General features: G+C 40.3%; 1 protein-coding gene across 1 annotated transcript; it reads right to left on the reverse strand.

The window, feature by feature from the left end:
- Window positions 1-18,715: 18,715 nt before the first annotated feature.
- On the reverse strand, window positions 18,716-53,455 carry PPA2 (inorganic pyrophosphatase 2). The gene is made up of 12 exons (XM_054291868.1): window positions 53,315-53,455; window positions 51,556-51,620; window positions 49,841-49,885; window positions 41,479-41,532; window positions 38,921-39,040; window positions 36,485-36,571; window positions 35,073-35,199; window positions 27,371-27,498; window positions 25,523-25,608; window positions 24,413-24,482; window positions 19,951-19,990; window positions 18,716-18,897 (listed from the first exon to the last, which is right to left on the reverse strand). The coding sequence occupies exons 1-12, from the start codon at window positions 53,442-53,444 to the stop codon at window positions 18,869-18,871; spliced, it is 981 nt and encodes a 326-aa protein (XP_054147843.1). The 5' UTR covers window positions 53,445-53,455; the 3' UTR covers window positions 18,716-18,868.
- Window positions 53,456-53,704: the final 249 nt, after the last annotated feature.

Raw genomic sequence — 53,704 nt, forward strand, 5'->3', positions numbered from 1 at the left:
GATGTATCAAAATCAAACAAACCAACCAACCAGACAATCATTAGCTTCAAGAGCATTTAATCACAGCCTGGAAAAGGTTAAATGCAGGAGCAGACTTGTCCATAAATCACAAAAGTCCTTTTCAATTTCCAGTGACAACACAGACAAGCTTTTCACTTTCTCACGGCCCATCAGAAGAGCCTTAATCACAGCCTCACACTCATTCCCTCGCCCATCAAACCAGAGCGGCTGCCACACCCCTCATCACGGCCCATCCTTGGGTTTGCTCACCGCTCCAGGCAAGGAGCCTGGGACGGTGCTACAGACCCTCTCCCAGGCTATTTTATCACACGTGCAGCACAGAAGGAACACGGATAGCTACACCACAGCACAACCCAGAGTGGTTTTATCATTTTCCAGCTGGGTTTTTATTTAATGGGTTTTCTTAAATTTCTTTTTCTAGAAGTCATTTAGTAAAAACAATTAACCAAAAAAAAAAAAAATCTGACTATCCCTTGTCAGTTACCAGGTGCTTTATTACACAAAGTATTTTCACAGTGATTTCTTTTCTGACAGTGCTGAGGGCTAACAGCAAGGAATTCAGCCACAATGGGACTCGAGCAGCTCCACAGGTGGCATTGCAGGATGTAACCAAAGACGAGGCCTTGGGTGGAACTTGGGCCTGTGTCAACAGAATCACTGAGCTCACCCAAAGACAATCAGGTTCCTCAGGAGATGCAGGCAAGGGGCAGAGCCCAGCCTCCCTGGGACCTTCAGGTCTTTATGAAGAAGCAGCATCACTGGTCTATGATGCACATCCTCTGATTAAAAGAAAACACCTCTAGTCTACTTTCAAGGCAGGAGTCATTTCTTTTAGACCACGACTAATTTGACATTTAGCTGAAATATGGTAGATTAGGCCTTAAACCCTCTCCATCTGGGAGGAGATGCAATTTTATAATTCTTAGCTCCAAGCTAACAGTATCCCAGAGCCTGAGCTTTCTCCACTCTTCCAGTGGCTGTTCATACATTTGTCATCATATGGAGAAGAGCATGAAACACTAGAGCCTCCCTCTTTACTTCAGATACAGGCACTCACTACAAATCTCTCAGGCTGCAAGATAAATTCAAAAAGTTGGATGAAGGCTGCTTCCACTGAACAACCAATTGTTTCCACCGCTCTGGAAAACTCCACTCAATTGTTTCCACCGCTCTGGAAAACTCCACTGTAAGGCAGAAGGTGAGACCTCCAAGTCCTGAGCCCAAGGAAGGAGTTATATTGCTGCCTCCTCACAATTACCTACTACCATAATCTTCTTTCCCCTTTTGTTGAGCTTTGCATTTCAGCCACAGCTACTATTTCACTATGGGTATTACACTGCCACAGCACCAGAGCAATGATACCCAAGATGGCTATAAAGAACAGGTCTTGCTAAATCCTGCCAGAGCAGTCACACTGCAAGGAAGAGTAACACATACTCTGAGGTGCAAGCATGGGGGGAAGGGTAAGAGGCAACAGAAAAGACAGTTGGTACTGCTCTCCAACACACTCTTAAAATCCTTCATATTTTAAGCTTCAAGATTTCTTGCCAGTTACACAGCTCGGTGCCTTACACACACACCAGTAGTAAGTAGATATTAAACTAAACTCACCTTCTTAACTTGTCTTCCCCTAAAAGCTGCCATGATCTGCCTTGGACAGAGACCACCCCTCCTTGGCTCTTATTTTGTAACCTCACTTAACAGGCAGCAGGTGTACCCTGGGAAGGGAAAACCCTCACTGCTGGAGAGCAGCCCCCAGCCCAGTGCTGGACTAGTCCCAGTCACACCCACTCTGCCCAGCTGCAAATCCTCTCAATCAGCTAACACAGAACAGGTGAACACATTACTAAAAAGCTGTAGTATTGTGTCAAAACCAGAGTGGTTTCAGCTGGGTGCTCTCCTCCTTAACAGTGCCTGTCATTTTCATCTATAAACTGAAATATGGTGCTGTTGACTGATTCTGTCTCATAGGTGTGCCAGTTTACCTTTAAAAAAGTGAAAATAACAAAACCTGCTCTTTGCGTTCCTCACAGTTAATTGGATTTAACTGGGTGGGGAGGAAGGGAAATCTCTCTGCCCTGGTTTGTTTACTTTCCGTGTAATGGTGTAATTCAGCTTTTCCCTGACACTACAGAACCCAGCTATGCCTTGCTTAACAGCAAACTCCCATTCTGGGAGTCCAGACAGTTTCTGTGGCTCCACAGCAGACTGTCTGAGACTGCTGTCTGGGGCACAGAAGCATAATTATACTAATTAAGAGAGAGAAAAGATAATAGATACAGAAGTTCTTTTCCCTAATCAGCTCTAGGTCAAAGCTTTACCTACAGCTAACAAGGAAATAATCTATTAATGAACCCACATAAGGAACCAGCATAGTCACAGCAGTGCAAACACAGAAAGTCATAATTTGCAACAAATGGGTTAGAGCTACATTTTTTTAAAATTGCAGTCTTGGGCTTATTTAGCTAAAGACATTATTATCTTTAAACTGCAAGTGCCTTGGTGCTTGGTCTTAGCTTAGAAAGAAGGGATCCACCTAAAGCAATGAATACAATATACTGACATTTCAGAGCTAGGGCTACCAGAACAAATGCTGAAAATCCAAATCAGCCTCTGAAAATGCCAATGGTATTTGGAAGACGGTTTTTCTTATTCCTCCTGCTAAGCATGTTGCTTATTCAAGAGAAAGATGCCATCTATTCTTGAATTATGCTAATGCGTATATCACAGGACTCTGAGCGTTAGACCATCCCAGGCAGCTTAGAGCTTTCTAGAGAAAGTGGACTGTTCATTTCTTGTACAACTATTTTATTGTGTACTCTATATACAGTACATTGTGTACTGTATATATATGTATCTATTGTGTACCCCATGTACAGTCTTTCTTAATAGAAGACTAAGAAATTGATTAACAAAAATATCAGTGCAGACTTTGGATATGCTACAGCTGGGTTTTTTTTTTTTTTAACAGCTAGTAGATGTCCCACCAGCAGCTGAAGTGCAACAGGATGCAAGGAACTGATTGTCTGTGCTGTGCTTGTAAGAGCATGGTGATGCACACATTAGAAGCTATCCTGGCTCTGACTCATAGCTGCTGCTGTGACTGATAATCTTTTCAGGGTAGCTGGCTGGAAGCAAGCGTGCTTTTTTTTTTTGTTTTTTCTTTCGGGGAAGAAACAATTGCACAGATGCAAATCACGACTGACAGGTGCTCTGCTGGCAGCCTGCAGTGAAGGTGGGTCACGGGGTCTGGGCTTTATGGGTAGCTCCTCTAATTCTATTTCAACTGTCATAATTGTGTAGTTATTGGGGGAGTTAATGTATATTTTATATGCAGCCTGCTGGGAGGAAGGTTTGGGAAGAAAGCAGTGCCAAATGCTACCTTTCCTCTGTACAAACACATACTTCCAGAGTATTGTGGTCTTAATGTCCCCTAAGGAACAAGCTGCTAATCTTTTTGTGGACCTAGGTTTTTGGCACAGCAGGGCTGCACAAAAGGACATAAAACTATTGCAGTCTCCAGATTTTTCAGCAGAGGCAACAGTTGTGATTTCAGCAAGTAATTCCCGCATGCAATGTGCAGGAAAGAGCATAGTCCATGTAAACTGTTCCCTGCAACACAACCTGGTTCAACCAGCACGGGGGGAGCACCAAGGAGGGAGAAGCTCCTTCAATCCCCCTCTTCAGGGGCTCAGCCTGTTCATGCAGGGCAACAGGAGGCCCTACTTTTCATCTGCAGTTCAGCATGCTGAGCTCTGCCCTGCCTACCCCTTTGCTCTCATGAGGAAGAGCAACATCTCTGCTACACAGCATGAGCAGAGGAAGCAGCAGTTTCCTTGCCCTTCCTCAGCGGTTACAGCACTCATTCAGGATGTGGGAATAAAACATAGTTCCGCGTCTTCATGCTGGAACTCAGATCCATCTGGTGAGTTTTGCAAGGGCTGAATTTCCTCAGAAATTGGAGAACTGAACACTTTGAACCATGGTGTAAAATGACCTGTCTGGAAGCTGTTTGGATGGAGCACTGCAGGGAGAGCAGCCTATGTATGGCTCAGGTGACACAGATGTGCCACAGCACTCAGCCATGAAGAATAACCCAGAAGTGTTTCTGACAATGGCAACAGCAGGACTGTCCAAGTCCAAGGATTTATGTATGAAAACCAAGGATCATATGGTTTCCAAATTTAGATGGCCACAAGCAGGCTGCAATAGGAGCTGTATTAGTTCTTCCTACAGGCCAGGGCTTGTGACTTCCATGCTCCAGATCAGAAGCAGGACAGACAGCATCTCATGTCCATGATAATCAGGTCCACCAAAACAAAGCCCAAGCATCCAGACATAAATAAATCATAGGACTATCTGTTCATTCAGAAAACTAAACAAACCATATCCAAGGCTATGCTTGCTTCCCTGTTAGTTAATAAAATTTCCCAAAAAGAAACAATGCTAAAACTGTGTACCTGCTAATAATTTGCCAGGAATTTCCCATGTTTTATGGCTGACCAGCAATCAAGGAAACACTTGCAGCCTGAGAAACACTTGAACAATGAAGGTTTTTCAAATACTACCATCCTTTTCTATAAAGATTTAGTTTCTAAAGATAATGGGGAACAACTATCCAAAGCCAGGCAAGGCAGTATCTCATTTTAAGAAAAGTTTGACAACCTCATGTCAAAGACAGAGGTCAGAGCTGCTTTTTTTGTGATCACAGGTCCCAGTTCAGAGACAAATAAGGAAAGCGCTCACTGTAATGGAATTGTTAGGTTCAGCTGGGAAAATGGGAGAACTAGCTTACACTCCAAACAGGATAAACCAGCTCCTACCGGTTTACATAAAACACCCTAAATAACAATGCCAACACCATGTGTCAGATCACTGAGCCAACAGAGCATAAGATCAAATTGCTGTTGGATAATCAACAGGGCCTCTGAGCCAGAGTGTGCTTATCTTCAAAGAACTGCTATTCACCAACTGATTCTTTAAGACATCTCATGCTCGTACACCCTGATTTTCTTTATAAAACCTTAGACTGCCAAAAAGATGGTAAAGGGGAAGTACAAGCATATTATGGGGAACATCTGACCCTCAACATACACAGGATGGTCCTAAGCACTGCACTCCTCCCGAGTCCCCTCCTCACAACCCTGCACTTCTAATATTGTCTTCTAGGCTCTCACCCAGCTGAAGTGACCTTGGCTGGTGTGCAGAAAGTACTTTACATTGCTACATACTGAATTTAAACATCTCTGCACTGTGTTTCTAGTCTGTCTGGCTCAAGCAGCTCTGCCTCAGTACATTCCTGTGCTTTTATTTTTCTGTACTGCAGCAGCCATTCAATCGCTGTACCATATTTAAATATGATTCTAGAAATGACACAGCAGAAGTCCATTTTTATTTGTACCAGCAATTACTGATCACTGCCTGCTTCTCAGCTTTTGGGGTGGTTTGCTTGTTCTTGAGTTTTTGGTGCTTTTTAGGGATAGGATTCTGTTTTGATTTGAAAACAGGACAAAGAGAAGGGAAAGTAATTGTTAACCTTAAAAATCTGTGTACATGAAAGCTTTGTGTTCTTTTTCAAGTAATGCAAGTTATTTCCTGCCTTTTTATTTGTGATTGTAATTATTCTTATGCTGATAATGTAGGAGTCAGAAGCCAATCTGCTTGCTTTTAACTATGTTGACCATGCAAAGCAGATTTTAATCTAAACAATAAGCAGATTGAAGCCAGAAATAAATGCTGGTCTCCAAGTAAAGGAAGCCTACAGGATATTCCCAAAGTAATATTTTTCAGGATTGTTTCCACTGATACTTGTTAAGTGAAATAAATTGGCAACAGTTCCCTTATTGACAATAACAACAGAAACCACAGTAATTCTAATAATGATTTCCATTTCTTAACATTTATAGAGACCACTAGTTTTTTGGGCTTTCTGGCTTTTGGGGTTTTTTTTCCTACATGATTACACAGCATAGATGTAGTTAAACAGAGGATCCAAAATGCATCTGCCCACCTTTGTCAGTGCTGCATTTCCCCTGACTTATTTAGTAAAAATCAAATAAAACTCCAGATTTATGGGGTCTGAAAAAAGCCATTAGTGAGAATTTGATTTGCATAATTGAAGTATCACCATGGAAAATAAATGTTATTTATTATCACAAAAAAAGCAACAAAATTGAAGTGGTGTTATTAGGTGTTCACTTGCATTGCAATGGGGAGAAAGGTCAAAAGCATTTAGCATTTTTAAAAAAGCAAAAATATCTTCAAAGTTGCTCATTTCCAAACACCTAATTCATTCCTAACAATTCACTACAGCTCCCATAATTTATGAATCCCAAGGATGCACTTAAACATCTGCAATTTCATTATTTCATATTTTATACCATTAGCTTAAAATTTTGACGAGTCATTGTGCAGGTAACAAGTCGAGAAGTTGAATATTACTGCTGCAGGAGAAGCAATGAGCACGGCTGTTCAGCATGATCAAGAAAGGATTATTTCCTGTGACAGGTCATAGCAGAGGATTTTTTTGCTGTTTTTTAATACCTGCAACAGCTGAAAAAACAGCTGCTTGGTTTGAACATTTCAAAATTCCCCAATGAGAAAATAACCTTTGTTTTTAATGTCTTTTGTGTTTTGAGGAGGCTTGTTTCGTGTGTGTTTTTCAAGAAAAAATGCAGAGCTCACAACCAACTCATTTGAGATCTTTCAAATTCATAAAATCCCACTCCTCTTTTACCAAACCATAGCAGTTTTCACAAAAAGCAGCAGAGTAGACATATCATAACAGCCTCATGAAATAAACAAGGCTGTTTTATATATACATTCAGCAAAAGGTACTGAAAATTTGGAGCATCTGCAGAATGGCTGTGAAATCCTATGCAGCCAGTAGTGAAGAGCCTCTCACTCCTGCCCTTCCACAGAAGTGGCCACAGCCACTGGTAGAGCAGCATCCCTTGAGGATATCCTTTGCCTCACAGGACTTGCCTTTAGCCAGAGTCTAACCCCTTATTCCAGTTTTCTCTCCCCTGGTAATTACAGGAAGTGAAGCTGATGTCTCAACTACTCCAAGGCTTTCAAATTCACACACTTTCTCCAGGAGTTGCTCCATCACAACCCATAGATGCCTCTCACATCCTTTTCTGATGTGTTCTGTGAAACCAAAGAATTACAGGAACAGAACTAAATTAGCCACTACCCTGTCTGCTTCTGCCTCCCCTACCCAATTTCTGCATTTAGTGTTGGACTCAGTTTAGAGAAACTCTGTCTGATTCAGCAGTTCTGCTAATGATCACACAAGGAACACCACTACTGGCTTGCTGCACTGAAATGGTAACAACTCCTTTTAGAAGCAGCATTCCCTTGTGGCACTGGAGTTTCAAACAGGCTGAGAGCAGTAATTCACCAGCTTCCCTTCATCTAGGTCAGGTTTCCCAACCCGTGGTTTCCACACCACGCATGATGTGCAAAGCCAGCTCGAGAGATATGTACTAAAACCAGACCCACCCACAGTTGTTTCTGTGGAGGAAACAGGAGCAGTAAATACTGCCCGTGCAGCTCAACACTTCTTCCTCTTGTGCCTGCCAGCAGTCCCAGACCTGCCACCATGTCTCTTCGTGTGAAAAAAAAGTTAATGCTGAAGGTGGAAGTCAACAATCTTTGAGTGTTTACCTATTTGGACAAGACTTCTTTTGCTGTGCTCTAGGCCTGGGTTTTCACAGAAGCAGGCTTTGTGCACAAGGGTATTTATTTCACTGTTTTCACTGCTCAGCATGAAGTATAGCACCAGAGATTCTCCCGTGCCACATGACAGTGGGTCCCAGCAGTCCCCCTGCTTTCCCCTTCCCTGACTTGTCCTTCTGAAGTAACCAACAAATTACTTAGTGAGGATGTGAATAATGTGACCATGCAGCCATGCAGCTGTGCTCAGTCATCTGACTGCCATGTGGCATTAACTTGGAAGCTAATCTGGATGAAGCGGTCATTTACTTTCCCTCAGTTCACCTTCCTTCTTTCCATACCTCATGAAAGCCTCCTCTAGGTTCAAATGGCATTTTTCCGCTCAGGGTATTGCAGCATTTGCCACAAACTCATTTCAACATCAAGAAAGCAAACTTCCTAACCAAGTCCTGCAGGGGGCTGGGAGAACTAAAAAGCAACGGCAGTAACTCCCATCTCCATGCACACCTACACAGGCAGCAGCATGCTCTCATTCAAACACTCCTCCGAGCCGACACCCTGCACCACTTCCCCTTTCCTGTCGCCGTCGCAGCGCAGGCAGCGCAGGGAGAGGCTCTGTGGTTGCTGCCCTGGTCCCTTCTGCCAGGGAGGCAGGAGCAGGAGCAGGCAGGGAGCGGAGCGGCGGCCCGGGGAGCAGCGGCCGAGCTACCCCTGCTGCCGGTGGCCAGAAGTGCGGGGCGGGGCGGGGCGGGGCGGGGCGGGGCGGCTCTGCCCTCGGCCGGGAGCACCGGGAGGCGGCTGCCGCTCCCCACGGCTCAAGGCCACGCTCCCTGTGTGTAGGTGTTTAACCGAGAGTCACCCAAAGGTCACTAAATGACTCCATCTGCAATAAAACTTGAAAGTTCTGATGCTGTAAATCTGCCACTTGCTGAAACCACTAAATCACGTGTAGGAATCAACATCTATAGTAAGTCTTCAGTTTCACAAAGCGTGACCAACACTTCAAATTTGGGATCTGGGATGCAAGAGACAATTTTCTAAGTACTTCAGGAGGAAAAATTAGACCAGACTTGAGCCCACTATTTTTTTTGATAGTTTTAAATTTGACTTAATATTTACATAGTTCCCTCCCCCAAGCATATTTCTTTTAATTTGCCTGCACCACTGAACTGTGCTCTCCAACCAACTTCCATAAGTGATCACCTTAGTGGAATAAACCATTGTCTGTTCTAACTCAATACAAGGAATTGGACCAGGTCACTGGATATAGAGCAGTAAAAAAAGCCATTAAGAAAAATTTGAAAAAACATGGTGAATGCATGGATCAAAGGTTTCTGCAAACATGGAAGTACTTCTTCTGTTCCACCTGACATTTCCAAGTGCCATTTTTCTTCCTGGGTCAGTGCCTGCATCCGACAGGATCTTTTCTTAAGACACTGTAACAAGGAAAATAACACAAGATAGATTGACAGCTTGACGGCTTTTAAGAAGTGAATGAATCAACTGTTCCCCCTAAGATCATGCTCCTTTCAGAAGTGGTTGGGGCCTAAAATAACTGGGGAAGTTGAGGCTACCACCTCTCTAACCCCTCACCACAGTCTGACCATGTTCTCAGAATGAGAAACAAGCTGCTGTGGTCAGTGTGTGTCACGGGGTTTTGCAAATGATACAGAAAAGATGATGAGCTCTGAGACAAAACCTGGGCAAAAGGGGCCTCTTTCATTCACTCCTGCTCACAAGTATAAAATCAGAACTGTAATGCACAAGGTGGGAAAAAAGATCTCTCACAAAAATCTGCTTCTTTCAACTTCACAGTCTCTTGTTTTCATATGTATCACTTTCTTTCACCTTCAGCACCCAGACAACTCCAGTTTCAACACTTCCTACAAATCTACGTTCTTCAAAAAGGAGCGCACAACCCTCAGCTTCCTGCATGCCCACTATCCCCAGTCTCAGAAGCAACAGCTCAGCAAGGAGAAAACTCTCTAGAGCTCTACTGCTGCCTAATCTACATGCAGATCAATTTTTCCTCCGTGTAAATTCCTCAGCTTTTCATTCTCCACTGTACAGCTCTTCTGCTGCCTTCTTGTCTCAAAAACAGTCAGAATGTCTCTGAAGGCAGACATATTTCACACGGGATGCCAAAAGTCCATCTTCTGCAGAAATCACTAGTGGCTGGATCATACTATGATGCTAAGTCCTTGTCAGCCCTCCCCATGAACATCTGAAATGGGCCTAACTAGAATTAACAATTTTGGAAGGGGAAAAGGGAGGGAGAAAAAAAGAAAGAAAAAAATGGCCTAGTGTTTGCCAACAAACAAACCATAAAAATTCCGTTGAACTTCTCCTTTCTGCCTTCCTCAGATGGTTCTCTTTTTCAGATGGAAAGGGGAACTGTATAAAGAAAGACTTTTCTGATCCTCTTTCCAAACTGGCTTAATGATCATCCAGGGATTCAGGCTGCTGTTAGGAGTTGGGTTTTAGTGATTTTTTAAAGGCTGAATGCTTATTCAAATTCTGCACTTCACAGTCACGTCATCCTACCACTAGCTGTGACCCCACCAAGTAATGCCCTATTCCTTACTGTTTAAAACAGAGTACAGAGATTTTATTCCTGCATGGCTGTTCCACTTCTGACAATCTATGAACAGACCATTTCCTCTGGCTGCAACAGAGATGTCCATCACTAACTGTTCATGCCATGCTTAGCTCAGTTACCACTTCCTCAAATCTGCTGACTTGTTTAGTCTGGTTATTCCTCTGATAGACATTTCTATCAAAATGCCCTTGCTCCAGTTAAATAACCAAAGCTATAAAACTTTGAAAGCCTGATCTGAGAAGTGGAAAGCTCATGAGGCATTTGCTACAGTTAGATATTGTGCATCAACAGCCGTTTGGGGACAGTCTACTCAACTGCATCAGTCTTATCATAAAATCTCTCTTCCAGAGCTACTGCTTAATTTAACATAGCTAAATTGTGTATTGTTAAAAGAAAGATATGTAACATTTTCTAGCCCCCTAACAAGAGAGAGCGAGGATGGAATAAAATTCTGGATATACTCACCCACCTATCCCTCACTCTTATGAGTCTCAGGCTCAAGCAGAATACCTCTTGGCATTCCCCCTCTACACTGCTGCACAAGGGATTAAAGTAGTGATTAGAGCACAACTTCTAACAAGGACAGATCTGCCTCAGCCCATTTGAAAAATTAGAGAGGAAAAAAACCCAAGATATACTCAATTGATTATCACAGTTGTTTTTTGCTAGTAATACTGCAATTCAGTTAATGAAGTTGCAACTGAGTTTAACTTGGCTTCATGTCCTCTAATGTAAATAATCTGCTGCTGGCATTAAACATGTTAACATTTGAGCATATGGTCGAAACACCACACTTCTACTGAAACAAACATCATCAGTTTGAATAAAAAGCCAAATACACAGACTCCTACACCAGAACATCTTATTAATGGAAATCTGCTAACAAATATAGTTACTTATTGGGACTCCATGAATAGTTCAGCTTGGATGACTACAGTCCCATCATACAAATGTTTTCTGCCACCCTGCCAAAGGAATTGCCTCTAGTTTATACTTTCATTAACATACAAGACTGGAAGTAAGAAGAAAGGAAGGACTACATTAGGTCTGCATTATGTGCAGAAATTTCTTCATGTATTAAAAGATTTTAGCTTCCCACCCCTGCTACCATGTGTGAGGTGAGAGTTCTCTGTCTCTCAGAGAGTGCTGCAGAAGTATTTTACAGTAACATAGGCTAGGTAGGTGAGTAATCTCTAAGCCAGCTCAAAGGCTTTGCAAAAACAATTTAAATTATGCTAGCTTAACCCCTGGAAGGCAGTGACTCTTCACTCACAAACTCTTCAGTCTGGCCACATGTTAGAGAAAGGCATGAAGGTTGGTGTCATTCCTGAAAGCTTCAGGATTCAGCTGACAAAAGGACACAACAGACAGCGTTTAGATCCAGGGAAAAGAACTTCCTCAAGGTAAATCACACTTTTACCTCCTCTGTGAACACAAGGATTCCTTTTCTGGACCTCTGCAACATGTGGTACGTAGGGCAGCAAGACATAAGGATACAACACCATACACTTAAGGTCCCAATATCCTACATTTTTACTATGTAGGGTATGCTAAATTTATCCTGCTTGCATGGCTGTTTTGCATTACAAGCAGCCAGTCTCTTCCACATAACACAGAACTGTCAAACAATAGTACCACGACATTGCAGTATGGAAGGTGAGAGGTCAGGGTCTATACAGAGCTCATCTCTTTCACAGCCACTGCCCCTGAGTAACCAGCTGGTGTTCACCTGCTCCTCAAGTTCTCTCCATGGCACAACAGGAAAGGCATTTAATTCTTCTACCATATCTCACCTTTTTCTTACACTTATGAGTGTTAGCTCTTTGAGGTGCTATGTATATTTTGATGTACCTACTACAATCTCTCTGATCATGATTACTAGTTCTAATAGATGCAGAAAATGGTTATGGCTGCAAAATTTGGTTTCTCCATTATTCATATTCTGGAGAGTAGCATCTTTAAAATCAGAAAAAAGTTTTCTAGATGTTACACAGAATAAGCATTTTATTTTTAAGGATACTCTGTATCATTTGATGGGTCAGAACACTTCAGTGCAATATGGTTTTGAAATGAGTAATTTAAAAATAGGCGTTTTTAAATAGGAAAATGTATAATTTAAAAATTCAGAAAGCAAAACCCAAAGAGAACTGGGAATGAGTCAGCTACATCTATTCACTATGCAACTAATCATCATAAAGAAACCATTTCTGCTAAACTTATTTTAATAAACTTATATTTAGAAACGGATTAGGCTTTTAAGTTAAAAGGAAAAAATCCTAAAGTTTTAGGAGCTACTGTGCATATGTTCACTAACTGCTACAGCTTGCTTGGTCCCTTCTTGGGACAGGACCTATCTCCCATTCCACCCCTCATCCCTATTTCTCCCCTGTCTTGGAAGAGATTTCTTTTACACAAGATCACCAGATCACAAACTCAGTTGAAAAATATCACGTGCTGTGCAACTTGCATACATTACACTTTCGGGCAGACCAGAAGGATATTGGTATGATTCAGATTAGCTCTACTGTGTATGCAACAGAGCTCCTACGTCACAGAAATATCATTATGAAATTTTCAAGAACTGTCACTTCTTCCAAGAAGTGTGAATTGAAGAGAGACATCTAAGACTAATTTGCATTTCAGTTGGAGGTATCTTGAACCATTCCAGCTCAAGATAAAGTGCTAAGTGAATCCAAGAGCAGACTTTACAAAGCAGATTAGTAATCAGGGAAGAATACCTTTACAGGGCTTGCAAATAAGGGACAAAGAGGTTGCAGTGACACTTAGGTCCACAAAAAAACACATCTCCAATCTCTTCTTGTACTGGGACAGGAGATGGCATTTCCTTTCCCACATCTGAGTCTCCTTGGTCTCCCCTCTTGTTCTCTCAGTTGCATGACTAGCTACAACTTTCTTTTCATAACACTTTACAATAGTGCTTATCCTGACTATTTTCTCTTGCAGGATTTCCCTTCTACGTACACATAGCAAAAGAAACTTTCTTTGACAGGATCCCAAAACTCCTGAATACTGAGAAGCTTTGTGCTGCCAACCTACAGGGTCAGAGAGACATCTGCTAGTGATCAAACTTCTTTGATCTTTAAGGTTTTTAAGCCACTAATGTCCACAACATTACTGTAACATAAACAGACAGTATCCCTATTTATAGACACAAAAAGTGAGGGAGAGGTTTGTGTGGTTTGTCAGTCAGAAAGCTCTTGATTCCCAAATCATAACATACAAGGAAATCTAACAGGGCAGTATGAGGCAAAAAGTGAATTTCAGTGAACAGCTGTCAGGGGAATTTTGTCCTCAGCTGACTGTACCTTCCCTCTCATCCCAGGTCTCCAAGGAAAGCGGGTTTCCACTCAGATGTGATTTTTTACTACACTGTAAATTTTTAAGTAGCAGGATATTTTTACTTTAACTCTTAAGCCAGCTGTGTTTGCAGGTCTCCTATGATTTAAAGTTAAAATGCTCAAAACTCCAGGTGGTCAGGAGCTATGCTTTGAATTTGGCATTTCTGCACTCCAAAAAAACCCCCATGAATAGGCCCATTAAGGGACTTAAAGGCTTGCTTAAAAATTGAGTCTAGTCTTCTTAAGAAGTCACAAGGACAAGGCGCTAATTTACACCTTGAACTTTCATCACCACTGATACTCTTTTCACACTTAAAATCCTTATGCCATCAGATAACCCTTGGGCAGATCAGTCTGACTAGCAAAGCCTGTATCTTCAGCCAAATCGTGTAAAAAGCCTGTCAGTATAGCCCACTCCTCACTGTAAACAAAGCTGAATGAATCCTACGTTTTCTGAGACACTGGAAGGAGTTCGCCCCTTACAGGGGCAAGTCTCTGTTAAAAATCAGATCACTCATAAAAGAAACTTTTCTACCCATTTTACAGGTAGAATTAAGATGACTTGGCCTGCCCAAGCCCACGAGGTATGCCCCAGCACACTATGGAAAAGCAGAATTTAAAGTTAATTCTTTGTAGTTCAATGTAAAGCTTTTGACTACAGGTAGATGTTTACTCTTCAGCAAATTAAAAATGTGAAATACAAAATGCTTGAGAGAATCCCTAAACTTGCAGTTGGTACAACAGCAGCAGGCAGATTACATGGTAGGCCAATCAGCTGCATAACATTCCAATATCCCTATCCGCACACACACACCAATAAATGAGCACAGGACTAATAACAGCTATGAAGTGCAGCCATTTCAGTGACTACACTTACTCTCTTCATCCCAAAAGAGAAGCCTACAAGACCATCCAGTGATTTTTTAGAACTGGACACTGCACAGCAAACCAGATTTTCAGGTCTGAAAAAAAACCCCTTAGTTTCCAGGCAAGTATTAGTACATACACAGAAGCAGTCAACTAGGTGTACAACTGAGCACACAAATTTGCATATGTGCTCTAACACCTCAGTAATGCAAGTATTTTTCTTCCAAAGATAATGAACAAAAAAGTTAGTCATAAACTCGGTGACATCTATAAAGAATCTACAAACTTTATGAGGATGTTGTTAGGGAAAAAGCTAAAGGGCAGCAGTGCTCTGGCACATAAGAAATACTCTTCATGCATAGAATAGTGAAATTATTTCTGGCTTCTGCATTTTCCCTTATGAAGAGAAACCCTTTTTTGACCCTTGCAAGTAGAGCAAATCATCAACAAAAATCCTACATACTGACTTAACATTCTGAATCACTGACAAGACTGACTCAGTAGTAACTGAGCAGATCTAGAATGAAAATTTTTAAAAAACATGCAGCACTACTTGAATTCTGCCCAGAGCAATTTAAGACCTCTGCTACAACAAGTAGTGAAGAATTGATTAGCCAAAGCTGACAAATAATTGCAAAGTGATAATCTGCTGCAGTGAGCTTGGCTTTTTTTGGTCTACACTCTAGACCCCATCTGTAGCTTCAGGAAGAGAAGGCAGCAGTTAGAGTGAGCTGTGAGAAAACAAAGACTCTGTGTAGGTGTATCAGTCAGTCAACACTGCTGAGCACCCAGGTCATATCTGCATAACCCAAGAGACTCCCAGGAAATCAACAGTATATACAGTTGCTGCTTTCCATTATCTTCCCCCACTCAGGTGGCTGAAGATTAAAGCACTGTTCCTGTGCACTTAGGGGATGCAATTACAACTTCTGTGTGGTAGGTAAACCTTCTTCCTTAGCAAGTGTATCCTATTGACCTCTCCAGTTGCATGAAATCAGCATTGTTATGTATTGCCCTAATTTTTTAGGCATGTTTTAAAGCATTTCAGTCACACCTATTTAGAATTCTATTCATTATTTTTATTTGCCTGAACCTCTTAGATTCTTTCTGTTCTCTTCAAAAAAGTGAGTTTTTTCCTATTTATTCTCTAAATCCCAGAACTCTGGTCCATAGGGAGTAGAACCCAGGTTGTCAAACCTGATAGGAAATCACCTTACACTTTACAGCAAGGGCAGAAAAACCAAACTCTTTGCACCCTACTGATGTAACAATAGGTCTGCCTTTTCACCAGAAAAACTGAACTACAAGCCATTAAAAAGATTCAATCCCATTAAAAGCAAAGGGATGCATGAAACACTTCAATCAGTTTAATACTGCTTTTATGCTGTAGCTCACAAGTGTTAAACACAGAAAAGTTATAGCAAGAAGCAACATCTTCTTGCATAACATCTATGAACAGTTCTCCCAAACACACCTCAGAATGACTTCCTCTTCTTCCAGAGGTTTTCAGAGTATATCCATTATTACTAACAGCATGAAAATAACATCCTGACAGGGACAATACCATCCTATTTTCACAGTGCTTTTATTTTCACACTTGAAAGAATGAACATTATTGCCACATAAGTAAAACTCAAACCCCACTTTCGACTGGGGGGATAGATGTGTGAACTCCATGCCAGTGAAATGTACTATTTTGAGCAGCAGCTAATGATTTAGGTAAGTAAAAAGAACCCTCACTGTTACAACAGCAAGGGGAGAAAAAAAGTAACCTCTCCTTCCCCTACAAAGAGGAAATCAGGACGAAAATGTATCTTGAAAGATATATATATATATGTGAGTATTATATATTCAACACAGAAAAAAATACAGTTAGGATGGATTTATTTCTGGGAGAAAAAAGTGATGTTTCTCTTAATGTCCTCATTTGCAGGAGTATCAGATATAAAAAAGTTCCTTTCATAAAACTATTGAAAAGTGGGCACTGCTACACTTACCTTCCTGCTAAAATGAAACCAATTTTAAATAGTACAATATACGTAAATAAACACAAAGAGAAGGCCTAGCCTGTGAAAAAAGTGAAAATAAAACAAAAGAAATGCTTATTTCAGACTTTTTTTCCTAGGATCTGAAAAATATATTCTAGTTTCTCTGTCCCATCTCTCTATAGCTCCTTTATTATGCTTAATTTCTGAAAATATTCAGTAATATCCAGTGCATTCTCTCAGCAAAGCTACGTGTAACAGCACATCTTTATATCCCACGTGGGAAAAATCTTCAAAGAATGAACATGAACACTTGCTTTTCCTTCAAACTACTTTCACCATGACAGTCAACTGCTTATATCCATATTCAATAAGAAAGACATACTTAAACATTTTCAAATTTACGGTAGTATTAGGCATCTCTGATCACTTCAGTTTTCAGTTTTCCCAAGTACTATTTGTTATTTCCCTGAACAAGGCCTTATCTGATTTAAAAATTTATTTTTGCTTCTGAGACTCATAACCACATTCCATAAATATACTTAGAAATTAAAGAATACTGCTAAAATTTATGTGAAGTAAAAATGAAGTAACTTACGGCCTATCTTGATAATTCAGCATGGGTGCATTTGTAATCAATATTTGGTTTTTACATGGGTATGACTTTTCATGCTGTCTAAAAAAAAGGTAAGAAAAAAGACAGCAGTGACCATGTAGAGGGAAAATAATTTGATTTACACAGTGCCCTTCATTGTTCAGCTGTCCTTAAGCACTTCATGAAACAGCAAGCCTCCTAGGTGTACTACCATATGGGAAAATACAGCAGCTGTTCTGCAAGCTACAAGAGCTCACCTCTAACCAGAGGAATCTCATCCTGAGAGGCTGCATGCCAACACAAGCCACTCAAGAAACATCTACTCTGTTTAAGAAAACCTGGGGGTATAATTTTGCAGTACTTAGAATTCTTAAGTATAAAATAAAGCATGGAAAATCAGCGCTGTAAGTGTATGCTGGATGCAACAGGTCTCTTGACTACAAAAAATAAAAGTAGCCCCTAATATCTGAGGTTCACGTTGCATTTGTCCTATCACACTTAAACCCTGCATATAAAACAATGCAAAACTCTATGCAGATGGGAGAACTTCATCTCCTCTAAACTGCTGAGGCCCAGACTGAAATCTCCAAAGTGACTGGTACTTGTACACTAAACAATACACTATAGGAGTCTAAAGAAGGGAAATTTTATCCTAAAATCAGAGACATTCCCAAAGGTGAAACCTTTCTTACTAAAAACTTACTCTTTATAAGGAAAAGTTAATCCTCTCTGGCAAGCCACAGCCTAACTTTTGCTGTTCTTTGTCTTCCATTCCCACCCTGTGTCAGCAGCGCTAACCTTCTGTTTCCGTCATGGGACAAAGCAGACAATGCTCACCTTCGGTCTCAGTAACAAGCTGGATAAAGCTGTCTGTCTATATTATCATTTCCTCTCTTTCTGCTTAATAGCTGCCTTTTTTGTCTTTAATGAACACTGTGGCCAAACATAATCCTGCAGTAGGAAAAAATGGCAGATATTTGTACCATGAAAGCACAAAGCTCAGTTCTGTACATTTTATTAATCTCGTCTCATTGAACAAATAATTATCACAAGTATACACAGTTCTAAAAATGGAAGTTTTCCATAAGGAAAATCCTTCCTGTGTGATGAAACACACAAGTTATCAAAACAGGATGTAGAACAGAGAGCACACGTGCATCCTTACTTCAATTGTTATGGCATTAGTCCTTCCTAGTCGAATTAATCTTTGGAGGAATGTTGTATTTTTTTTAAAGCAAGCATGCTCTGTTCCTAACTCTATGAAGCCTGCAGAGACAACTGGGCACAAAAGTAAATGCAACTCAGGAAACAGTCACCTATCAAAAAACATGGTAAACTCCTAAGCCTCTTACATAAAGATTACTGTCAACTTCAAACGGATTATAGTCAGGGTGGCCAGTAAAGTCCTGAGACAGAAATTAACACCCAATGGTTCAATTATTCCAAAATCTGGAGAACAGGGTTGAAGACAACTTATCTCTCATCTCATTTGGCACACCTCATGTGTGGATAAGAGCAGCTCTGCAGTTCTGAGATTCAGAAACAAACAAGCAAGCAAGCCCCTCCTCTTCCCTCTGCTCCACCCTACACAGACATAGAAAGGAAACATTCATTTAATAATGGCAGAGTTTATTTACATTAGAGAAGGTTTACACAAGTTGAAAAGTTGTTTCAGCAGGAATCCAACAATCAGTGCTTTTGCCCATCTTCAAACAAAGGGATGATTTTTAAGATTTGATGATGCACGTTCAGAAGACCTTGATGATCACTTGGGGAAAAAGTACCAGGAATCAACTAAAACAAACAAACAAAAAATACAAGAGTGACATTAGTTCTATAAAGCTAGTCATATACAAACACTTGAAAAAACAACATTCTGCCCTTTCAGCTACCTTCCCTCCCATAACAATACTGCTATGTTAGCAGTACTAGCTGTGTTAACTCTATTCCCCACCCTGTGAAAAGCATGGCCTCAAAATAGTATCTGTTCATTTTAACAGTTTGGCTGTACCAGTCCTGCAACAAGTTATAACACTGTTGTGACCATCCCTGGAAAACATCACAGATCAGGCAGATGATGTTCAGTTGTCTGTCAGAGGTCTAAGATCTGATCCTTTAGTAAATAAATGCTATTTATTGGCATGCCATATAAAGGCAAATGGAATGCAACTTGCTTTCCCATGACATGGGCTACACAGATGTTGCTCCTCAAACACTTTGGCACTTGGCTCATGACTAAGTTTAACTTAGTATTTCTGTAACTCTCTCCATCTCAAAAAGCACATATGCCTTCTCTGTAGTTCCTGCCAGTAGAAAAATCTTTTTTTAAAGTAGTTAAAATTGAAAATGTAGGATGCATTCTTATTTCTTAAAGAAAAACACATGTTCTGTTAACAAGAAAAACAATCGTAACAGTGAAAGGATAAAATTTTGTCTTTAGAACTTACACTTGAAAATTAGGTAAGGTTATGTCAATTTGAGGAAAAGGAGCTATTTGATTAGTTACCTACTGTGAGGAATGACAAAAAACTAAGGCAAAGCAACCAATCTCCTTTAAAAAGGATAAATGTCATGCATTTGCCTTGCATGATCAGTAAGAGAAAATTTTTGTCTGATCATCTTTTTATGTGGACTACACTTTCACTCAAAAGTAATCTTCTCCCAGAAAGCATTCATAATTTCTGTTCATGTTCTATTTAGCAGAAGACAGGCAAAACCACATGACAGGATATAGCTATTCTCATTTTCATATACACAAAATTGCTTTTTTGCACCAAAACAGTTTTCATGTCAATTTTTAAAGCCAGCAATTAAGAGAAGTCATATGACATCTGAGAAAAAGGGTACCTTCTGGTGAAACAGGATCTCCATTCATAAATGCTGGTGCCTAAAAAAAGAGAAAAAAAAAGGGAAAAAAATTAAACCAACATCTCAGTACTTAAGGTTTCATAGAGAGCACCCATATTCACTAAACCAGAATTTTCTGATGCCCCCACAGGACAACAGTCTACCTTATAGATTTCTCATCCCCACTGTACAAATTTCTTTGTTGCTCATAAATGACAAAACAAGCACATGAACAATGAGTGATAGATTAACACCTTACCTAATGCAAAGGGGATTTTTGATGACTGTATTACCTTTGAGAATAACAGGATTTGTTGCTAACATCTAAAGAGTATAACAACTAGAAAGGTATTTTTACATGTTTCACTGTCAGGTATGCATGTGAATACATACACACACATACAATTTACATTAAATACAAGCAAACCATTTAAAATAAATGTGTGATGATACTCTTTAACAATTCCATGTTGACAGAATAATTCAGTTCTGTAGAAAGTGACTATTTGTTTTAAAATTCAGGTCTGGCATTCCAAAGCTAGATATGCCACTGTTCAATCACAGGAGCGCACAGCCTGTCTTGTCCTGTAATTTAAAGGACAAAATTAAAGACACTTTTAACACATCTGGAATCACCCTGCCTCATGATCAGGATGTAACAATTTTCCACTGTCTTTCCTTAGCACAGGAGCACTTGGGCTGAGCTGCACTGGTGTGACACAGCCCTCCTGCATCTGAGCAGGCACAGGGCTCTAAACACTGAAGAGCAGAACAAAGCCCCTGAGGAGGGAAGGAAGAAGCAGGATTCTACTTCCCACCTATCCACGACAATTACCTGCATGGGGGGGTTATGTGACTGGTCTGAAAGGAGGTACCAGTATGACAAACATAACCCAGATCCTATCAGCAGAATAGCCCCTCTGTTCCCAGCAAAACCCAAGCTTTATCTCATAAGACAGGGAGATCCAGAGGCCACCATTTATAAGCAGGTGCCTGCCACTTCTGCTGAAAAAGCTTAAGATAAGGAGTACTTTCCCACCATGACTAGATCAAATTCTCATCTCACTGAACCAAGAATCTCTTCACTACACGACACTTTCATCTAGAACACCATTAAAAAAACCAAATAAAATAATTAATTAATAAAAACAAACTTCACCAATCTCATTTCACAACTGGCCACTACAAAAAATTCTACCTTTACTAAATCCCAAATGGAAATGTTCTCACAGAAAGTGTGTGGGGAGAAATGCAGCAAACAAACTTTCTTGCTCAGATCTGAATTATTTAAAACACATCAATAAATATACAGATTCAAATTTGGTTGGAGATTTCTTTAAATTATCAGGAAAAGTCAAATATTTTCCCATGTAAAACACTGTTCTGCATTTTATCAAGAGACAAGCAAATCTTTCCTAGCTCACTTTCCAGTCTTATAAGAAAGAATTATGTGATAAGTCTGAGAAACATGGCTCTACTAACTATATATAGATTGTCTTGGAGATTTTCCAACTTGCAAAGTCCTCAGCAGCTTCTTCACAGAGCAAGTAATTCTTAGGATTAATATTAAACAAAGGCTTGGTGGTTCTGGTCAGTTTTACAGACAGCAACACTTAAAAGCCTGAAATAAACAGTGTATCTTGGCACTAACACATTCATTACAAAGCCCTGTGACTCCTGGGTTTAGTGTGCAACATATACCAACACTGGAGCTGAGACACAGATGAAACAACTCTCAGAGGCTAGAGAACACCAGAAACGTTCACTATGTAGTGATAAATTCATCTAGATTTGTAGTTGCAGGGGTCTGGTGTAATTTTGGCCGGTTCAAATGTTCAGTATTTGCTCTTAAATGCACAGGTTATCTTTTATCTCTTTGGAATTGATGGTCATGGCAGTTCACCTGCTAGGGAATCATTCTTAGTTTGCCCCCAATATGCCAAACACCTAGAAACTGCCTCAGTGGAGTGGAAATTCCCCAACCCAGACAAGCCATTCTAGTTCCTCATCTGTAAAGTAACAAAAGGTCAAATAATTCTGAGAACAAATGGACTACCTTGGGAACCACACAGTCAAAATCTATAGGAAATTCTGATTAGTGCAACCTTGGTAAGGATTTGAATGTTTTCTATTTGGTTCTGTTATAGTTCTCTTGCCCACCATGAAAACTTTTCCACAGCAATAGTGAGCGTTGCCTCTTGGCTTTTGGGGTCTTTGGGTTTTTTTGTTTTGTTCTAGGGTTTTTTTGAGAACTCAATATATCTGATTTAAAGCAATAATCACTTGCTCAAAAATGCTGCAACTGAAATCTGACGCTGAAAAAAGAATTGTAGGGAACCAACTTTCACTGCAGAAATAGCTCAGAAATTTTGCAGTAGATGAAATACATTTCTCACTGTGTTTCTCACAAAATCTGCTTCAGCTTTCATTATTTTGTTTTTATCCAGGACCTAATAGATGGATATAAATTAGAGGAAAATGTGTCTGCTTTTAGTTTGAATTAAAAACAAAACATCAAAAACCCAAACAAAACTCTCTGCAAACACAGGCAGCTTTCATTTGAAATCACCACAGCCATTAAAATTCTGCAGCCAACACTCACGTACTTTCACTTCAGTGTGAAAGAGATGAATGTCTGACAACCAAAGCATGCACTGTAGTGTATTAGACAAAAAGATACCTGCTTAAAATGTGCAAGTCAACCTCCCTGCTTATATTTAGAGTTCAACTGTCCATGATTCCTATCTCAAGGCCATTTTACTTTTTTAGTTATTGCAGATCAGCAGCTGCATGCAGTATGAACAGCATTTATAATAGAGTATTGCACATTTTCCCTGTCTGGAAAGCACCAAGAGGCAGCACCCTACAAAGATGTAATTAAAATATTTAGGCTGAACTGAAACAGAATGATGGAAAGGAGTATGTGGAAACAATTTCACAAAAACACCATCACTTAAATGAATGTGAGGCACAAAAAAGGCAGGAAGTCATACTATTTGATAAGAAGGGAAGCTTTCCAATAAGAAAGGCATTACAGTTTGATACAAGGTATCTATTTTATTAACTGATTTTACTAACTTCCTCCCCTCCCCAAAAACCACGGGGGAAAAAAAAAAAAAATTTGTTATTGAGAAACAAAGTAAGACATACTGCTGATTTAATGATTATTTACCCTGCATGCCTCAAAGTACAAAGAGCAGAGAATGCAAAATATTTCCTCTGCACATTTCTAACAATTTTAATATATTTGGACTTGCAGCTTTAGTTACATATAAAGACTCATATTTATTGTAAATTTGGAATTACAGAGAAGGTAAATACTTGCTTATAGCTGTGACTGACATGTCTAAAATTATATTTGAATTCCAAAAACAGTTCTTCTTTCATTTAAAATTTACAGTCCCATTAGTCAACATTCACAAATGCAACACAGAAATGCTTTAAAAGAAGTGCTGAAAGCAAGGTACCTGAATAGGAAAAAGTTTGGTTTTACACATATTTATGACTTAAACCAACATTTCTTTCCAAATGACAGTCTCATTTGCTTGTGACACAACAGCATCCAGGACAACATATTGTTACTAGAAATGCAGTTGGAATGTTAACTGCACAGACACTGGACAGCGTGTCCTTTGACACCTGAACTTGCACAATTGCTGTGACTGGTGAGGCGAAACACTGGGTGCCCTGGCAGCCAGACACACATGCAGAGTACCTCATGTGGTCATGAGCACAGGCTCAGTCACAGCCTATGTCAGAAAAGAAAAAGTAATACTTGGGGGCACATTTCTCCATGTAATTTCTGGTAACCTTGCCTAATTTCTGGCATCAAAACTAGTGTATTTTGAAATGGAAAAAATTCTCCTCCACTAACATTTGCACATGAAAGCATAAATCCTGCAGGATATTTTTCTTGCCTGAACAGGAAACCTGCATGTTTTAATTTTATGTTAATTTTCAGAATATGACAAGTATTCTTTAAGAAGCATTCAAATAAGCATCCCTTCTCTTACAGCATTGCATTTAATTATGCAAGTAGACAAACAAAGGGTCTGTTTAGTGATTAGGGACTACAGTCAGCTTGTCAATGAGTTCTAACACTGGGTGGTAACTCATGGCAACAGGGGAGACAGAGAAGACAGCAGGCTAGATACAAATAGCAGTCCATCTTGCTATTCAGGATCAGAAGAAACAGCACCACAGAAGGAGAAAAAATGAAAGAACTCCACCAGAACAGTAATGAACCTTCCAGGAAGCACAACTGAACCACTGCAATGAAAGGTTTATATCACAATGCTTACATTTTCCCCACAACCTTTCTGCTCCTCCTTTTACGTAAATTTTTGCTTAAGGAAGGACCATTTCAATTTAGCTGCTTTATTTCAGTTTTGGAGCTCTGAACAGTCTTTTCCAATTAATCATTAAAAGAAAAAAAGGGGTGAAAAAAAGTAAACGTCCTTACTGACTGCACAATCGATCGGGCATCCTCCTCACTGCAACAAAACGGGCTGCCAGTCACCAGAATATTTGTGCTGAAAAATAAAATTAAAAACCTGCTTTATCCATCAGCAGAAAAGAGCCACACACAATTCAGTACTTATGGAAAAAACCCACCATCACATATAGAGCTCAGAAATGTGTATCTGCAAGAGATGAGGAAGCGAAAGCCACAAAGTAAGGCTGGAAGGAACAGGTGTGTGGAAGGGTGTTCTTTGTTTCTCTGTGTTTGAGGAGGTATCTAGGCTGTGTATTCTGTATTAATGCAAGCACTGCTCACACTCAGTGCTTCTGGCTGCTAGCTTGCGTTCAGTGCAGAGGAGCACAGTGGAGAAGCTAAATTCAAGCAGCCAGCAGAAATAAACTGGCACTTCCTGAAGGAGCTGAGGAACACCTCGATGGCTAGCAGAGATGATGTGAGTACACCCCATCTCTTGTGCCTTGCAAAACGGCCAGCAAGGCATGGCCACCATGGAACTAACAGCAGGTTACCTGGAATGTACCACAAAATCATGGAAGTAACAGCAGGTTACTTCAGCAACCCACCTGTAGTATCTAACAAGAAGGAAAAACAGGCCAAAATTCTGCACCTACATAAAGCAGCACATAGCTATAGTATTTCCAGACAAACTCTGGGACCACATCCTTGGCAGAAATGTTTCCCTATGAATCTGCATCCTTGCACACCAAAAATTAGTTTGATCGTGAGTTTTTAAGGTCCTACAGAATAAACTGCACAAAATTCAATTCCTCAAAGCAACAGAATGAAGAGGCCCAAGATTCTCCCAAAACAATTCTGAACAAACACTTTGGGACCATTTCTCAACAGCTGAAGTAATGAATGTCACATCTATGTAATCAATTCATTTCTGGAGCCACTTACCAGTAAATCATCATCATACAAGGAGAAATTAGTCAATCATGCTTTATTATCAATTAATTATCAAACCCATTAATATTCCTGTCATCTCAAATTAAAAAAAAAAAATCTAAGCAGCTCATGGACAGCTGCAACTTGTTGAATAGCACCAGTATAGTACAATATGAAGAGCAAGAGATGTGACTGGATACATACCACTTTATAGCACCTCCATCAACTTTTTTATGAAGCAAAGCTTTCCAGTGTTCATGGGTAGATTTAATAATTTCAACAGCAAAATCCTAGTTTAAAACAAGGAAAGTTTTGTAAATTAAAATGTTATTAAACAGAAAAAAGCCACAGAGCTGGTTTATTAAAACATACTATTTCCTAGGTTATTTTAAGGCACCTCCTTTGAGGCCTCGTTAAATTTCTGGAGAATATAACACCCTTTTTATGTAAAGAAACAAACTTCACTGTTTATCAAATATATTGGCAACACATTCAGGACTTTCCCTCAGTCTGCAGTCACAAAACACGAATGCTACATGAAAGAAATGAAATCAGCACTAGATGCTACAGAGATCCTTACTGCTGTAGAAAACTGAACCAGGCTCTAAATGGGATCAAGTGTGTGAGCTATGACTCCACCCTTAGAGATGCAGGTCACTGTTTGAGTTTCCCCTCTAGAGGCATAATTTGCATTTACTTTATCAGTGCCCAATCATACACTTAAGCATTTGCAGGAACATAACATGTCAGCTGCTTAAGAGTTTCTGCTTGTTTGAAAGAAAAATAATATTGGGAGTGGGGCTGGGATGAAAAAGCTTCCAAAAATTAATGTAAAATAAGCCCTCGGTGTCCAGATGATGACAGCTAGACTTGCAAAAAGCTGCCAACTGAACATTCACATTTGTTAACAAGGAGTGACTTGGAAAAGTGCCACTGGAACATTGTGAACTTCACCAGAGCTGCTGGAGCACAGCCACAGCTGCCTCATCACATCCTGGGTCTCTAGAAATGCTTGAGAATTATTCAAGTGCTCCAAACCAGCTATCTCAGGGCATTTAGTGCCTTCAGGCTCAACTCCAATGGCCTGACAGGGATACACTGGTCTACTGTCACTCTACAGTGCAGGAGCACCTCTAAGAGCAGTTCCTGGGAGAACAGGGGAGAGATCGGGCTATCAAGCCTTACAACTCCACAACTATTGATTTAAAAGGCAGTTTCAGTGCAGAGGGGAGTCAGGGCATTTCTTTAACCAGACAAAGCATGTAAAGCTGCCTGTGCTGGTTAGAAGGCATTACGTAACTCTGACAGCACCCTGCAAGGCTGAACTGGCCGACACATGGACATCATTCATAAGAAACTTGTGATTCTTTGCCAAGAATAATCTACACAGAGCATGCAATGCACAAGTTGCAAAGCAATTTTACTCAAATCACATCCAATTTCTCTGGAAAAATCCAGGTATTTCCTTCAACAAAGTCTATTCCCTAGTCCGATCTCCTTTCAAACACTGGTCATTCTTACTGTAAGTAGTCTAAAAAGCTGGTTTTCTAAAAAAAATAAGGCAAGTAATTTTTCAGCCTTCAAGCCCAATGTTCCAAATGTTTTTACAGAGATTTAACAGAAAAAAGTATGCCTTGAGCAAATACAAAATATGAAAAAATCTGCAACCCATTGTCTTAAACTGCATACCCTAAAAACAAAAGTTAGAAAATTTTACCAACAGGACTACAGAAAAAACTGAAAAGACAATCTGTTCATTACTCTGACACAGAGAATGAAAATGTTTTAAAAAACATCTACAAACACACAGATGCATGTGTAAATCTCATCAGGACTAGGACTAATTTTTTTTTCAGACTTTCTTTACTGACCTATGCATTTTTCTGGAACAAAATGGTAGGCAGGAAACAATATTTAATCCTAGCCTAATAAATTGTACACAGAAGTCCCTCCCACCAAAATTCTTTTCATTAAGCTTCCTCCTTTACAATTCCAAAAATTCTAGAGTCCATGTAACAGAATGATGTATTTTTAATTTTGCATTATCTTCACCTTGTTTTTAAATTCTCCATTTAAAGCAAAGTGATTTTCTGGTTTACCATCAGGGACTTTATATAATTGGAACCAGTCAATTGTAGCCTCAAGATAACCCGGTTTGTGCTTCTTGACATCATCGATATCTGTAGGTTAAAAAGATTTAAAAAAAAAAAGAACTGATCATTTTCACTCACAGGTTTCAGAACATCAATTTTTTAAATTTTCCTAAAGAATCTGCAGCAATTTGATTTCACTGAATACTTTCAAAGTGATTGGTAAACTTTACTTTATTACATTAGCTGCCCATAGTTGCTAGCTTATGATTTCACAACCACACTAAGCAGGTAAAGCAGTCATCTCCTGCCCTTCATTCATTAAGAGCCAAAGGTACAATGAATAAAAGGACCATATTTGTGACAGGAGAAGAAAATCCTATCTTTATCTCAGTAGGTAGCTCTTGCAATACTTAGATTATTCACTGACACAATTTTTTCTTCCAGCAACTGCAGGGCCTACGAGCCTTTTTTGATAACGGAAGAATAACTATAAAAACAATTTCAACACATGGATCTTTAAACCAGGACCTCTTAACAAAATACAGGCTTGACTTGTCAACATTATATTAAAAGTCACTTTTTTGCTCACATTAGTCCCAAATTCATCCCCTTCAAGACATGACAGAGACGTGCCAGGAGCTCTAAACACTAACTTTACTGATAATCTTTACTGATACCTGCATACTCACAGTGACAAACAATTCTACCTCTACAATCCTGATGGACAAAGATGTGACAGGACACAAAGAGGAATGTATTCTATTTGTGGGACACCCTTGTGAAGCAAAGATGAACACTACCCTGGTGTATGCAGAGAGATGAAACATCACAGTAATTCAGCTTGAAGACTACGCTGCCGTATCAACGATGCAGTTCCTGATTCTCCACCCCTTACCTGCTCTGCATATCAAATTTTAATGGGCTGTCCTTGGAGACAGCCACCACTTCTGTCACTTGCAATGGCATGGCCCTATCAACCCCTTAACAAATTAACTCCCTGGCAACATGTTTACATAGCAAAAGCTTTCAACACTGTTCTAATAATTTTGATGTCATAAAGGATTTCGTCCATCCCAGAAGCCAAATACTTTGTACCGGTGTGATCTTCTATTTCCTTTCCACAGTCACTTCTGATGGAAATGGGAGCTGACCTTTTACTCCTGTAGTCTACCAACTATTCCATAACCTCACTCTGCTCAGGCCATCTTCCAAGGTGTTAGTCTCCTCTAGTGTTTTGCAAGTGACTCGCTCGTGTCTCCCTTCCTCATTCCTTCTTGCTCTCTCTCAATACTGCCTGGCTCCCTCATTACCTTCTCCCATAGGTACGCCTCACTTGATGACATCTGGTCAGCAGTGATTTCTGCTAAGATGCTCTTCTGTCTATCCAGTCCTAGAAAATCAGAGTTGCTTAGTCTATGGAATTGATACCTAGTCATGTATCTTTAACTGCCTAAATGTCTTTTAAAATTTCACTGTGAACCTGAACAAAGACATCAAAGTATTTCTGAAGAGAACAATAAGCGAAGAGAAAAGGTCTTGTGCTACAGACCATTCAATTCTCAGTAGACCACCAAGAGAGAAGACATGTAGACTGAAGTGGGAGGCCAGACCTATGCCTCAGAAGACATTCTGAGTGTTAATAGCATGTCATAGATGCCACTGCCAAATTCCACTGCATTTCCACTACCCAAAGAATAAAGCATGAAACTCTGAAGAACCCCATGTAAATTTTTGCTTTGCACACACTTTACAGGGCTACGTGTTTACGGGCTCAGAGTAAAACACATTTTGAACTTGGCTGCTGGCCATCTGTCTGTAGGAGATCAGGGAATTTCACTGGCAGAATCCCAGAAAAAAGCAAGGGCACATAAGACTGTGCTAGGTCTTCTAGCTGAAATACGTGTTTAAGAGCACAAAAAGCTTCTCACTAGGGTGGGGTGGGTGAGACCAACCAAGAAGGAATGATTTAGAAAAGGGTGGGATCTTGGTTGGAGGATGAATGCTTCACTTGGGCACTAATAAAACTGCAGCTCCAATTCCAATCAATCAGTTTCAGGACCCCAATGTATCATCTTGTTCTCTCCAAGCAAGAGAACATCCCTCTTCCAACTTAAAACATTGTCATCTCCTCCTCTTATGAAGTTTGAATTCACATCTAACACTTGTTGAAGAGACAGTATCTCCTCAAGTTTGTAAAGCAAACCAGGCTGCTGCAGCAATTTCCTTGGCTCCCAGCAGTAGACTAACTCCAGACCTCTATCTCTAGATACTACTTGAATTCAAGCATACTTTCTCATACTGCTGCTCCTTTTTTCTGGTTCCTATTCCAGCAAATGTCTCTCCTAACTCTGCTTCTCCACTCCCACTACTTGGTTATTTGCCTCCTACTCCCATAAAAACTGTTCATCAAAAGTGCCTTACAGTCTACTAACTGGCACTTGGTACTTTTCTCCATCTGTTGCCCCTTATTTATAGGTTTTATTTACACTTATTTGAAGGACTCAAATATTAGGATAGGCTTTGAGACAGACTTTCATTATGTCCTTTTGTTAGAGATTCTAATCTTCATGGATAGAATTGTCTCCCTGAATTTCACACTCTCTCTACTGGAAAATACCTTGCCCAAGTAAAGTGACTAAACACAATCATACTACAGCATTGTATGGATGGAGTATACTCTGGTTTTGAGTACTTAAGAAGGAGGGCATTGGTTGCTTTTATTTCCTGGGTTCCTTGCAAGGTATTCTCCTTTTCTCCTTCATCCCTATGCTTCACTTCACTATTCTTTACTATAAAAGACAGCTACTGAACATCAAATGAAATTTGAATGCTTGATTAAAAAAAAAAAAAAAAGACTCCAGAACATCTGTATTATAACGGAAGTTGGTGGCAAGCAGAAGAAAAACATGCAACAATGCAATAAAACACACCCCAGGAAAGTATCAATGCTGTTGCTGTGGAGTCAGCATTTAATACAAAATACAAGGAAAACAGCAGCTCTTGCATCACTCACTCAACAGCCACCTCTTCAGTTCATTAAAAGTCACCACAGAAAAACCTGAAAGACAGTTTGTCTTCCACTGAAATCTAAACAGCCTCTTTGGGATATCAGGGGGGAAAGGAGAAAAACCACATCCAGAAAACAAAAAAATAAGCAAAGAAAGGTAAAAGAGAAGATCCCACTAAGCAGTACAATAATTTACTACACTAATATCTACAGAAGATAGCTTCAAATTATTATGATTTTTTTTAAAAAGCAAACAATTTAAATGTCTTTTCTTCAGCAAACACTGTTAAGAGAGTCTTTTTTGAAGTTGACTGCTTATCTTCCCTCACTGTACTCACACTGATGTTAAAAGGGGCAGGTTGGGGAGCAGCAACTGTTTAGGAGGCCCAAAGCAGTTTGATCTCTGCCAGTAAGCCCTGCTCAAAGCAGCAGAGCAGGTCAGGCTCCTGCAGTTATGTTATCAGCAGGTCCCCACAGGGCTCTAAGTGGGAATTACTCTACACTGCCTGCATACAACCATAGGTCTCATTTTTCTGGGCACCAAAATTAAGTGCCAAGGGTTAAAAAGAGACCGCCGATCACATTAAGGGCTGCAGTTCAGTGTGCATAAGGAAAAACCCTAGAGGCTGGCACCATGAACTGCTGCTACCTCTCTGTCAGGGGAGTGAGCTAACATGAATGCAGATCCTAATTCTAACTGGCTTTACAGAAGAGAGCAACAAAAGCATTTGTACAAACTACCATTTTTAGTACAACAGATGCTGCTTCTAGCAAGCAAAGCTAAAACAACATGTTTGCAGCAAGCTTTCTAAACAAGGTCTGTGGGAAGAGAGGACATATGTTTTTAATAACATCTTATAAACATTTACAGGAAGCTGCAGCTACATTCCATATAAAGGCATTTGGTGTATTTTGTGCAAGGGGTAGGAGGGGAGACTTGGTACAGCAAATTAATTTCTTTATACTGGGTGCTTACACAAATCCACAACAAAGGTCTTCTGGGCCTCTGCTGCATCTCTGTGAATAAATATACTCACATGTAAAGGTCTGTAACAATATTTAGTACAAAATATACAATATGCCTTAGTTTTGCCATTTAGGGTTTTATCACTAAACCCTATCTTGAGATGTGTATTGTAAAAGCAGCATGGCAACACAGCACAGTTAACTACACCAGTGTCAGCAAAAGGTAGCACAATAAAGCCAGCAGATACCACCAACTGCTGTTGAATAGACCCTGGCATCTTTCCAGTGAGCAATGGCAGCAAAAATGGCTGCTAAGATTCCAGGCCAGTAAATCACCTCCATAATGCCATGGACTAATACATGATTAGTCCAATTTGCTGAAGGAGGGCAAGATGACCTTTTGAAAGCCAGACTTCATACACTGCTTCAAACACAGTTCCTGCTTCAACTGCCAGTGATTTTTAAAACTTCTTGTCCAATATGAAGATGCCACATACATTTAGACCAAATCACAGCATAAAATTGTCACTCATCCCTTCTGAGCCCAAACTAGAAAAGCATTAGATATACAAGTGAACTCCAATATATTAAATTCAATCCAGACTATGAGATAAGCAGACAAGCAACCTTTCTACCACAAAAATTTACTTCCAACAAAATAAAGAAAACAACCCAGCCTATTACACCACCAAGATTTAGTGTTTCAGTCTGCAAGGAGGAGCTTTTAGGTCTTTTCTCAGAGTTGTTTGGTCTAATGTTGCTCCGCTGGTCTACTAACAGCCATCTGCCTAGCAACTGCCTGAGCAGAAACACAACAGCACAAAGCCAGATCTTAATGAAATAGTTGCTTTTAGACTCCAACTAGACATGATCAGATTTATCTTTCTCACACAGATGCCTGCATCTGACATACCACTTGTATTTGGGGAGAGATTGTCCCTATGCCCACCAGAATTAAGTGCTATTATTTCAAACAGATTACCTTACAAAGTCAGTCCAAAAAGACACTAAGACCCTGCTATTCCTCCTGATGACAGAGTTCCCACTTAAAACAGATGCTAAGCACTGCCTATCATTCCTGGGTATTGTCACTGTAAACAAGAGTTTCTCACTGCTCTGTGTGAAACACAGAGCTCTAGGCAGGGTTTCCAATTTAAACCAGTATTTATCAATAAATGCCTGCACAACACAGTCCAGTGGAGTGCTATGAATAAACAATGAGAAGCACTCAGAAGTTGTGACCTCTCAGTTCTGAGTTCTGTGAAGTCTCAGAAAAATCAATTGCACTTATGAGAAGGATTGCAATCCTGGAAGGAGAATATCCCGGGTACCTGGTGTGTGCTTAAAGAGACAAAGGGAGTTAACACACAGTCCAGGCTCAGGATGGGGTTTGCAAGTAATCACCACTCTGGTGTCTTGAAATTATCTTTTCCAAATGTTCACTGGGGGCTCCGCACATACTGAGCTGAAAGCAAATGTGATGATTCTCAGTGCAGTTGGAAATCTTTAACAAATGATACAGAAGTGACTGGACAGGATTAGAAGGCAACACTTAGCCTCATCTTCCCCAGGAGGCCACCTCCATAACACAGCAGCACATCAATTACAGAGGGAGAGACTGGTTTTATCCGTAGCTGCCATGCCTTTATGCTGAAATAATTAACAACTTTGGGAAGGGGGAAAAACAAGTATAAAAGGACACATTGTACTGCCTGCTCTGACAGATTTGTTTGTTTTCAGACTGAAGAATGATTGCTGTTAAACACTGCAAGCCAGTCATGTCTTCTGAAAGCAGTCAGGGGCTTTTTTTCCCCCCCTTTTCTTTTTTCTGTAAATTTTGGGCTGCAACTCCAATCCCAAAGGGAAATCATATTAAACTGGATAAGTAGTTCTACACTTCTTTGAATCTCAGAACAATTCTCTTCTTGAAGTTTTGCACATATCCCTGATAAGAAAGGATGCACACAGGAATCAATTACAGGCAATGGTTTGCCCATTCCTCCTACTACTTTTTCTTTTTTTAAGACTAAAGCTCTTACTTCTCCCTGCCCAAATAAACTAAAGTTGTAATAGAGCTGATATAAATCAGTCATTACCTGGGGAAAAACAAAAACAAAACCAACCAAAAAACCAGAGAGAGCTTTCAAATACAGACAGTTAACCCCAAATAATAAATAATAGTGGAATAAACTACCACAGTTTTGCCCCTGCTTAGTGGACTCCCCTTCTGAATTCTCTCATCCACTTTTCTGACCACATTCTCTCAGAAATTGCCAGGGAGAAAAGGTCAGTCTTTAAGCAGAACAGTGCCTAGAAATGAAATGCTATTCACTTTTCTTTTAACTACTGACACTTATATTGCATTTTACTGCACATTACAGAGTGGTTTAAATTGATACTGACATTAACAGCAAACTATTACTTACTCTTTCCTTAAGCTGAACTTCTTAATCTCTAACTGTCAAAGTAGTTAAAGAGTCATAAACACTATGCAGTAATTCATCTGCCCAATGATTTTAATCAGCATCAACCCAAGAGTTTCCTTTTCCTCATCTCTTCTTCTCCCCTTCTTTCCCCACAAGTCAAGTATTCTCCATGTGAAAGTAACCTGCAAGAAAACTGAGAATGAAGGACTAGTCCAGTGATATACTTTACATTCAGAAACCATGAAAAAACCTCAATGGCTGAGAAACACACTTCTTTAAAAAGCAACTGGATTGGTCTATTCCTACAGAAAGGCTACTCTGCACCTTGGTGCTCCCTTACCAACAAAGAGCAGGCTCTCATTGTACATACCTGATGGTATATATGGTTTCTGGTTTCCTAACAACCAGTTTTAGACAAACCTCACTTAAGACTCATGATTCCTAGTAATATTCCATTTGAGGAAGCAAATCTCCATCTATCCAGAGAAAAACTGCACTGTACCTGTGCTATGAAAACTTAACTTCCTGCAGTTTTAACACATCAGAATGACACCTCATGTGCTACTCACATGGACACACTTCAGTATTCGAGTTTCATTTGGATACCACAAGTCTGATCACAGGGAGGACAAGTTTGAGCAGGATATTTCCCCCTGCACAGCTCATCATCAAGGCTGATGAGGGTAAGCTGCATTAGCAGTTTATTTTGCCAATTTTCAAGCTAAAAGGTGAAACCCAATTGTCCACACTAAGCAACAAACTCTGGAAGCAAGCCTCTTAAAAGTGGCAAGACATTGGAATGTCTTGTCCGAATGCAACACAATGCCTGTAGATATAAAAGGAACAAACACTTTCAAAAAGGAAAACAGTAGTGTGCTACACAACATAGAGCAGGTAAGTATGCACTACTACACAATACATAAGCCTGTAATTATTGGAGGTCACTTTCTAAGGCAGTTGTGTTTCAGGAGCCAAAAAACTTTCTGCATGCCGTGTCCCTTTGAAAATCCAAGCAAACCATTTTAGAAGTTTAGTGTGAAAGCATATATGTCCTACTTGAAGGTAGCACGTGACCTAAAACACAACCAAAAATAAAAAAAACCAAAAACTCAAAACCAAACAAACAAAAAACCCAAAACAAACAAACAAAAAAGTCTTGCCTTTCCACTATCTGCTTCTTATCCTGGGAGGCCTAAACTCAGGCACTATTCTGCTGGGCAAGTTTCTGACATAACTGCATTAGGAAAGACAAAAATACTTGCCATGGATTTTCTGAGCTTCTGGGTCATCTGCACTGATGGCAATTATCTTCCAATCTGTCTCTCCTTCATCAATAAGACCTAAAAGACCCAAGACCTTCACCTGAACAATCTCACCAGAAGAACGAACCTGAAACAGAAAGTAATGCCACAAAGATTTAGAAAACAACACGTAAAACTTCTCTTTTACCTTAAAAAAATAGTTTTACATTTTTGACCAGCAGGTTGTAACAAAATTGCAAGATAGCTAGAAATACTAAATAGATGTGTAGTGTGTTTGCAGATCTTTCTTCCACCGTTACTATTCTCCAATCATCAATTCTCCAGTCAGCATTTATTTAAGTAGAAAAGTAGATAAAGTTTTTTCATTCCCTTTTACCCAAGTTCCCCCACACTTTGTTGGTTTTCCTTCCAAACTGTAAGTCAGAAGCATCTCATATTCATTTTTTAACTTCTTCCTGTCCCTTGACTCTCTACTTTCTGAACTCAGGGTCCTATTTTCTGTCTTGTTATTCCTTCCTCTGGACTCCAATATACACATATAAACGCATAGCACTCCCCCAGAAATACCAACACAACCATTTTTGCATATTCTTTGGAACCTTCTCCCTACCAGCTAATATCTCCTCTTTAACTCTTTCTGGATCCCTTGAGATTAATTTTTAGGTTTCTTACCTCAAATAAAGCCACTTTCATTGAAGTCATTAATTAAATTTCCCCATACCGAAATATCCTAAGAGATCCCTCTTTCAAACTCGTCCATTTCATAACCTCATTTTCGACACAGCATTGTTCCATTCTTTGCTGCCTCTAGATATGTAGAATTTTCTTTCAGTGAGCTAAACCTTTCCTTTATACCTACCAATGCTCCTTGCTGCACCTCTTTTTCAGCTATCCATTCCACAACTCATAACTCCGCAACACTGCAGCAGGTTCCTGTCTTCTCTAGAAAAGAGGATCTACTTCTTTTAGCACCCATGAGTAAAATCAAAACTACCTCCTTTGTGGGTCTGACTTTATAATTCTAATATGCATGATGCTGTCATATTTCCTCATTTTTCAGCAACCTGTTCCTAGCTCCAATACTGCTAACAGGGAAAAAAGAAATAAACCTTAACTGTCACTTCCTTCACCCAAAACTTACTGTCCAACTACACAACTTCAGGATGTTGTTCTTTTATTTTCCCTTTTAGCCAGTATAAACACTTTACCAAATCCTACCATCCCCCGTCCCTTCTAAAAATCCACCATTTTCTCACCTATTCTCTCCTTAGATCCTCTATTGATACTTTTGTCAGTCCCTAACATTATTAACACATCTTTTCTTGTTTTCCATCTGACCTTTTCTTTCAGAAGTTGCTACCAAATTATTACGTTAACCTTGATAAATTAAATTAATCCTGACAAATACAAACCTTTGAACCTATTTCACAAACATCAATAGGATCATTATCCCCACAACATCCTGTAAGGTTATCCGTATGGTTTGGATCTTCCCAGGTCTGCCAAGGAAAAGAGAACTATCAGTTAGCTGCTGAACTGCAATTACAACTCATCTTACCACTAAATTACAAAGATTAGCAAAAGTAACAATAAAAACATCAGCTTTCTGAGAACAGGCTTGCTCAATGGGAGGAGAAAAAGTAAACAGCCAGTGGTCTGACACTGTGTAACTCATACTCAGGACAAGCGACATGAGGATTACTGAGGACATATTTTTCCGGTGTCAATGACTCAACAGATACATTTTACCCAATTGCAGTGATTCAGGCATCAGAGGACCCTGAATATGGATTTTTCTAGTTACTAGTGATAGTGGGATCAAGCTGGGACATCTTACAATTACATTTTCATTATACTTATTACATACCATGATACTAACATAAATTCTTTTCTAACACATCTAAGCTTTGAGCGAACCACACTCCTATGCATATATTTGTCAGCACCCAAAAACCTTTTTAAAGATTTTAGATTTAGGTATGAAGCATTTCTGAGTATTTTGAGACATGTACATTCCAAAGGACAGCTAAGAGTTGAAGACTAAAGAGGAAAGTTTAAACCCCAGCTCTGAATACTGCACAAGCAAGGAATCCTAGCTGAGTTATACTAACTTAATTACTACAAGTACTTGTTTCTACTTTAAGAAGCAATGAGTAATTCATCCTACAGTTGAGAAGTTTTTCTGTTAAGAATTGTGAGTCCAATTAGGTGTTGTTGAAAAGATTATAGAAAACTTTTTTTTCCAAGGAGTTATGCTGCTAGCTTCTACGGTCTGTGACTATAACTCCACCCCAAACTTGCTCTTGAGAACTTGACTGATACTGGAAGGCAAAATGATGAAAAGAATATGTTTAGGTAGCAGAATCATTACCAAAAAACTGCTGAAGTGAAATCAAGAGAGATCTTAAAATTTGTATTTACTTTTCCAGTACTCTTCACAGAATGAACTAGGTTGGCTGGAAAAGATCTTGGAGATCATCAAGTCCAACCTATGATCTAACATCACCTCATCAACTAAACCATGGCGCTGAGTGCCACATCCAGCCTTTTTTAAAACACCTCCAGGGACAGTGACTTCATCATCTCCCTGGGCAGCCCATTCCAATGCCCAGTTAGTCTTTCTGCAAATTTTTTTTTTCTAATGTCTACCCTAAACTTCTCCTGACACAGCTTAAGACTGTGTCCTCTTGTCCTTCCAAAGTGCTTTTTATTTAGGGCTGCATTATAGCAGTATTTCTCTTCTGCCCAGTCACACCTCTTAACCTCTCAGTTAGAAGGAAGGAACAGTATTGTTCTCTGGACAGCACAGCAACTTCTGCTATGATAGCAAATAGTCTAAATTAAAAATGACAATTACGTTCAGCCCTCCCCAGTTCACCAAGTAACAAGGGATGCCAAACATTTCTCCTGAGGAAAGTATTCTAAGTCCAAAATAATGCACTTTTCGAAGGAAAATATTTACATTTTCAAATAATTCTGGCTTTGAACTAAGGAACACACAATTTCAAAACATTAAATGGAGTTGCTCATTTCCAACTACACCTACTCGGAAACTTTGTCTACTGACACTGCTGACTGGGCAAGATTTCACTGCTGTATTCAAGAACCTGCCTAGCATCTCCTCTCCAAGGATCAAACACGTAAGCAGATTTTTGGGACTCAACTTTCATTGCTTATACAGTTAGGTGCAAAGAAAATAAATTATTCTTTTCAAGCTCCATCATGTTCTTCAGTACTAATTGAAGTCTAATGTGTTATTCACAGAAATGAAAAAAATTTGAAGCTTTTCATTATACTCAAAAATTCAGCCATTTTTCAAGGCTCAAAGTTTTCAATGTGTCATGATCAGTAAAGTCTCACAGTTCAGAGAAATGTTAAGGAAGGCAGTTGAGGTTTAATCTAAAAAAGAACAGCCCTTGTGTTCCTCTTCGTTAAAGATACTAAGAAATCCCAATTAAAATTTAAGCTGCAATACATGAAAATCTTAAATGAATTTTTAAATAAATGCTTTGTTTAAGCAGAAAAGGTCTACTTGACAAAATATTCTTGAATGGCAGACCATGACAATTAATTCTATCAGTACAGTACAGAGGCATAGACTAAAGATTTGAGATTTCTTCATCATTTAACTCCTTCCTGAAAACACAGCTCCTATTTATTCCCACACCCAAATTCCGATCAAAATTTATGGACACAATAAAGTTCAACATAAAAAAAATCCTAATTTACAAATGTATCAAAGAGAATCACCCCTCTTGCAGCTGATTTGCATTCAGGCAGTATCCAAGATTTACAAGGCAATTTACACAGAAGACAGAAAACTTTCACCATTATAACAAAAATGTTACCTGTGGGAGGGCACCATAATTCCATATATAACCCTTGTGAGGAAAGATATTCGCCACATATCGAAGCTTGCCTTTCTTTGTATCATGTTTAATGGGATTCAATGGCTCCTCTGTGGCAATCTAAGCAGATCGTGAAAGAGGGTGGGGAGCAGGGAGAGGAAAAGAGAGAAGGAGAATGTTAAAATGGAAAGCAATTAATTCCATACCCAACCAGTGAGAAAGATCCATCTGGCAGCACAAGCTTGTGGTTTGAGGACTATTAAAACTACTATAGCCTCACTCTGAATCTCAAGGGTCATATTCAAAAAGCTGCTTATTAAGGTATTAAATAATGCTGTAAAGTATGCAAGAAAAAATGAATCTAGAAGAGAAAGTAATAAATTTCTAAGGAGGCTGTCATGGTCAAACATAAAAACTGAAAGGAACTTAAGTCAGAAGCTCTTGGACTTTATGGTACAAGTTCAACACACATGCAAATGGTGGCACAACATCTTTCAACAAGAGGAGCTTTGACAGCCACAGAGGAAATGTTTCATGTTCTTGCTCTCTGCTCCTTGCTCTGCAATTGCAAACACCCCCTTTTTTTCCATCACCTCTCAGCATACAAATGCTTTTCCCAAGCACAAGTTCCTCACAGTCAGCAAATGCCAACTTAACACAGATTTGGAACAAGTTAAGCTACCATTTGAAGAAGGCATTCTTATTCCGAAAGAAGCACTGACAGAAAAGCTGAGCTACAGCTGAATAGTAACATCCTCCCCCAAAGCCCATACACAAACCACACACATAGAGCCACTGCCTGAGTTACCCACCACAGCTAATTTGCACTGCAACCACCCTTTGACACTCCACACCACAGTCCCAACCCACCAACCCACGTTAGCTTGGCTCTTGCTTACAAACACTCATCTGAGCGGCAAAACATTTGTCACAGGCTCAAGTGATTACACTCAAGTGGTGCATAGTTTCCCTGCATGAGCACATAGCCCTCTGCCCATATCCATTTTATATCCCTGGCCTTCACCTGAAACACCATCACCAAAGTCATCTCAAAGGAATTCCGCCTTTTAGAACCACCAACCTCAACAGCATGTACTCATTCCAAAAGTAAACCCTCCTCAAGAGCCAAGATGACGGTTCACACATTTCTGGCTTCACACTGGATTCTACCTGCTCCTGGTCATAACCAAACAGTGAAGGGCTCAAAAAGCCACCTGGGACACTGATGGAAGTGGAGCTCAGTAATGCCTTTTGTTCACGGAAACTGGGACAAAGAGGAGTAACTGAGGGCACCAAGGGAAGAAAAACAGAAATAGAACAAGCTGAGGAGCAGAAGATCTGTAGCAGGAAATGTAACAGTGGGTAGATATTCATACTAATGCAAGGCTTAATGTCCTGAAGTCTCCATTGCATGTGAGGAGAGATGAACAGACAAGATCTGGTAATAGCAGGAATTAGCAGCTTACCATGGTCGGGACTAAAGGATTGCCAGGACACGATGGCAATGCAAGACAACTACCTTAATTGATGCAGCAAATTTTAAGGATATTAAAAGTTAAAAATTAGGAAACTATATCTAGTCTCCTCCATCAAACCCAAAAAGCCTAAAATCAATGATTTCTAAACCTAGCAGGACAAACTTTTCTACTCCTGACATAATGAGAAGCATAGGGAGAGCACCCTGAGCTTTAGGCAGAGTTCAAGTAGCACTGTCAAATGGATCCTCTGCAAAAGAGAAGTCAGCTGCCACAATAAATCATGAGCTTAAAATAAACGGTAAATATCTGAAGTAACCCTGCTTGAAGAGTAATAGCTGCGATGGCAAACACAGTTCTATCATCAGGGAAAGGAGAAAAAAGTCTCAAATAGCAGGCTAAGAAGGTTCTTTGGTATTATTTTCAATAATTAAAAGAGTTAACAGCTCAACCATGAACTTCCTTAAAAGCATCTGGGAAGCATGCCTAAAATTAATACAAATGTTCAGGAAGACAGGACATATCCTGGTGAGATCTGTTGTTTCACAAACACTACAAATGCTTTTACTACTTGTAAAATATCTCCCTGCAGGAGTTCATACTTTCAATCAGTGAAGTCCCCAAATATTTTTTTTTGGTCACAAGGAAATGCTCTTTTAGTTGCATCTCCATTTGTTGGGATTTGGCCTAACACACATACAGTGGAAATGATGAATTAAATCATCTGAGTAGAATGCTACATAAGCAAACAGAGTCTAAGAGTTAGTCTAAATGCTGGAAAACACCCTAAAAGTCAGTACTCCAGGACTCTGCTGCAGATATGCTGCACTCTGCAGTGAGAGGGTTGTCAAGATGCAGTGCCCACCTGCTTTTCCCGCTTCCACCAAGAAAACAACCAGTAGCTCAACGCTTTCTGTAATTGCAAGGAAAGTGTATGCACCACTTCAAACCAATTTTTTAACAGATAACATTTTAGTGTGCAAAGAGCAATCCAAACTGTGATTACATTCTGCCTACTGGAAGCCACTGCATTGTTGTAACTTCCACAAACACCTATATAATCAAGGTATTTTTCTTAATTACCTCCATTTTTGCGTTGGTCCAACGAGGCATTTCTACAACCATATTAAACAGGACCTAAAACAAAAAAATAGTAACAGAACTGAAAATAAATTCCACTTGGCAATTAGTATTTTACAGTAACACAAATTCTCTCCTGTGCATTCAGCAGCAACACATATCACATTTCTGTGTTACAGCCACTTTTATTTGTATAGTTCCTTTGTATCAACCTCCATGGTTCATCCCTTCCCTACCTCACCCTTTTCAAAATAAGGATAACAAGAAGCAACGGAAATACTCCTGATGTTTTTTGTTCCCATGTCAATATCACTCTTCACAATATGTTCAGAATGTCCATGGAATGGTTTGCCATGAGGCAGAGGTTTAGTCTACTTGTCAGAGAGGATTGAATGTTTCTACAGGACAGAGTTAGCTTCCCTTAAGAAGTGGAAAGGACCATGTTTTGAGTTTTTTCCCCCATGGATTTATTCCTTCAGGCCCTCCTCTTTTGCCTTACTATTTTTCAAAACTCATGCAAATGACACTTCTGTTTCTCTGTCACATCCGGTTCAAGTGAGCTGACACTAATCCAAAAGTGATGGTAGAGGAAGGGCATGGACACAGACAGCTCACATTTGTGTTAGCCTTTCTAACAGAAACAAAGTGAAAGTTTTTTAAGAAGGTGGTGTGGGAGGAAAAAACCCAATAAACATGTAAACTTTCATGCTTTTAGAAGAAAAATAAGCAGACCACACCTTCTTACTGAGGAGGTTAAAGCAACATTTTCCAAAGAGAAAAACTCTGTGTAACTGCCAAAAGATTTCTTCTTATGAAGCTGAGTTAAGCCCTGCCAAGGAGAAGAGGACTTACTGAACTGGGTAACTAGAACAAACATCAAGCAAGGTCTACAACCTGTTTTAGACTACTACAATGACCTCAAAAATATCACATTGCCTGGGACATCTCTTCACAGCCAAGGAAAAATCATATTGGTATTAGCAATTGCAACAGGTCAGGAAAGACAAAATATGTTTGTGCAGAAACTCGTAAGAAAAAAAATGCAAAGTTGAACCAAATGAAGACTTGCACTGATACTCTAACTACACCACAATTAAGGTTCCAGTGAACCCTTAAATATTTGTATTTTTGCTCCTTGCACCCTGCAGCAGCAACAAACAAACAAACAAACAACATTACCAGGGTCAATGTCACAGTCTGATTAAAGTAATTCCAATGGTTCTATGATCATCTCCTCCCAAACAAATCTGGAATGTGGAAAGCAAGAAAGCAAAGGAAAATCCCAACTGTCACTCAGCATTTCTACTATGAGATCACAAGCTATGCACAATACTGACAGCCAATACCCAATAAATTTAAACTATATTTGCCATCCATAAGTACTGTGCCCATAATGCAATCAGTGGCATGTCAGATGGAATCACTTCTCCCAACCAGGTCATGGCCAAATAATAAAAAAGATTAAAAAAAAAAGAAAAATATTTCAGATAAGCCTCAGTTTCATAAAATACACCTCATGTATGTAAGAACAGTTGAAACTAAAATAAAGAGGGCTCAAAAATGTCAACACCAAGCAAGCAGATAGAACAAAGCAACATACATGCATGAGCAGGTAAGAGAAGGGTTGGAAGAGAGCCAAATAAAGTATGCACATCCATCTGGGAAACACTTGGAAAAGAGAAATGCACAGTATGAAAGCCAGTGCTGACAAGAAACTCTTAAGGAACTGCCAAGCAGGCCAAAATATTGTTCTGACTGGCAGCTACAGGCAGAAAACTTACAAACCACTGGAATTAGACGGGATGTCTTCCCCTCCACCACAATTCTGTATTTTTGTTGTTTAGATGCTGCCATATGCTCTCCTGTCCATGAAGAATGCAAAGGCTTCAGCAGACTCTATGCTTGGTTTTGAGCTTTTAATTAGTCAACAGTTAGTCCAGGTCTTCACCAAACCAACAGTCAGGGCTGGACTACACTGGACTGAAATTAATGCAATGCTGCCCTCAAAAACATAATAAAACCACTTGGATTCAACTCAGCTTGAAGACCAGGCCCTCATAATTTGTGGTATCAGTCAAACGTGAATTGTCAAGAGTCTTAAATGTGACAGCCCGACAGATTAATTTGTATGCAAAAAAATCCCCAAAAGTACTCTCTCTAATGCTAAGCTGCCACAAGCATTTACAAAAGATTAATGACTTCATTCAGTGTTTACATTTAAAAATAAAAAGTTTTATTTATAGGGCAATCAAATTTTCACAGTAGTAAGACTAGATTCACTCGTGTGAAAAGGAGAGCACATACTAGATATTGTGACAGATGGAAAGAGAACCAGACTACCTAGTATTATAGGGATTTTTTCCGCCTCTTTCCTATCTTGTTTTCCTCCTTGACTAAGTATCACACAGGAATGTTTCCATCACTCTCTTATCCCCAGACCAAGCACCTATTCTTTCTAACCACTTGAAAGTTGTCCTCCAACCCCTGCTGTAAACTGTCCCTGCCTCAGCTGAAAAGAAGAAATGCAAGTGTCAGACACCACCTGTCTCCACAGATTACCATCTGCATGTGTCATTCAGCGGTTAGTTTTGGCTGGTGAATGCATCTGGTAATTGATATTTTTATCTTAGATCAGTAAAATAAAAAATTCCACCTCACCAACCCCCTAAGTAAGCACTTCTAACCCCTCAAGCAATGGCAAGACTGTTTCAACAGCCCATTTGACACACCTTCAAATCACAGCAAAAAGATCTCTTATGAAACAAAAACTATAGCTTGCAAAGTTTACCATTTAACTGCCTTAGTACAACAGCCGCCAATTGGCTGCCCGTGAGATCAATGCAGTCCAGGTTTAACCCAGCTCTGCCAGTGCCTCATGGAGAAGGGACTCCGTGAGTACCGACCATGCAACAGGCTGGCCGATGGTTTCCTCAGGACAGTATTCCTGGAGCATGCAAGAAAAGAGGAGGAAAGTGTCCTAGATTCAGCAAAAGGGACAGAATGCATCTGCTAGGGAAAGGGAGCTGAAGAGCCCAGAGGGACACTTAACCCAGGCTATTGCATCAATGTGAACACAAGACAGATATTTGTACTTAAACTCTGTTATACCTTGAAGAGGTGATGGGGCAGGGGAGGTCTGAAATCTACTTGCTCAACACAGAGAAGTCAAAAGTACATTTCCTAATTCCTACAACTGCATAAGAAACTCAGCAGAAAATTACATCAGTAGGAACAACTAGTATGTGTAAATGATACCCCTTATTTCCTAAGAACTACACCCTAAGTAGATTACATGGGAACTCACATAGGTTTTAACTGTTTTCTTCTTTCAGGTGTTGTCTTTAACACTTCTTGGCACCTTACTGCATTCCATTTCAACTGAACATCATTTTTAATGTATCATGATATAGTTTTTGTTGAGACAAGCAAAAATGTCTCTTTCACACAGAAAACAGAAACAGCTTTTGGTTTTTGAAATTAAAAAAACATAGAAAGATAAAAATATATACAAAAATACTTCAGCATATTTGTACAGCAAGTATTGAGAAAAGCAAGAAAATACAGACTGTTGTACCCAGGTAAACTGTTAGTCATCATTCTGTCCTCTAAGACTGATGGTCTTAAAAAAACCCTGGTTTTAACTAGTTAAACTACTTTAAAAAAACAACTAGTTCTGGCTGTACAGATTCTTACAGAAAATAGCTAATTTTGATCCAGGGTTGTTTTTAGAAATCTAAATATCAGAAGGAAAAAATAAAAAACCATGACCTTTCTGATGCCTGCCTGTCTGGACTGCCCTATATCTCTCTCAAAACCCATTCTCCCTTACCTAACTTTCCCTTTCTTGTTCAACCAGTTTCCTTCCCAGTCATTCCAAAGTTCCTTACTTCAGACACTTGAGGGAAGGGGTTTGAATAGGTATGATTTTGCTCAAGGGTTACAACCCTTAATGCTCAGCTTGGAAGGTTCAGATAATTTGAGGCAGAAGTGGAGTAACCTCTACAGATTGCAATTTGCCATCACCATGCATGACAAGAGATATGCTAAAGCTTACAGTTACTTTGCTAGTTTTTTATAGTAGAATGCTTTAAAAAAATCTAAAAGCACTAGAGGTAGCATTTGAGGGCTGTTGACTCTTTGTCATAGAGAAGTTCTGAGTCCAGAAGAAAGAGAGAAGAAAAAGCAGCTATCATTTCCTTTTTTTTCTGTCTGTTCATTTACAATCTGACAGGGATTCTCATCAGCCATCAACTGAACATGGCAGCATGTACCTGAGGACTAACAAGAATGAAAATCATAAGCTGCAGTCTGGCAGTAGTGTGAACAAAGGGCAATGTTTAAAAGGAAGAAAGCAAATACAAGAAAAAGAAGAGGAAAAAAAGGAGAAGCTAAATATGTACTGTCATTAAATATATCCAGAAATAACTGGAGTAGGACTTCCTCATCAAATAAATAGCCATGTTATAAGCATTCCCAATGTAACACTTGCTATAAGATATTTGCCAATTAAAACAACAAACCAGATGCCAGCAGCATCTGGACACCGAAGAGAAAGTGGAACTTCTCCAATATAAATTAACATGCCACATAGCAAAAGAGGAATGCAATGTCCAGCATAAATACAGAGTGCCTGCAGTCTCTTGACAGTGTCCTTCCCTCCTGTTCTACTGGAAAGGGAATCACAAACACCATGGAGGTACAGTAGGTTTTACACACAGGAATCTCACTGGTGTCAGGCACATTCTCTGATAAACCAGTTATGGGACACATTCACCTGCAAAGCTATGCCATGATAAATACGAACCACAGGCTTTGTCAAGTTTAGGGAATCATTCATTTGAAGCTAAGTTGGATCAAATAATTGATGTAACTTTCTTAGTAAATCAGCAATACTCTGGGTGGATTTCAACTGGATTGATGAGTGAAGATTACTTCCACTCTCAGCATTTGTTCATCGTAGGAACACAAAGCAAGGCTGCACCTAATGGACACATCCATAGCAAAAGTCTGTGCAAGTTCAAGCATCAGGGTGAAAGATTCACTGATAACCTAAAATTTGGAACACAAATCCCTGACCACACAATGGACACACTGTAGCCCAGGTCACAATACTGAAAAACTGTCTAACAACACCAAGGACAGTTACAGAGACTGTAGCTAAGGCAGAATACAAAGTCAGCACAAAGTGTGCACCTGTTCTGCACAGAAAATGACAACAGCTTCTCCTTTCCTATGAAGCATACCAACTTTACCAAATGACATCTCTGACACCAGTTTTGCACACTGCTGGAAGCACAAGGTCAGATCACCTATGCAGACTGCATACCACCCTGATGAGTCCATAAATCCCACCTGACTAGTTAATTTATCAGAAGTTTTTGGCTCACAGAAGCATCTCAGCTCAAGTCCACAAGGGCATCCCAGCAATGTGTAATCCACAGGATACAACAAAACAAAAGCTGTCTTGGTTTCCTTTCTATTTTTTTTTTTCAAATGCTCTTGTGAACGTCTCCAAGTTAGAGGACTATAATCTCTACATGTTTGGACAGGCTCCTCACCAGAGCCAGCATATGAAACATTGTGTTTGAAGAACACCTGGGTCCTCTGAAAGACACCACATGTGAATACTTCTCCAAAGATATACAATGACAAGTAGATTACAAACGCTTTCAACTACAGCAGGGAACAACATGTCATGCTGGCCTTGAAAAGAAAATTATGACCTCTTCAAGCCTTCTTCCTGCCACACAAGGAAGACCATATTCAACAGTCAGGCTCTGACAGTTTTGACTGTAAACCTAGTGGAAACATCCACTTTTCCAGAGAGAAATGTGAAACTTTTGAAACCTGTCACAGAGATTTACTTGGGCAGGAGTGGATTCCAAGTGCTTAAGGCAATGCAGGGGTTCAGACCCCTGAAATTAATAGCAAGCTGCTAGTAATTTTAGGACTGGAACTGAATATTACTTCTTTCAGCATAGTTTCTACCTCAAAATAACTTCTTTCTTGTCATCAAACAGCCAAAAACCACCTGCAAAAGCAAAAAGGTCAGTTGTCAGCAGCATCTGCAAAGCTAAATTTAACTGAGATTTGGGAAGGTCTAAAATGTTACAAGAAGTGGTTGAACTAGTGAAAACAGTTAATACAGAAACTCGAAAGTGTTTCCCTTAGAAACTACAAACTGAAGCTGCAAAACAGCTGACACAGACTTGTAGGATGTGTGCTCTCTGTCCTACAAACGTTGAAAGCTGAAACTCTTCTAACTTTGAGACCTTTTCTGACATCAGGAATATCAAGGACAATTAAAAATAGATTAAACTGACTAAAGAGACTCTTCCAAAACTATCTTTGTTTTCCATAGCTAGACTGCCATCTGATAAACACCAGTTCAGCATGATTTAACAAACTTCATTTAATTTAACTCTTTAAGAGGGCTTTTGTCTGGAGTAACAAGTAACTGCCACCCTAAAAGCATAAGTTTCAAAGATGCATTTCCAGAACAAGAACTATCACTTTCGAATTCTGGTCAAATTCAGTGAAGGATCAACTGAGTAAGAGGTATCAGCAGCAGCCTTTGCACTCCTAGACAAGAACAAGGAGTCCAGGGCTTCAAAGGTCTTCTGAAATCAGTACATTACATTAAATTCCTCATTTTCCCTTTATTCCCTAATTAAGCTATGCTTTCCCTGCATACAAGCACACAAGGATGCATCTCTCATCAGGCAAGGTGAGGAGAGCTGCTGAAGAGCCCACTGTAAGAAGAAACTGCTTTCCAGAAGACAAAGATCCTCCTGTTTTCTCTCTCCTCCCCAAATCCCTAAGATCACGATGAAAAAGGTGCTCTCACATTTCACCATTTAAGTATGTTTGGGAAGCTTACAGCCTGCACATCTGTTTGCCTAATTGTATCAAAAGCCTGCTAGGATTGAAATGTACATTTGCCTTTGCTCATTTTCATTTTCTGTAGTTCTATTAAACCACAGTCCAGAGATGTCTCCAGCAGGAATTATGTGAAGCAGCTCTGGAGGTTTCACTGGGCAAGGAAACAAGAGCTGCTCAGCCTCACTGGCATTCTACCCCTCTTTCCATAGGCTACTAGAAACATGGTTTTCAACAAGCTACCATGCCCCTCACAGCACAGACAAATGCAGTTTTGAACAATTTCAGATTCTGCATGTAATGTCTTTGCACCAGTCAGCATTTATAACCAGTTAAGACACAGTACTTGACTTGCCAGCAGGAACTGTAAATAAGAATTGATGTTGCAAGACAATGATTTTTTATAAAAGTCTACTGGCATATACTCTTTCTCCTGAATAGTTCCTCGTTGAGGCATGATTCTACATCTACTAAACAGTACCTAAGTGGGCATCAAGCTACAGAAAATCTAAAAAGCCTTACTTAGTCATTGTATCTTGAATGAATCACAGAGCAAAGGGAGAGGAAACACACAGTGCAGGACTATGTGGGGACTGCTGTACAGCACAAGAACCAGTGCACCACACACTGGCTGCAAAACTATGAGAACCCAGACAGTTAAGGCTGTTCTTTCACATCAGATGGGTAGCTACAGTTTTGCAATATGACTGGCCAAACAGATAGGAGAAGATAAGGATTGGAACACACACCCGTCCACCCACATATAATGGCCTTAAAACATAGTTTGGCTCATTGTTTTTCTATCACATTCTTTTACTAAGTTTTAGATGAGTCTATGCCAGGCAAAGCACAGCAAAAATTGTTATATTTTGGAAAAGACACTTGAATAAACAAATCTTGTTTCAAAATAAAAGCCTGAGCAGATCTTCCATGTTTTCTAGGCTTCTATCACCCTTAACTTCAGTGCTGGATAAGCTGAACCATTAGCAGATGTGGTTTTTCTCCCTTTGGGCTTCCCAGCTGAGTACAGAAAACAACATAACCCCAGTTCTAAAAAGCAGATCCTCAGTATAATTTCTGCCCTAACATACTTAGGATTTTTGAAGTTCTGTATATAAACCAAAGATTATCCACAGTCAGAGAATAATGAATATTTCATTAAGGGAGGTTTTACTGCAAATATTTCCGAACATAATAGCAAAAAAGATAACACATCTACACTGCAAAAGTCATAACAAACCTTTGAAAGACTGGCATAAGTGTTTGCCTTTGAGAACATCTTGATCAATAAAGGAATTCTGACATTTCTGGCCCATTCAAAGAGGAGAATATTAAATCTCTTTAAGTCTTCTCCTAAAAGACTTGCATTTGAAGATACGTCAACTATATTCAGTGACAGCAAGTTCACTTTGCAGAAAAGTGATGTTGGAAAGGAAATAGAGGAAACAGTCGAAAAAAAACAACAAGAAAAAAAACTTAGCAGTACCTCAGATCCAGTAGTCTTTGACCTCTTTGCAGGAATTTCTTTATCCTATAGGGAAAGAGTGAAATAAAGAAGTATATAAAGAACACTAGAAAGCAACAGCATATTCACATAAATACAGGCAACAGTACTTTGCAATGCAATTGAAACAACCCTTTGTGAGCACAAAGGCCTAAATTATAACTTTTAAAAGTAAGTACTCAGTTCTGTTTCATTGTGAAATTCTAACCTTTGAGACATTAACAAAGGAAGATAAAAAATGTACAAGGACACATGTACTTTCTCCCTGTTACCAAGAAATTTAAGCAGCAATTTAGGCCTGTACTCAACTGATTAAAAACAGTCATCCTTCTGTACAGCTGAAGAAGACAAAAACCAATCCAAAATAAACAAAATGAGTACAAAATAAAAGGGCTGGATTTATCCATCATAAAGTCCATAAATCTTAGACAAGGGGATGGAAAGACTCTAGCATACATCCTTAAGTCATTCTCCTGCAAACAAGGCAAAATTAAGAGAGACCTTAACCATGACTTCCCTTCTTGCTCACCCTTCAGGCCCTATTTTGGGTAGAGTGCTATTTCCCCACCGACACACCAAAATGAATGTCTCTCCACACTGATCAGACACTGCTGTACTCTAATTTAATCTACTGGCAAAATCAAGGCTATAAGCTACTCCCACAAGCTTTTAACTCTAGGTGCAGGGACAGCAAGGCCTCTGGAACAGGTGATGAAAATGCCCATTGCTTTTCTAGCAACAGCACGGACTGAACATGGCATCTTAATAATGATACTCTGAATGGCCTGCCTCTCCCACTGACAAGCACTGGGGTCTGCTGATCAAAAAGGTTTCATTCAGATTTCCAGTCTCTCAGATTTAATAATTTAAGAGATTGGTTCATCAGTTCAGGAGTCTCCATCTGAACATATTCAAACTAATGACCTTTTGCACCACTCATATCACCCATAGAGATTCAGCAACAAAACAAGAAAACGACTAAAACTCCCCCAGCCTGTTTGTGTCACAAGCACCCTGTGATAAGCAAGCCTCAGCCTAAACCAAAGACTGGCAGCTCTCCCATCAGCGACAGGCTAAACAGCCGTTTCATTATTGCTGTAATGAAACCCCAGGGAGGGCGGCTAACAAGACATGACAGTGCTCAGCTGCACCTTGCGCACTGCGAGCCTCCAAAGGTGTGATTGCCACTCCTCCCCTGGGCATTGCTGCCGCCTTCCAATCCTAATGCTCCTTTTGGGAATTAAAGACATACACCATAAGTTATGCAAGTGTGTGCTGTACATCCACGACAAAGAAATGTACACTTCTAATGGCAGGTGTAGAAAACTGCTAATTCCAAAAGAGTAACAGCAGAAAATTAATTCAAGCACAAACCTAAACACAGAGAATTATCACAAGATACACTGAGGGTTCTCCTGCCCTCAATCACTTAGAGACTTAAAGAGACACCTAGGCTTGTATAAACAGCAATCATTATGTTTTACTGCAAGTTACTAAACTTAGCTGAGAAAATTTGGTGTAGTCATTGTGCCTGCGTTACATAAGGCATCAGTCTTAGAGTGGCCCTTTCTGGCATTATACATTTCTCTGTTGATTACCAAAAAAAAAGCTTTTCAAAACTGCATTTTTATCTAAAGAACACCAACAAAATTATTAGCATTTTGAAATTAATCATGTTTCAAGGCATAAAAACATACCTCTTTAGATCCAGCAAACAAGGGAATGTCATGGAATGGGGAAATGTATTTACCATCTGCATTCTCTGAAAGACAAAGCGAAGTAGCATTGCAAACCTAAAGATATGGCATAAGATGTTTGTGTTGCTAAACACCACACAATAGAGAAATGCGTTTATGCTATGATTGTGCATTGGTTAAACTTTTTCTGAAGTTCAAGTTCAAGCATGTACTGACATGGAGGACAAGGAATTGGAGTGTTTTGACAAGGAATTATTAGAATCAAAGTTATTGCTTTAGAATTCAACACTATGCTTCTCTTCTACCTGGCAATACAAGCTATACAAGGATGAGAAGATTCTTTCATTCTTTTCTACTCCCTGGCCATACACAACCATTAACAAATAAAAAAAAGAAACAAACCCAAAGGAACCTCATTTCCATTGGTGGTAAGTGAATTCATCTGGGTTTCTAGCAATGTTGCCTCTGTGATTGCACTGTATTTCCAATAAACAAAGTTTCATGACCACAAATCCCCCAACATAATAGGCCAAATTCTGATCAAGAGTAAGTGAGGGATGGGATAATTGCTCGAAGCCCTTGATATGAAACACCACACCTTGAAACCAGCAGAAATTGATCTTAACTTAGTGGGGGCCCAATCTGCACCTCAGCCTTGCCCCCACTCTAGAAAGAAACTAATTTCACTGGAGTGCATATTTAAGTTTTTCAAGTCCAAGCATCATATCAAAAGAGTCCAAACACTAATTCAAATCCCAAGGAATTTCTCCTCTGTTAGCACCCCTGTTCATAGTAAAGGAAAAAGCTGACAAGGCACTTCACTCGGCTCTGGACTTTTGACCATTTCAGTAAAGAAGAGTAAATGGAGCTGATATCCGATTCCTGGAAACCTCCCAGATGTTCCTCCCAAAACCAAAATTTAGTGGTAAGCTGTTTATTACATTTTGTTTATAAAACAAAATTTAGTGGTAAGCTGTTTATTCCCACCAAATAGAGTGACTTTCTCTAGACGATCTCCTGCACTGGCAGCCCCAGGAATGAGCACAAGGGAGCTCTGGCAGCGCTGCCAAGCGGGCACACGCTGCCTCCGCTTCTCCCACACCAGCAGACGTCAGAGTTGACTGTAGGTCAATGGACCAGAAATGTACAAACCCACTGCGATAGGACTGGCACACAAACAAGACAACACTGTTACGAAAATGCGTAATACTGAGCAAGGCACATCCTCAGCTCTCGCTGGGTCTTGAGACGCCTCCTGGAGCCCTGCCCGTGCCCTCGCACTGCCGCTTGCCGGTCCCGCTCGGGGCTGGAGCCCCACGATTTGGATGCCAGCCTCCCGCCTCGGTGACGTGTCTGGTGGGAGGGAGGGCTGCCCTGCTCACCAGGGACAGGCTGGGCTGCCACACCCCAGAGCCTCTCACGGCTGGCCCTGGGGTGCCACAGGCCCGGCGGCCAGGCTGCGCTACACGGCATGACGGCACCGCTTCACCCCCGGCGCCCTCCGGGGCTCGGCAAGGGCACGGCCGGGCCGGGGCTGAGCAGGCCCAGCATCCCCTCCAAAAGCCGGGGTGTCTACAGGATCTGCCCTCACTCTCTACAAAAACACTGCTCTCTCCCTGCAGCGGTGGGAAGGCTCGGCGGCGATACCTCAGCCAGCCCGAGGAGCCGCCGCGGGAGCGGGGAGCCGCCGCCGCCACCTCCGTGCGCCCCGCGGGCCGGGGAAGGAAAGCGTTTATGGAGTCCGGGGACTGCTACTTACTAAAGTAGAGGCGGTAGTCGGGCGAGTTGGGCCGGCCCCGCTGTTCCGTGCTGTAGCGGGACATGGCGCCCAGGCGCCCCCACCCCCGCGCCGCCAGCAGCAGCCGCGACAGCCCCGGCGGCGCTCGCATGATGGCGGCGGCCGCGCGCCGCCTTCCCTCCCCTTCCTGCGGCCGCCGCCGCGCCGGCCCTGCCCCGCCTGCTGCGGCCCCGGCCGGGCCCAGGGCAGCGCCGCGGGGAAAGAGACAGGCTGGGGCTGCACAGCCTCAGGCGGAGCTCCATCGGGTTGAAATTAATAGTGAGGAAAGGCAGCCCCTCCTTGAGGCGGTAGGTGACCGCAGCGGGAGGCAGGCAAGCTGGCGCAGGTGGTAGCCCGGGTGTGCCCAGGCTG

The sequence above is a fragment of the Melozone crissalis genome, unplaced genomic scaffold (genome assembly GCF_028551555.1).
Source record: "Melozone crissalis strain CALT ecotype California unplaced genomic scaffold, PUWL_Pcris_2 ptg000006l_1, whole genome shotgun sequence".
Lineage (NCBI taxonomy): Eukaryota > Metazoa > Chordata > Aves > Passeriformes > Passerellidae > Melozone > Melozone crissalis.

Bases quoted from the DNA above. Each gene is read 5' to 3' on its own strand.
- PPA2 (XM_054291868.1), bottom strand. From the start codon at position 53,444: ATGCGAGCGCCGCCGGGGCTGTCGCGGCTGCTGCTGGCGGCGCGGGGG. The intron at 19,991-24,412 runs GTAAGGACGTTT...CTCTTTTTTTAG, and splicing joins CCCGATCGATTGTGCAGTCA to GCACCAGCATTTATGAATGG. The intron at 18,898-19,950 runs GTACCCTTTTTC...TGTTTGTTTTAG, and splicing joins AGATCCTGTTTCACCAGAAG to TTGATTCCTGGTACTTTTTC.